We start from the raw sequence: 70,711 nt of genomic DNA, 5'->3' as shown, positions 1-70,711 counted from the left end.
TTCAAGATTCCTTTTTCGTCCCCACAATACCCTATAATATTCAAAAATACTCTGGTGAACCACTAACAAGAAGGAGACCCAACAAACTTCACAAAAAAAAATGCATAAACCTAAGATGGAATTCTGCTTTGACCAAAAAAAAAAACCAAAAACTAAACGGAATAACCAAATATGCCATTACATGCATGACACTACATTAAAAAGGGTTTTCACTCCAATATATAACGAAACACAGCAAAAGCCCCATATATTGAGAAAAATTAAACAACAATTATAACCTAACCCAGCCTTCCCCTAAAAATCCTAAACAGAGCAAAAGCCCCATATATTGAGAAAAATAAAGATCAATAAAGACAAAATATGAAGAACATGTGAAGAAACTTACCCCACAAACTTCGATATCAACTGCGATGATGAAAATTCTGGCAATAATGACGGAGAAGAGAGGAGAGACTCACTGTTGTTCGATACTTTCTAAGCCCTAACTACGCGGGTAATTGTAAAATGAGGGGAAAATTTGGGTTTGGCCATAATAAGTGACTTGGAGCCTACGTGGTCTAATTTGACCATAATAAGTGACTTGGAGCCTACGTGGTTTAATTTTATTGACGTGGCGTCGAACGTGTAGGCGTTTGTATTACACACACTGACAGCCTCTTGTCATAAGCGTTTATTATTCACGGTTTGAATGAGTGTAAGTGTTCAATTGTCAAACTTCTAAGTTTGGGGACCGACATGACAAAGTGGCACAAGTATATGTGTCATTTAGGCCATTCTGATAGGTATAATATGATAATTGTTTAAAATAATCTTATTTAAGATGGGAGGAGCTCCTATCCTAAATCAAGCCTGCATAGTTTTTTCATACTTAGCAAGGTAATAACTTGAAGAACATCTACAAGCAAATTTCTAAATTGAACTGAAAATGCACTGATATATACAACATGAAACTGGGAAAACCCAAATGTTACAAGTGTATTACATTCTTAAGATGCCCTGATTTTATATGCCTGAAAGAATAATTATAGACAGCAGAGGTGCAAGACAAAGCCTAAAACTGCTTACAATATTAAGCCAACCTCCATGTAAACCTATTTGCATCTGGGTTCATAGGGTGATACAAAATAAAGCTAAGTATCTTCTCTATTCTTTTGTGCCAGTTAGGTTAGGAATTGCAGCAGCATCGCCTCGTAGATCACATAAGGAGAACGACCTCCATGTACTGAACTTCTGTTCTGAAAGGGGCAATGATGCCCCATTGCTATATCTTCTCAATTGTGGAGGCAGAGGAGGAAGAGAGAGACGAGGTGATGATGGGCTTGAGTTCAATGACTCGGAGCTATTATTGCTTCCGGAGCAGCTCCTAGTTGCAGCAAGAGCTAATGAGCTTCTAGAGTTGGTTGGTCGCTTGTATATCCTACCAGTATTACTTCTTGGGAAGTGATTACAGTTTTTGTTGAAGAAATTATTGTGAGCGAGCAGGTTCTTGCGTTTCCTCGTGTATGCATCATCTTGCTTTACAATATCTTTAAGGGAGGAACATGATGCAACATCTGCTAGACTGGTAAAAGACTTTGATTTGCCAGCGTAAAACTGAGATATGCTTCTCCTGAAACATAGCAGACGAGCAATGTTAGTGCTTTCAAGGTAACAAGACGAACAGATTGGTCATCAAGTTCAACAAACAGCAAAAGAATTTCCCATTTCCACTACCATACTCTTTCTTTTTCCTCCTCAAGAACCATATTCTAAGAGATTAGAGAATACTAAAATATTGATTTGAGAAAATTAGTTCCAGTAAATGTTAAAATTTAGATGAATCCACGACGAATACATTTCTAATATTAATAATCATAGTTAAACCAAGACACACTATTGAATAAGCTAAAGATAAAAGCTCAAAGGAGCATATCAGGATAACAAAGGCACATTCACTTTCGGTAAGATAGTGGTCCCAAGAAACACTAACAGCTTTTGATGCATATTGCTATCTGCATCACTGCATGCACCGGTGATAGGACCATCATCCAAAGAAGAAGATTCTCAAGAATATTTCAATCATAAGCCCCTTAATACCTATGAAAGAAAAGAAACGATTTTGATATCTAAAGTCTTTTTCATTGACAGGTAAGGCAAATATTTTACATGTAGCAGCATATCCGGTATATGTTAACGCTGTAACACACAACACAAGAAGAATTATGAAGATAGGTTAACATGTCCATCACACGTAGTTGGACAACCAGTCAACCACACAATATAAGGCTGCAATCATAGTTCAGCATCATGCCGTGACACTTGTATAAGCTTGTTTTAGCTCCAGAAATTAAGTTCTCTAAGTACAAGCTTGCTCAGGAACTACCTTGTAATTCTAAGGGCACCAGAGCTACAGTCCAACTGGATTCTAATGGAGTAAATTTTGAAGATTTCTCTTTTACTGCTCAAATTTAACAACAGTTCAGATAAATAAATAAAACCACACCTCAGGATAGAGTAGCTGGGGTATCCAAATCCTTAACCATAATGAGGCCTAGTGATGTAACTCACTTCCTAAAACTGCAACAAGCCCAAGCTAACTTCCTAATTACTCCCTAATCATTTATAATTAACACATATTAAAATCCTCCAAGTCTGCAGAAAGATTCACATGATATTGATTGTCAATAGTCATAGATGAACCTTGAACATAATTCATTTCCCCATTGTACCAGATTAAGCAGCAAAACCGACAGTTTCAAGGGGGGGGGGGGGCGAGAACTTACCAGTCGCACCAAATTTTTTTCTTTTTCTTTTTAGCTTTTCTTATTAACTCTAGCAGAGACACAAATTTAGATAATAATTAACCATGATTAAGTGATGAAAATTTCAAAATCACATTTGCAATGCATTTATTAGTTTAACATCACGCACGGGTAAATGTTAGTATTTTATGTAGCACAGCTTTCTTATTAGTTTGTCCCAAAAAAGAATTACGTATTTTTATATTTAGAAATAATTATTTTCATTTTATTGATTTATGCAAATGTTTATGGTTGTTTTATACCTTTAAACTTCGTGTCCAATCAACCGCACTACATAAATTGAGACGGAGATAGTATTAAATTATCAATATATCAAAATTAATTAAGCAAATGCAAGCCAAACTTAATTGTAAATTGACCTAAAACTGAATTAAAGCTACGTACTTTATTGGCAAAATCTCTTCCAAACTCTCCAAATTATCCAAGGCTCCACGTTTTAATGCACTCTGAACTTCCTCGCCATCACCGTCACCGCCGTCCGATGATGGCATTCCCGCCGGCGACTCATCACTATTTCTCCCAATCGAAGAAGACGAAGAAGTCCGGTCATCGTCGTCGTCGCCTTCCTTATTCGCCGGAATCCAACGGTCTCCGGCGACGAATTCCAGTGACTTATAAATCGGAATACACGGAATTCCTTTGATGAATCCTGGCCGTTTGATCTTATGATCAGTTGTGCTGTTCCTCTCTAATGCAATCGACATAGATTCAATTGTACAGAAGTAGAAGAAGAGGAAGATAGATACAGAGAGTGTATACGTATAGGTTTATAGAAACGAAAATGAACAGAAATGAGATAGGGGAAAAGGAATAAAATGAGGAAGATGAAGGACTTATCTTTTATCCAACAAACTGTAGTTAAATATTGCAAATTGTATAAATTAACACAAACTTATCTTTTCTTAAAGTATCTTTCGTTATTTTTTAAATCTAGAAACTAGAAAGAAATGGTCCCTCCACCCTAAATCAAATAGCCAAAATATTTAATTTTTATAGCATGTTTGATTGAGATTCTAAAGTCAATTTAATTTTAAAAGTATTTTTTTCAAAAATATTTTTTTAATTTTTTTTTTTTTACTAAGAAACACTTTGTGTTTGACTAACATCCAGTATATTCCCGCAGGTGAAATATATTGTGTTTGTTCTTTTCAACCTAGTCTTTAAAAAATACTTTTGAACAGTAATTAGTGATTGGTAAGCCGAACGAATTCATGTATTCCACAGTCATGAATGGGCTTAGCAAAAGTGGCCATACTCAAAAAAACTTTCGATTTGGCACGGGTAATGGAACAAGGAAGCACTAGGCCCTATGGAAAGATAGAATGTTAGATGCCGCAGTTAGCCTTTTTGAAGAGATTTGTAACAAAAAGGCATTCCTCTGGACATATAATTCGTTGATTGATGGTCTCTGTAAGTTTGGTAAGTGGGAAAAGGTTAGGCCTTTGTTCTTTGAAATGGTAAATCTTAATATTTATCCAAATGTGCGCACTTTGGCCACTGTAACGGATGCTACTCAAACTTTTTTTTTTTTCTTCTAAAAGTTTGGCCAAATACCTTAACTTTAGAAAAAAAAATATTTTTCGCCAAAAAAAAATAACTTGGCCAAATATGCTATTAAGTACAAGTTAATGTTTTGTACTTTCTGTATATGATTCCGGATATTTAACCTTCTAATAGACTAAACAACATATAAGGACCCCTTCTAAATTAAGAAAAAAATTAAGGTGAAATTTATTGGTATTAATTAACAAATTAAGTTGACGTAAAGATGCTATTGTATAGGGAAATATACGACATGACATGTGGCCGCTTAAAGGAAGGACACGTGGAACACAAGATGGGGATGGCCACCAAACATATCTATTCCGCTTGTCACCGGAAGGAATAACGATCATAAAAGGAATATTAAATGCTTTGCGCCCGGTAATATTTAATACAGAATATTTTGCAGCATTAAGGATGATGGCATGTTACAAGAAATTTGGCATTTATGTCTAACGTTACATCTTCATCAAGAGTGGGTTTCTCTAGTGGTGAGCACCCTCCACTTCCAACCAAGAGGTTGTGAGTTCGAGTCACCCCAAGAGCAAGGTGGAGAGTTCTTGGAGGGAGGGGGCTGAGGGTCTATCGGAAACAGCCTCTCTACCCAGGGTAGGGGTAAGGTCTGCGTACAAACTACCCTCCCCAGACCCACTAGTGGGATTATACTGAGTTGTTGTTGTTGTTGTTGTTACATCTTCATCAATGACCCTCATAATTAACATTAAAGAAGGGCATGATCCTAGAACTTCCTTCCCTAGACTCGGCTATAAATAGAGAGCTCAGTTATCATTGTAAAGAGGACGAATTTTCTGGCTAACTTACACTACATTCTACATAGCATTTTAATACAATACTATTTTCTCGCTTTTGATCACATCATTATTGTGCCCGAAAACCTATTCCCGCACTCATCAGCTCTGTCGTTCCATCTACATTCTAAGGCTAAGTATTTTATATTTCATCAGTTATTTCATTATCTTTTGGATCAAATTAATTCACTTGTCTAGAAACCACGAACAAATTCAACTGTACCGTTTTACGGGTAAACAGTTTGGCGCCCACCGTGGGGCCTAGATAGTCATGCGATTAAATGCTTGCCTTTTTTACTAACGTGTTTGATTATTTTGTCTTAGCAAAAATTACAAAAGAAATGGCAGATAACACTATTAACGGCACACGCAACCCTGAAATTCAAGGGGAACAACCTTATTTCGAGGATTCAATCAGTGGCACTCGCAATGCAGGGAACGGCGCCACACCGGTACATGACATGTGGTACCCTCGACAGGTTCGGGAGGCAACTCCTAATGATGTTGATGAGGGGCATGTGGCGGATGCAGTAAGGGTCCTGCAAGAGCAACATGCAATTATTCTAGTCCATCTCACGCGACAGGATCAGGTTATGACGAAACTGAAGCAGGCGCTATCGGGTGCCTCAAATAATGCAAACAGGCGAAATCTAGTTCGTCATGTTGTTCCCGCGAACCAAACGACGCATAGAATTGATAATAACACTCCTACGGGTGAAGTTGGCTCCGACGAGGCTGGGAGATTAGATCTGGCCTCATCAATGAGAACGATCCGTTCAAGGATGAACTTTTGCGGTTCATGAAGGAAGTAAACGCCTGCATGGATTAAATCCCGGGCGCACCACCAGTACTAAAAGGCCCAAACTCGAAAAAGTATATTTAATTACTGTATAAACCGAGCGCAACCCCGGAATTAATCCCGAAGCGGTTCAAAATGCCTAAAGTGTCAAAGTATGACAGAACTTCAGATCCACATAAGCACATTACCACCTACACAGCAGCAGTGAAAGGAAATGATTTGGATCCTCACGAAATTGAGTCTGTGTTGCTGAAAATATTTGGTGAGACTCTCACGAGGGGAACTTTAACATGGTATTCATTATTGCCTGAGAATTCCATATATTCCTTTGAGATGCTCGCGGATTCTTTCATCAAAGCTCACGCCGGTGCCAGAAAGGTACAAGCCCAAAAGGCTGACATATTCAGGATAGCGCAGGGAGAATCTGAATTAGTACGAGAGTTCATTACCCGGTTCCATAAGAAAAGGATGTTACTACCGGAAGTCCCAGATGAATGGGCGGCTGAAGCGTTCACCAAAGGTTTAAATTCGAGAAGTTTGGATGCTTCCCGGAAGTTGAAAGAAATTCTGCTCGAGTTTCAAGCGACGACTTGGGAGAATGTCCACAACCGGTACGAGTCGAAAAAAAGCATCTAAGACGATCAGGTTGGCTTTCCATTGTCGACCAAAGGACGGGAGAAGAATAGAGAAAAAATGAAAGATGATATTGACACGGATAGACGGACTTCGAGGGACCGATTTTTGGCCTACGAGAAGACAGAAGGCCGTGGCAGGAACTTTCGGATAGTAGAGAAGTTCATCATTGATAGAAGGACCGATCGTGGCCGGAACAACAAATCACTACAGGATAGAGAAATCTCGTGGTCGCGAGATTCTTCTTACCCAAAGTTTTCGGAGTATAATTTCAACGTCAGTGTGGTGGAGTTGGTATCAGCCATAAGAAATATCAAAAAGGCATGATTCCCAAGACCTATGAAATCTGATCATAGTCAGAGGGATCCCAATTATGGTGTGAATACCACGGCACTAACGGCCACCGGACTAGGGACTGCCGACACCTCCGGGAAGAAGTGGCAACACTGTTAAAGAATTGTCACATCAGAGAATTCTTGAGTGACCGAGCTAAAAACAATTATGGTCGGAACATGGGTGACGCGGAAACCTCAAAAGCAGGAGAAGAACCCCCACGCCAAATGATCAACATGATATTCGGAGGAAATGAAATTAACTGGGTCACCTTTTCGGCAGCAAAGAAGACAAAAGTATCGATAACTCATAGTAAAAGGATCCGGGAAGACGATATCACATTTACGAACGAAGATGCAGACGTATTACTGCTACCGCACAATGGCACACTGGTAATTTCTTTAAATGTGTTAGATTTTAAAATTAAACGTGTTTTAGTGGATCCAGGAAGTTTAGCTAATATCGTATAATGGAGAGTACTGGAGCGAGCTAAACTCACTGGAAGCATTATCCCGGTAATGAAACTCCTCTCTGGATTCAAGCTCGCAAACGTGACAACCCAGAGAGAAATTTTATTGTTCACGAACACTAAGGGAGTAATGAAGACAACTCTCTTCGAAGTGGTAGATGGAGACATGGGGTATAACATCATCTTGGGAAGACTATGGATGCACGAGATGAAAGCTATGCCTTCAACATATCACCAATTGTTAAAGTTTCCGACACCTGAGGGGATCAAACAGATAAGGGGTGATCAACCGGCGGCAAGAGAAATGAATGCAATTTCGGTCTCCAGTAGCAAAGGAAAGGAACGTGCGGTATAGCAATTACTGGAATCGGCACCTTCCCCCGAACCAGAGGAAGTTAGCCCGGGGGAAGAAGAGTCGGAACAATATCAAGTACCAAGGTATTTTCAAGTACCAGAAGAGACGGATGCGATGAAGTCCACGGCATAAGAACTAGAGCAAGTTGCGCTGTTCGAAGAATTCCTCGAAAGAGATTCCATTTGGGAAAATGACTGCACCCGGAGCTTAGGTATGCTTTTATTGAATTCCTTAAAATTAACGCCGATTGTTTTGCATGGTCGCACGAGGATATGACAGGAATCCCGATGGAGGTATCCATACACAAGTTAAGCTTGGAACCCAACATACCTCCGGTAAGGCAAAAGAAGTGCCATATTGCTGAAGCAAGGAATAGATTCGTCAAGGAAGAGGTAACCCGTTTACTTAATATTGGTTCAATCTGAGAGGTAAGATATCCGGACTGGTTAGCCAATGTAATAGTAGTAGTTCCTAAGAAAAATAATAAATTTTGCATGTGCGTAGATTATAAGGATCTTAATAAGGAGTGCCCAAAAGAGTCATTCCTATTGCCAAATATCGATCAAATGATTGATGCAATGGCCGGGCCCGAGTTAATGAGTTTCTTCGATGCTTATTCTAGGTAAAATCAAATCAAGATGAACCCAGAAGACCAGGAAAAGACTTCGTTTATACATATTGTTACAATGTGATGCCCTTCGGGTTAAAAAACATCGGAGCCACTTATCAACGGCTCGTCAATAAGATGTTCGAAAAACAAATATGAAAGATTATGGAAGTATATATAGACAATATGCTCGTTAAGTCTCTGAATGCAGGTGACCACCTGAAGCATTTGCAAGAAATATTCGACATCCTGAAGGAGCATAATATGAAGCTTAACCCCGAGAAGTGTGCTTTTGGGGTAAGTTCGGGTAAATTCCTAGGATTCCTAGTCTCACAAAGGGGAATTGAGGTAAATCCCGACAAAATCAAGGCCATAGAGGAAATCCCGAATCAATTGTCTAACGTAAAAGAAATTAAGAGGCTTATAGGGAGATTGGCAGCTTTGAGCAGGTTCATTTCCCGTTCATCAAAAAAATGTCATCGCTTCTTCGAACTACTATAAAAGAAAAACAATTTCGAATGGACATCGGAGTGTCAACAAGCCTTGAAGGTTTGAAGATAAAGAGGATTACCTCTTCACCTTGTCATCCGAGCGCGAATGGTCAAGCAGAGTCAACAAACAAAGTGATTATACAAAATCTAAAGAAAAGGTTGGAAGCAGCAAAAGGCAACTGGCCCGAAGAATTACCTGGGGTTCTATGGGCCTATCGAACAACGGCCAAGTCAAGCATAGGAGAAACCCTTTTTTCCCTTGTGTACGGCGCAAAAGCTTTGATACTGGTGGAAGTAGAGGAACCAACCTTAAGGTATTTCCAGGCGAACGAAGAATCGAACAACGAAACAATGCTGATCAACTTGGAGTTGCTCATTCAGTTTTTGTCCCAATTGGGTTTTTCTAGCAAGGTTTTTAACGAGGCAGCAATGGAAAGCATACTACGAAGACAACAACAATAATATCTCTGATGTCAAGGCTTCACTCGAGGGAGATTAGGTAATCTTTGGTTTGATAGCAAATTCCCACCGAGAAGTTAAGTTTGCTACCGAACAGAGGTTACCCGATCGTTCACGAGCACAAACCACTAAAGGATTGTTAGGTATTTTTTTGCTCGATAGTATGGGTTCCTAAGGGGAAACAAGATATGTTGCCGAGTGAAGGATTACCTAGCAATTCATTGGTGGAATCTTCGAAGATATAAGACTTCCAGTGTTCCAATTCGCATTCTTCGCATTCGAACACTGGGGTAATGATATGATAATACAGCAACACTGAATGCCACATCAACCGAGGAACGAAAATTCGGGAACAGAATACATCATCGGAACCGGGGATTGCGTAGCCAGCCCCATAGAAACAAGTTGTACAAGATAGCCACAAGTCATGATAATTTCTTTTCTGCATAGCAAAATGCTTATGTACTTTTAAAAATAGAAGGAATTAAATTAAAATAGTGGGTTGCTCTAATGGTAAGCACCCTCCACTTCCAACCAAGAGGTTGTGAGTTCGAGTCACCCCAAGAGCAAGGTGGGGAGTTCTTGGAGGGAATGATGCCGAGGGTCATTTGGAAACAGCCTCTCTACCCCACGGTAGGGGTAAGGTCTGAGTACACACTACCCTCCCCAGACCCTACTAGTGAGATTATACTGGGTTGTTGTTGTTATTGTTGTTGTTGTTTCTTGTCTGAACGATGAGTTAATTTTACCATTTGAAAGTTAAACAAGTACTTCAAATGTTAGTGTTGTAATGAACAAGAAACGTTCTCTTCAAGAGCACTATAAACATAAGAGGGCCCTCTCCTATAAAAACCCTCTCATTAAAGGGTTGGTTCAAGAAGAATCAATGCCCAGAATCTAGAATGTCATCGGGGAAAAATACACCCGAAGCCGTTGCGCAAATACTCATGGAAACCCTCATGAAAAAGGGATAATACTTGGAACCAAAATGCTTCGAAGAAAAAGCATCCGAGATTACACATAATAAAGCGCGAACAGAACAACATGCGCAAAATACTTGAGCATGTACGAAAGTTAAAGACTTGCATGAATATTCAAGCGAAAGTAAGACTCAAACGACACTTGAGCAAAAAATATATTTTTATTTACAAGGATACATCAAAATGATAAAGGTACAAAATAGAAAAAGAAACAAAAAGTTAAACTGCAGCGTCTACGGAATTAGGAGGAAGAGAAGTATCTGCGTAGTAGATGGTTCCATTGATGGCTCAACATTTTCCCCAGCTTTGTCTTCGATATCATCTCATTCCGATACTTCTTCAGTTTCCAAAAACTCAGAACCGAAATCAGAAGAACTTGGAGCATCAGACTGCGCCGGGAGTCCATTGTTTGCAGCCAACTCAAGTTCTCGGGCCTTAGCAATTTCGGCATCAATATCAATGATACCAGTCTTGGCCTCTTCCAAGGTTTTTCTCCCCATGTTATTCATGGAATAAGTTTTTTCAACAATGAGGGAAGCCGCTCGGCGCTTGAGTTCTTCTTTGAGTTGAGTAACTTCAGCAGAAAGGTTTCCCCGGACGGACCTAGCAGATTTGAGACTGACATCGAGCTCACAGACAGTTGAGCTAAAGAGCCTATTATGCTCGATAGTTTTCCGGTACTTCTCTTCTAGCTGGACATGTTTCGCCACCACAGCAGCAAGCTCTTCACTTTTGGATTTTAAGGCTGCTTCCAAATTAATCACTCTTTCAGCAGAGGCAGCCTCACCATCGGTTGTAGCAAGAACGATGTTCTGGAATTCTGCCCATTTAGCTTTGGCTTCATCAAATCTAACCTTCAGTGGCCCAATTTCTTGGCTAAGGGTTAACACTTCTTGCTCGCTATGCTGCAAAAGGGCCTCCAAAATAACGGCCTCGCTAGCCTTGGTTTCCGGTTCCGAGAGGCGGATAACAGTCTGGTCCCGTTTCGCCAAAATTTGATCCCGTCAAGAAGTAAGTTCTTCCTTCTCACGAATCAGCCTTTGAAGGCCCTCAGAAGCAAGAAAGTTGGCCTACAAAACAAGAGGAGGTAAAACTTAAAGTACATTTGTTCAAAAGTAGAAGAAATAATAGAAGAAGAAAGGAACGTACCGCTGCGGCGTTGTGCATAACATTGTTCCACAAACACTCCCCCAAGAGTGTATGAATCTTTTTCCAGTATTTTTCTGAAGCCAAAGGCTTCAGATAATTAGCAAGATCCACCGGTCGGGATAGCAGGTTGCACCCAGTAGAGACCGAAAGAGTAATGTTCCTCCTCATTTGTGGATCTTCAGAAGGGGCAGTATAATTTCGCCCCAAATTCCCATGAACTGGGGACTGTGGAGGAGGGATACCTTCTTCATGGTCAGGTGCGGCCGATGGAAATAATGTAGCAACAGCTGGTGGAAGAGCGGATGAAGATGGAAATAATGTAACAATTGCTGGTGGTGGTAAAAGTAGAGATGAAGCTGATGGAGTTGAAGAGTGAGAAGCAGTTACATCAAATGCAGTGCTGGTTGTTTGATGCTCGCCAACCAAAGACGGCACGTACCCGATACTCAGACCTGCGGTACCGGTTACAGCAAGTAGGGCCCAGAAGCGGGAGTTAGTATATTTAACTAAATCAGGTTCTTCCTAAAGTGCTGAGACGTCATCATCAATTGGTGCAATTGTCTCAACAGGTCGAGCATCTTGTTGAGATGATGAGGATCGTATCCTTCTATGTAAAGAAGCTCCCTCATCACTAGCTTCATCATCATCATCGATCATCACAGTGTCTACGACCGGCCTGAAAGGAGGACCAGTCATCATCGCCACCAGAGATGGCTCGGGGGCATCAACCTTTGCCCTCTTATTCTTTTCCCCAGCCGCAGAGGAACGTATTCTCTTTGGTTGTTTGTTCTCTGGCCGGGGACTCCGTGAAGAAACGTTTGCGCCCGGAGATGCCTATTCGAGTAAGTGCCTCCTAAAGCAGCCTCGTCGCATCAGCATGGTCAGCTAAAACATCCTCCTCTGGGACATCAACTGAGCCCGCATGTAGACCTAATTTCATGAATAAGTCAGAAGAGTTCAACCAAATTCTTCATGTACAAAAAATGAAGACAAGGTAAAATAAAGTTATCATGATTTTTGGCCTTCCACCCGTATTTAAGGGACAACTCTTTCCACAAATGAGTTTCGAGCGTTGTGATATCCAAGATCTTCTGAACCCACCGGTCCAAGTCTTCTACCACCGGTGGCGTCCATCGAGTCGTTGTAACATATGAAGGTTGAAGGATTAATACATGCATGAAAGAATATTTAGTAAGAGAAAGTGTATTAAAGGGAACTTACGAGAACGGTTCCAAGCAACCGGAAAGGATGAAGTCGTTGTTAGAATAATGTCACTGGTGGCAACTGCAACGAACCATTCCATCCACCCACAGTCGTTTTCATCATCCATGCTAGTCAACAAAGCATGTTGGCCACGTTTACAGAGATTTATCATACCTCCCCGAAAAATCTTGGGGGAATAAAGGTTCATCATACGAGCTAATGATAGCTCTTCCCCAGTTTCCTGACACGGGCGTCAAAGGCAGGCAACCGTCCTCCATACCGAAGGGCTCACCTATGCCAAGCACACTTGGTTGTGAAGGTAAAATTCCGCAATCATGGGATCGAGCTCTCTGCTCAAAGAAAACGCACCCAAAGTAAAGGGATACATGAAAAAATATGTAAAACCTTCCTTGTGAAGGGTCACTCGCTCCGATAAATCAGGAGCAATAATATCTAACTCAGGGAAGCAGCAGTCCTCCTTCACAGTAGGAATACTGGAAGGACGAATAGAAGAAGGGTACCTACTAACAGCCCATGTGCGAGAATTAACAGTACGAAATTTCTCTTCAAAATCCTTCAAAGTACTATGGATGATGGAACCCACTGTTGGAGGAACGGAATCCTCAATTTTATTCTTGCCCTTTGAAGAACTAGCACGTTTTGAAGAGGAAGCCATCAAAATAGAAGGAAGAAAAATTTCTGGTTCGAAGAAGATCAGAGAAAGGTTGGGAAATAAAGATGCGAATTAGGAGTTTGAGAAATTATGAAGTACATAAGAGGAGGAGGATGCGTATAAGTAATTTTTTGGCGGCTAAATTCATGGCCATGATTACCTCGATAGTTGGTGAAAGATGTGCTGAATCGTGGGATGACGCGTGTTCGGGGCATTAAATGCGGAGAGACGTGCGTCAAATCAACTGTCAAAAAACTTCAAAGGGAATTATAGTAATTCCCGCCAAAAAAGTGCTTTCTACCAACTTCCTGGTAACTCAAGTTTGTGTCACCGAAAAGTAGGGGGACTATATGTATAGAAAAAAATACGACATGACACATGGCCACTTAAAAGAAGGACACGTGAAACACAAGATGGGGATGACCACCAAACATAGCTATTCCGCTTGTCACCGGATGGAACAACGATCATAGAAGTAGTATTAATTGTTTTGCGCCCGATAACATTTAATACAGAATATTTTGTAGCATTAAGGATGATGGCATGTTACAAGAAATTTGGCATTTATGTCTAACTTTACATCTTCATCAATGGCCCTCATAATTAACATTAAAGAAGGGCATGATCTTAGGACTTCCTTCTCTAGACTTAGCTATAAATAGAGAGCTCAGTTACCATTGTAAATGAGACGAATTTTCTGGCTAACTTACACTATATTTTATATAATATTTTAATAAAATTTTATTTTCTCTCTTTTGATCTCATCATTGTTGTGCCCGGAAACCTATTCCCAGACTCATCAGCTTTGTCGTTCCATCTACATTCTAAAATTAAGTATTTTATATTTCATCAGTTATTTTATTATCTTTTGGATCAAATTAATTCACTTGTCTAGAAACCACGAACAAATTCAACTGTACCGTTTTACAGGTAAACAGTTATACAGATCAATTTTTCCTTATAACTTTATACACAAAGAAAAGGCAAAAACTTACCCGCACCATATGTTTACACCTAATATAGTTAAGTCAATAATATAATATAATATAAGGTCTATTAGGAGTCTCGTTTTAAATAATAATAAATAAAAAAAGAAATTAAGTCATACTAACATAAGTTAAAAAAATCAAGGTTGTCGTCAGTTCTTGATTCTTCTTTCTTTTATTCTTGTCTTCTTATGGCGTTCTTTTATTTCCTATCTAATTCCGAAGTTCTGCATCATCAAGAGGAGCACCTTTAATGGTACGAGAACTTTCACTCTCTCCTTCACCAAAATTAAGTTTCTGCGGCTTCAATGAACAACTTGAATTAAAGGAAAGATGAGTCTACTGAAAGTTTCGCCCTCCATTTAGACCCTGAAATTTAGAACTGTAAGATTATATTAACCTATTATATTATGTAGATTACACTTCTCATTATGTATGCTAAATTTTCGTCTTGTTAAAAATATCCATTATTAGTGGGGTAAAACCAGAACAAGTCTTAAACAATAAACTGTACAAAGCCAAGTCCAATTTTATAAAGTTTTTTCGTCTTTAATCTTTAGATGTTTTCCAGTGAGGGTATGCTAAGGTAGATGCTTCTTTGTTAAGTTTAAAATTTTTAACTCAAAGTTAAAATATCTATATAAATAATGATAGTTACACTAGTAGAAAGGAAAATAAAAGTTTCGTGTTAGTAAATGACCAGTGATGGCACATAAAGTGAACAAGAAATTAATGTCGTCATCCATTAACGTTAAGACCGGAGCTTTGCAAGACTATATTAAGTATTTTTAATATTATTATTTAAGATGATATGGAAAACACATGGTAATTAACTATGGTTAAAGAATAATACTTGTAGTTAAATAATGTGACATGTGTTATTTGTTTATTGAATGGGTGTAAACACCCGATGCGGATAAATTTTTACCCAAAGGAAATATATTAGGTTAGGTAGTACTCCCTCTGTTCACTTTTACTTGTCCACTATGGACTATGCACTCCCCTTAAAAAATAATAAATGAAGTGCATAATTTACCATGATACCCATATTAATTGATGCACATTATTAATAAATTTGAGACGTACGTCATATGTATAAGTTTGGATTACATGTTGGATCGTCCAATGACGAGTATTTCTCCATGTTTTATTATACTTATCTCACGACAGCCTCTCTGGCTCATTTACCTATGATAGTATGATACGAAAGATACGTTACGTAGGTGCTGGGTTGAGTAAGGTATCGGATGCCCGTTGCGACCTATCGGTTTGGGTTGTTTTTGTTTGTTGTTGGTATAACACGATAAAAGAAATTATATTCTCTTGATATGCTAAAAGTGACAAGTAAAAGTGAAAATCTATTTTTAGAATATTGAACAAGTAAAAGTGAACGGAGGGAGTATATGCTTGGAATTTGGAGTGCTTGGAATTTGGAGTAGGGGACAAAACCAAACATAGTTCCATAAGCAAAAAAAGTTGCACTTCAAGTTATATATATAACTAATTCAAAAAGAAGTTATATTTGCTTAGGTAATACTGGTATATTCTTGGAACTTGGAATAAAGTGGGATAAAATAAAGCATATTCCACCTGCGTGAGTAGAATTTTTCTCTTGGTTGCACTTGCATCTACGAAGCTCGTTCATGCAGTTTCCTAAACAAACAAAAAAACAAACAAAAAAAAAGGTTCCAGTTTAATTAAATAAAAATGCTAATTATTAATTTTGATATTCGTAATTATGTTACCAGCTTCTTCTTAAGATAGACTTTTCAGTTGATAATTTCATTTCATATTCACAATACACTTACAAATTTGTGATTTCTTTTGAGCAATCTACAACTGAGAAATCCTTGCCATTCTTTGCTACCTTGAAAAGGAAAAATGTGTGCATATGCAAGTTTAAGATTTAAATTTAATGAGTTTAATTTTTAAATTTTATTATTGATTGAAATTATGAGTAAAAAATTTAATATTGTCAAACTGCTAGTAATTTTTTTTATGTATATACTATACTTATGAAAAATATCGAATTCAATTGTACCCGCTAATTATATACTTATTTCGCTATCGATTGATTTGTGTATGAAAGGTGGACACGTAGGTTGACAAAATATGATTAGAAAAACACATTACTAAAATTGACACCAAATTAATAAAATACATTTCATATTTCTCTTACATAAGCTCTTCTTATTTAATTCTGACTAATTAACATCATAATTTTTTATTAGTATTTTTTATAGTTAAATTATTTGCTTTGATGAGTTTTTGCCAATAAAAAGGGATAGGTGGACGCTGGATCCCACTCACCTTTAGGAGATCACTGTCAATAGATATATTCAACATTTGGTCTATTAGTTGTCTTTTTGTCTCTTCTCAAATTAAATTTTTTAGTTTGGTACTAAGAATAAGGGATAATTAATTTTGAGATTAAATTTGAGAAGAGTTTATTTCACGTTTTGTTGGGATAAATCATGGTATAACTAATCTCAGAATTAATTATCCTATCCTCATGAGAGGATGTGATAACTAATCCAGAAATAACTAATCCCGAGATAAGTAATTATGGGATAACTTGTTTCCAGTCAAACTGACCCCTTAATTTTCAGATAAAATTAGGATGATGTTTACTTGATTTATGCATGTATTGCAGTATATGGGGCAGATACATTTTTCAGGTGAATAAATACGTTTATGATAATTTTATACATGCTTAATTGTCAATGATTTGATGTTGCTATTGAGTTTTTTGGTTGCAGTTGAACAATAAAATAATAATCCACTATAATGAATCACTGGCCCTCTTTTGACGTAATTTGAAATTTTCCTGCTTTTCTTTTAAGTTAATTTGGTATTAAGTTTGTGTTTTCTGTTGAATAATAACTTGAAAGTAAAAAAATGATACAAGTTCACCAATTAAGAATGTCAGTATGGTTCATATATTTCAATTAAATAATTCGACTTTCATGTTTTAACAACTATTATCACGCTTCGGTTTCAAACAAGTTAGAGTCAACTATACGAATCCTCACTTCTTCATTTCAGACTTCCATGTTTTACTTTGTTAAATCTCTTCTTAGGTATTTGAAGGATAGTCAAAGAAAAATCCACTAAAATAATTACGTTGAACAAGAGAACTTCACAACAATATAAAAGATGGAGATAGTCTATAATTGATCCAGAGCAATAGAATGGGTTGAGACTCATATTATGTGAAAAAAATGTAAACATCCAACCAAAAACTTTACACTACTATAAAACCCTTTGAAATCCTATATACTGATAATGGCATTTTATATCTCTAACATAGAGGTGGCAATTTGAGCTCAAACCCATTTGATTCTTTCAACCAGTCCAAGGTTGACCGGTCATTGACCCGCCCATTTATTGAACTCTGCCCATCTTGGCCCAACCCATTTCAGCCCAACGAATGTTAGGCTGATTTTTAGGTGAAAATAGCATGGACCAACCAGTTTTCGGACTGGTAATTGAAAAATAGCTAGCGTTTGCAAAGTTTTTGAAAAATAACCCTATTTTGCTGCAACACGGAAAGTTCCAGCATAATATACTGTAGATTGGAGCACAAGTGTGTGAACTTCCAACATATTATGTTGGAACTCCAGTGCACAACAAGTTCCAACATAATATACTAGAGATTGGAGCACATGTATATGAACTTCTAGTATATTATGCTGGAAGTTCACATGTAAAAAATTCAAACTCCAGTATATTATGCTGAAATATTTTCCTGATTTTGAACAGTGTTTTCATTCAGATTTATCTTTACCTAAAAAGTGACTAAATTTCCATTACTTTTGAAACTGTGGCTCTTTTTCAATTACCACTTGTAAATCTGACTATTTTTGAATTTCACCCGATTTTTAGCCCAAATTTATCCATGAATAACTTTGCTAAAATAACTTTAAAATATATTTTTTTGTTTGATATATTATATATAACCATAACAAAAGAAAAAAAAAAAGTCTTATTTGATAATTAAACAATTTATTAGAAAACAATACATACTAATTGAAACTTGATAAAAGTTGAGCGAGTTGGTCTATGACCCAAATTTTAGCCCAACTTGACCCAGCCCATCTCAGCCAAGTTATTTTTGGGCGGGTCAATGACCGCCTATTTATTGACTCAATCCATTTTAACCCGCCCAAAATAAGCCCAACCAGCCCATTTGACACCCCTACTCTAACAGTATCCTTCTTTGTGATTGTTAGACTCAGGAGACCAGCATTCTTACTCCTGTACCAACTGCCATGCCTTCACACTATCCACATCAGTCGAATTCTTACAAATGCTATTTTAATTGATATGACCTTTTGCATAGGATATAAGTAAAAAATAATATAGAAGATCCGTACATAAAACACGAGAACTTGGTCGAGTCACTTTCCTCTGTTCAAATTGTAAACAGGCATAGGAGATCATTTCCTCCTTCCAATGTCACCCCATGTTGGCCACATTGACATTGCAAAAGCAGCCTTCAAAGTTTTGGCTATAGCAGTAATGTACAGCAAAAGCAAACTATTGTTGAGAGCATTGGCTAAGATGGCTTAGTTTGTACATGTGCAGTAGATAGGACCATGAGGTCATCCAAGAACGGTATCATAGTCATCTTCTGTAGATACCCTTCTCTTCATAGTGTTGCAAAAGATCCTAAAACTGTTAGAAAAGTAACCACTTGCGAGCACTATTCACGCGTTTGAGTTTTCAGTGTGGTTAGTTTTTTCTGCAGTTCCAAGTTTGACATCTTTTCCATCTCCAGAGCACGTTCAAGCTTTTATCCAGCCAAGAAAAACATATGGTGTATTACTTTAGCGAAGAGGAAAAGGAAACAACAATATTATAGCAATGTACCACAAACGATGAAGTACTACCTTAGCTGCTCGGCTGCTCCATTCTCCCAGAATAGCTCTAAGTCTCTCATTTTCTTCAACATACTGTTACAGAGAGAGAGAGAGAGAGAGAGAGAGAGAGAGAGAGAGAGAGAGAGAGAGAGAGAGATGTCATGCAAACTACTTTGAAAAAAGAAAAAGAAAAATGCAAGATCAAGCGAGAGCCCAACAACTATACAAGACAGACAATGAAGATACTCAGATAGAATAACCCTAGTTGTTAGTAACTACTAACTACGGCTGTAATACCAGTGTATATGGTTCTTTAGGAATTGCCAGCAACCATACAAAGTTTCACTCAGCCAAGCACTAGAAATACCTTCTGTATTCAGTAAAAGAACCCCTAGACGGTGAAATGTGTCTGGACTTCATTTTATAATTTCTTTCATACCATCTAATAGTGTTATAGAAGCAAACTGGTAAACTTATTTCCTATCCCAGAGAAGCATCTACTCCCAGGAGTGAGAGGATCAACAATTACCTCCCTCAATGAAAAAGTGGGATGAGAAATAATTTAATTATCAATCGCAGAATTTCAGAAAGAGTTGAATTAACTCGACATAGCAATAATGTAAATGTAAGAATTACATGTTGACATGGACATATAAATGGATGATGTGTGTTTGGACTATCATTAATTGCCTTTCACTAGATCTCACAGTTACATGCTACATACAGTAGTAATGTGACTTTACTGTTTATGTTGGATATCCGAATTCTAGAGATTGAGAATGTATATTAGATGGCCGAAGCCAAACTATCTTGACATTTTCAGGAGATTCATTTTCCAGACAGATTGTCACACAAATAAAATAATACTTAAATCTAATCGTGTCCCAAGGTGGCAAAGACATTTTCTCGTAATTGTTTATACTTGAAGAAATGAACCATAAAGGAAGACAATCCATCAAAATAAAAAATTTGAGCTCCTCAAATTTAGGTGAAACAAGGGAAACCACACCGTGGAAAAATTAGATGCATAAATTCATAATATTTCTTTGTCAAAAAGAGGAACTTTCAATTATCCTAAATATAAGTGAGTCATACAACTAAATTTTTTTTGAGATGAACTCATACAACTAAAATTAAATGGTACATTTGGGATAACTATTAGGGTTAGCTTGAATGAGAAAAAATCAGTCAAGATATAAGCCTTATGTAATTGGAGCACATTAGACAAATCAGATATAACTAACTATGACAGTTGGCAACCAACAAACTAATTAACACCGGAAGCAAAAAGACCCAAGAAATACAAAAGTACAGTCTGATCAATGTGCTAATTTCTTTCAAAAGGGTCCAATTTTATTAGGCCTACAATGATTACATCAAAAGCTAATACTAAAGTGTTATTTTCTAATAAGTTTTTTCTTAATAGCAAATACGTCCCAATTGCTTAATGAAAAGACAAAAATATGCAAGCAAGACAGAATCAACACAAGTGACCGTCCCTAGAAGAAAATTAAACCCAGCTGTAATTACACCAAATATTTTACTTGTTTTTACAACCCAAAAATGCTACTTGACTTTTAAAGCATTTTAAAACACACCTGATTATTTGCATTGCGAATACGCTGAATCTCAGCATCCTTCTCCTCTATTATAGATCGAGCAAGCCTCAGCTCAGATTGCAATTGATTCATCTGAAGCACACAAGTATTTAGAAGAAGAGAGAAAAGGATAAAACAAGCAGAGCAAAATTCCAGTTTGAAAGCAAGAATCTTGTGAGAAAAGAAATTACAATCTTAATACCAATGACTTCCACCACAAAACAAAAAGGGAATGAGAGGAGAATCTCACTCAAAAAGAAGCCACAAAACAGACATGCAATTGCACGTATAGTAGTCAGAACGATAGGTCAGCTGGAAATGAAAGAGGGACAAAAATACTACAAGCTACATAATACCTCAGCTTTAAGTGTGCGTAACTCTTGATCTCGAGTCGCCAATAAGTGAGCAAGATCGACCTGGCAGAACAAAGAAGACTCGTCAACATCATCATTTTGAAATCTTAGTACCAAATCCAAGTGATTAATGACTAATCAACATGGCTGATTCCATTATCAGCAGTCCATAATATCCAAATTATTAATTTTGCTTTCGGAAAGAAAAATCCTTGAGAGAATCATAAAAGATGAAAGTGCTGGTGTATGCAATAGTGTTCTTTTTTTGAGAAGGAATGCAATAGTGTTCTCAGCATCTAGTTTTGGAATTTTTTTTCCTTTTCAGTTGCTACCAGTTACTACTTGCTCAGTTAGTCAAAAGTCATTAGCATGAGCGGTCAAAATAATTGAATCAGGGCCAACCTTTTGGATGCCCCGACTAATGGGACAAAAAAGCTGGATGATAATCTTAAAAGGACAGTACTTCCACTGAGATCTTATAAGTTCATGTTTTCAAGTTCTTTTTTCCCCTCATTCTATTCTTATAGCTTAAATACAATTAACTCTGAAGCCAACAAGTAAACTCTATTTCTTTTCTAGATAGTACAGAAACAGCAACACAATTTTGACAAGGACAAACATACCTGAGGTGCACTCCCATCATTAGACCTTTCGTATTTGCTTAAGGTTTCTTGCAGTCTAAGAATCTGGAAGAAAAGGAATTAGATTAACTCAGAGAAAAGAAAGAAAAAGTTCCAGAAGGAACAATCAGGAATAAAATCCATTTGGTCATAAGGGATACATACGTCCTGAAGAGACAATACCTATAAATGTCTATACCACTTTCCTTTCCAAGAGAAAACAAGAGATTCTTAACTTATAATAAATATCTTCTATGAGCTATTAGCTGCTTGATTAGCAACTTAAAAAACTGGAGCAGCCCAAAATCCAGTTTCTATCCCCTCCCCAACCACCAAAAAGCTTGGGAAGCGCATTGCCAGTAACATGGAGTTTTTAATAACCACATACCTCCTCACTCAAAAAGTGTATATTTTCTTGCTGATATTGCAACAATGCCATCTGCTGATCTGATAGTCGACCACCGTCCTGGTACCTATAGAACAAAAGGCTCTTAGCAAAATTATCATTTGTATCATCAAGAACAAGCACTGAAGCAACTGTCGAGCTCTTTCTTCCATCTCTTCCAGAAGTCCCCAATCCAAGGGCCATAAAGATAATGTCACACTGACATGATAAAAGCACAAATACATAGTGATCGGTCTGAAAACATACATAAAAAGATATTTGAGATTTATTATTTTAGCATCAGTTATTCCTCCAAAGGCCTCCCACTTCTCCAACTACCAAATGCTTGACCATATCAGAAATCAAAATAGATGTCATGTAGCAAAAGCTCTTATCAGTACTAACTATATCTCAACATTCATGAACTCAAACAAAGATGACAATTTTGTCAATCCCAATGTGTTTGACCCAACTCATTTTTGGTCATCCCAATTCATTTTACCTTTTTCTTTAATGCAAAGTTCCCATCATCCAGATTTACACTTGAACAAAATAAGCACCCCTTTATATTATTTTAGCTTTGCTATTACATTACTTCAACAAAACTTCCTATTTTCCCAGATTTCAGCCAGTAGTTTAGACACCTCTCTAATGCAATCAACAAGACCTAATAAAGCTTTTTAGAATTATCTATATAAGGACTGAAAGGAGTAATTTGACTTGCCAAACACATTGCACTATTTGTTTCCTTGTCAAGTAGAGTAGAGCATATTTTTTTATATAATTACAGACTCAAAGAGAAGCGTGCTGAAGTTACTTTTAGTTTTTTATATAAAAAAAGTGGCTAAAAATGCTTGAAGACACAGAAATTACACACGCATGGCACCTTTTTTAAATAGAATCATGAAAGAGCCCTCCATAATCCGATACAAATTTAAGGTAAAGTAACAGTGACCAAATTAATGGACATAATGTTTTTCCATAATCAGAATGTAAACCTGTGAGGTACCTCAAACCTTCCAGAGAACTTGATGGTTGAAGTGGAGAATAAAGTGACTTTAAGACATCGGGCTGGGAATCCAATGAATTGTATTGGTGAACACAACCTGCAGTCAGTAGAAGGTTTAATTGACTTTATTTCTCATGTAATACATCCTGACAATATAGAACAGGTCGGAATTTCTAATAGGTGATTTCAAAGCCAGAAAACAATTTTCAGTTCCCAAATATGAAGAGGATTTAAGTTTTAGCTAACATCTCCCTTTCATGCAATTTTGCAGGAGTCTTTTCTAGACAGTTAAGGGGTTTGAAAACAATAAAATTTTACTGACTCTTGTTAAAGGCATCCCTTAAAGGAAGTTACTCACCAATATAGACTGTCATGAAAGAACCAGCACACACTACTTCAGCCAACATGATGATCCTGAATAAGGAAGCAACGAAGCTATAGAAAACATTAGAAAGAATAAACATATAAACTTCAATACCACTGCTATAGCTCATGCAACCTCCAACTCTGCATGAATGCAACTAGATATATATCCATGAGGTCCTAACTTTTTGAAATTTAAAAAGCCTAGAAGCGGCTCTCTGATCGGGCCTGAGTCAGTGAAACCTTCAAGTCTTTTGTTCCGCCTCCCGTGAATGATGATTTTAAGGGTTTAGATGGATTGTTCTTAGGGAACTAGAAGTTGATAGGCCACATCCATGAAGTACATTCGATGCCCAAATACAAATGCATATAAATCCCACCCCCAAAAACTGACAATTTTGGTCCTTTTTTTTTCTGTGGATCACTACCAATATATCAAAACCACCTTCACTGTTTTCAGTCCTTGAACTGGATCTCTCTAAACCAAAGCGACAATGGCAGCAGCTTAGGTGTTACCCTCTGCCTCATTACACTCGTCATCTGTGCGAGTCTGGAAAATATCAAAATCGAAAATGTCTCTCAATTACAAATTCACATTCATTTGCTTTCAGTCAATTTAAGTGGATTTCTCTAAACTAGAGAGAAGATGGAAGCAGCTTAGATTTTACCGTCTGCCTCATTACACTCTACATCTGTGAGAGTTTTCTGGAAAATATTGTAACTGAAAATGTCTTCAGGTTGTTAGTTAAAACGTTTCTTCTTATTTCAAAACAAAGCAAATTAAATACGAAATAGGGAAAGTCAGTTCTTTTACCTTTTTCATTTTGGAACATAGCAGACAATACTTAAAGCTCCAATAAAGTTCCATATAAGACCTTGAGAGTCTCACTTTCCTCGTCTATAACTTGTCAATGGATGGTAATAAAGTTATTATTCCCCATCAAAGTTCCGCATTTCAAATTGCTTTAGTTATCCAAAACGTGAAATCCTAAAGGTTTCTATAAAATCTATCCTCAAAACCAACTATCTGACTCAATATGCTATCTTGCTTAAAAGTGTTACCATAACTTAGATTTTTTATTTTTTGGAGATAACAAAGTCTAGCACTAAGTTGGTGCTAGTCTAGCATAACTCAGATTTAGCATTTATTTTTTCATACAACGTAACTATATCATAGCACTCCTTCGTAAATGAATAATTTACTACTGCAGTATACATCAGAGAAATTATCACAAATTAAGAAGGAAAAAGTCGCCAGGGGCCATTTCAATACTTAAAGTTGTTAAATTAACATCTCTTTATGCAAGGAGCCGCGCATAACTGAGAAAATAGATGCAGCCAGTTTCTTGGAATGTAAACCTGAGTAGTGTCGATATAGAGAGGATGCTAATACGTGGATCCCAAACCATGACAAGCAGCATCGCTGAGGTTCCTGTAATTGAAGTGTTTCAAATGGATATCCATTTAAAAACCAACAGAAGAAAAATGATCTTAAATCTTTTGAACAATTACGAAAGCAACTTAGGAATTAAACTAGTAGTTCCTGTAAGTATTGTTCAGACAACAGAAGAATCTGACACGAAATTAGAGCAGTAAAGATTTTTTTAAAAAAGAAAAAGAAATTTAATGATCTTAGCTTGTTTCATGGACACATTTTATGCTCATGAAAATTATCTTTTAAGCTCAGAGTTTGTTAATAACTTCTCACTCATATTTACTCAGCCTCTCTTTTTTCCCTTTTCTGGGAGTGTAGTGGAGGGTTGAGAAGAATCCAAATTTTGCATAATTGAAATCAAAAATCGGACCCCCATATGCAAATTAAACAATATTATACGTAGAAAATAACTGTAACTCTGCAAGAAAATAACAAAGATGCAATTCACCTATAGCAGATTAGTCAGCATGTGAAAATTACAGTTGGATACTATAGCAAGATTTGTTTTGACCATAGATTTGCGCTGGCGATGATTAAAACTAGTCAAGAAAAAGGATAGTACAAAGAAGAGATGGATGCATAAACTAGAGGACCAGGTATTGCGTACCATACGCGATTGTAGCAAATGGAAGGCGAATAATATGCTTCAGTTTCTGGCTGAAAATATAGTACCCCTACAAAATTTAAAGTTCAGATTATTGCAAATTTCAGAAATCGCCGCTTGTCTTATGATTTTGAATAATAAGAACACTGCAATGAAGATGGGCGATGATCAATCTTGATAACTGAATATTGCAGTAAAATGTAATTCCCATCCAAGTAATGCCACCAGAAGTCTCCCATTCACCAAAAGAAAGACCACTGGAACCCTGAGAATTTGTATCTGAATTATAGTGCAGAGAAGTTGCCAACTTGGTTAACTGACTTTATCTTTCTTGTACCCCCAGGATAGACACAAGAGAAAAAAAGAAACCAAAGCGAAAAAAAGAAACCAAAGCCTGGAAACCCATCTGAAGCAACTAATGGGCTAAAAAGCACTCATGATTTCCTTGATCCATTCTCAATATCCAGGTACTTCTACAATTCGCTTCCAGTAACATTATACACTACCTCATTCGCGAAACCTTTAGTTCCATACAGTTTGTATATCGGGTTCTTCTACTATACTGATCTGCTTTTCCAACTTACTGGTACACACCACTTTGCAAAATCCGTGGGGTGCAAACTAGCTTAGACCAGACTATGAAAGCCACTTGAATAATATGAATGTTTTGGCACCATAACAGCATTTAATATGCAGAAGACCTCACAACTAGATGATTTTTCCAAGATAATATATAAAGAGATAATTTTTATTCCATGTTTTCTTTTGTGCACATGTCACAAGAGAGGAGAGGAGAAGGGCCAGGTATGGATGAAAGTTATATCCAACCCAATGTGGTAATATAATCATTTATAGCTGAGGAAGTTTGATATAATCCATTGCCCTTCCAGCGTTGTTTTTAACTTTTTTTAATAACTTTCATCTCAGGCTATATATTGAAAGAATAATATTAATCACCAGCCCAACAACAAAACCTCAATCCCAAGCTAGTTGGGGTCAGTACATATTGTTATCAGAAATATAATAGAAATACTGACCTGTAACCGTATTTTCTTAACTTGATAGACCAGATATTGCTGAAAAATGCCTACAGATATCAAACACTTATGTTTTAGGCATAGAACTATAGAGGGAAGTCAGCTGCTGGAACAATATAACGAAGCGCAGAAGATTTAAAACTTATGATTTGCTGAAAGCAAAGGAAAGAAGCAAAAGAATTTGACTTCATATCGGACCTGTGACAACAAGGAGGGCAACATTACAACTGCAAAGAAATGGGAACACTAATCCTTCTATAGGATGAAATATCCATGTAGCTCCCACCCCCAAAATAGCAAAGCCTGCCTAGAAATCAACATAATTAGTTCACCTAGAAGGTGGCTAAATTTGAATCTTTGTCAAGCCACAAAAAATTCATGAACTAATACTTGCCAATAAGAAACAGTAGAAAATACTCCCAATAATGCTCGTAGGCTTCCTATGACCGGATAGAGGTGCTTCATGCAGTACGTCCACGAACCTACAGTTGAACAAGCAGCATAACTAGTTATAAGCAAGAGAAGCTGAAGTATTAGGCAAAACAGGAATAACTTATTGTTCAGTCTCAGCATTTAACTTGAATAGTCATATGATTCCCTAGAGACATCTCTATTTTGCTTACACACTACCTGTATATCATCCGAAATTCTCCCTCCATTCCTTTAATCTATTCCAGCCTTTAGAGATACTCTCGCAAATTACAGCCTTCTAACTTACAGTTAAGGTGCTGACTTTAAAGATGCGAGAGTATAGTCAGTTAGAGAACAATAAGAAGTCAATCAACATCTGGTAGGAGCTCATAGAAGAAATTCAATCAACTATACCTTAATCCCAAACTAATAGGGATAGACTGTGTGAATCCCCTGTATCCATTATGTTTCATCTAGACTCATTTCATTCCAAGACTGTTGCACATACCTAATCGGCTACGTCCCAAAAAATTTAGTATCGGAGGATTCAACATAGTTACACTTTTGTAACATAACCATAATTTTATTGTGACCCACATCCTTTTCTCAAAACTTTTTATTCTTTGTCAAGCTCACATACGGCACTGAAGCTCATAAACAAAAAAAAAACACAAAAAAGTTTAACCAAGACTTTATTTTTATAACAGTGATGTTCCACCCAGCTTGCGCACATCAACTATTCCACCGGATACCTGTTACTTCCCACCAGCTGCCTTTAAAATAAGGACCAATAGATCTCTCCGGTCTTTGTCCAAGAATTACAATAGCAACCTTGTAAATTATCATTCTTTACAACGGTGATGTTCAATAAACATGCACACACCTTGATTAATCAACTAGTTAGAAAGTATCTCCCATCAACACAAGTATTGGGTAACTTCATTCATCAAGGCTTTAAGTATATTAACCTACTGTCGTGTTTGCTGGGATTCCCACCTTGGTTCCCAAGGTTGTCACTCTAGCTCTTCAACCACTAGGAAATCCCTTGGGACCCTTGTAGACTATCATTTTTTCTGGTTTAACCATTCGGTACCCGAAACTTGGTAGCTATCTGGAATCCCCCCCCCCCCCCCCGCCCCCCAAAACCTTCTTAATACCCATTAAAAGAGAAAGCGCTCCCTACCAGGAATTTCTCCATTCCAAGGCTCGAACCTTTGACATCTTGTTAAGGGAGGAGTATTCATCCCCCACATTCCTCAGTGACTAAGGTCCTTGCAAAATCCTAACAACACACTTCGACTTCCCAAATTTAACGTTTGCTCAACCGAAGCACAATTCCCCGTAATTCCAACTGAATTTAACTAAGTTCAAATCCCTAATTACGTAACAAAGAATATGACAAAAAAGAATGTACAAGTATTTACTGAATTTTCAGCTTCTTAGCTAGGAAAACGTGAGCTCAAAAATTATTCACTTAGCAGGTAATTAAAATTCCAATTCTATGTTTGAAAATGAAAAATAGAAAACTGACGATTACAATCAGTATAAATATATACAACAACAGTGGTGCGAATAGATTGGAGGATTTAGCTCTTACAGATTATTTTCGTCTGCCGATGCAGAGATTAAAGAAGACTGTATTTCCGTTGACATCTTCTTCTAAATCTTCTTATTGTAGCTCGATGAATTTGTTCTTTCTAATATTTCCAGTTTAAAACCGTTTTGCTTCGCTTCCTTCATACTATCTAATTCAGATTCTTTATTCCGTTTTGACAGAAAAGGTCCATTTAAGGGTATGTTTAAAATAGTACCTTAAATATATTTTTTAGATTTTTTTTTTAATTTGTAAAAAATGAGTACTTTTAATCTCTAACATTAAACAAACTAGATTTAACAGGAACTGTTAGGAAAAAAAAAATTAACTATAAACACCAGAAAATCTAGTCAAATCCCAATATTTGCATTAACCACTAGAAATAGATATAAAATAGTAAAAAATTCATAATATATCAAAAATAGACCAATACTAGCAGAAATTACAAAAACTGCATCTCCAAATATGAGTTTCTATATCTTGCAGTTCCCCTTAAATCTAACAATTAAAATTTGTTAAATATTTTTTGAAGTCCAAAAGTGCTCATTTTTTACAAACTCAAAAATCTACAATTGCGCATGAGTATATTCAATTAACTGTTTTAAACATACCTTCAAACATAAAGGTCCATTTTGTTATTTTGCTCCACAAAGGTTTAGTTTGTGAGCTTAGTTTTTAGAATGTAAAATAATATTTACTACATATAATTAAGTCAATTGTAAAATAATTATAAGTAAATATTTATAATAATTATTTAAAAAATTATTCCTTTAAGTTGATATGCTTTGTCACAAAGAAATATTGTGACAAAGTTTCACAGGCATGTTTGCGTCACAGTGAACCCGCTAGGCGATCCCGTCAGCCGGAGTTCAAGTTTGATCCATTAAGTTTTTTTTTCGCATCCATTAGGTTCTTCAATTTCTTTTTTTAAATAATATAAGAAAATACCATCGAATTTTTTGGTACAGTATTTTTTTGCGTTTTCTATTGATATATAACTTATATACTAATTATACATGATATATATAGAGAGAGAGAGGGGGGAGGGTTAATTTATCTTAATATATTAATCCAAATGTGTATTTACTAGATCAGAGGTAGCATTTTTCTAGTCGAATGTTGTTTTTCTTGAGAAAAAGTAGGGTGTAGGAGAATTCACATAGTATTTTTTTGGACAATTGATCCAAAAGACTAGGCTTACACCCGATTCACACGGGCTTCAGTTCAGTCCAATTCATCTTAAGTCAGGCCCACTAACTTCTCTTACTTAAACATCAACTTACAAAATTTTCCACCTAAAACACATTTTGAAATTCAATGGCATCACCGGACACCGACGTACCTATGGTTCTCGCCGGCGAGGGTTCAACCGGCGTTGGATCGTCCACTAAAAAGCCCAAGCGATTTGAAATCAAAAAGTGGAATGCTGTTGCTCTCTGGGCTTGGGGTCAATTTCTAACCCTAATTAATTTCCTTTTGTCTTTCCTTTACAATTTTTGGTGTGTAAATTTGACGATTTTATGCTGATTTATAAGTACCATAACCCGGTGACCTATTCAAATTTTAAACTAATAGTAGTTGTTAAGTACCATTGCACTTGCTAGTATTTCGTGACGATTGTGAACTTAGTGTACATATACATACATGTACATAAATTGAGTTATTTAAGAATTCAAGAACATGTCAATATATAATGTGTGTGTGTGTATTTTTCTAAGGTGAATCCTTGGTGGGCAGAGTTATCTGGTACATGTGCGTTTAACCCAAAAAATAGTTTTTGAAGTCAAAACAATTAAATAAATAATTCGGGTTTCCAAGTATAATCAATACTAAAAAGGAACAAATAATAATAAGGAAATAAATTAAGAGAATAAAGGAAATGGAAATCTTATTGATGATCTTCTCTATGAAAGTAATAATCTTCCAATAATATAGAACTGTAATACAACAACAACAACCCAGTATAATCCCACTAGTGGGGTTTGGGGAGGGTAGTATGTACGCAGACCTTACCTCTACCCTGCGATAGAGAGGTTGTTTCCGATAGACCCTCGGCTCCCTCCCTCCAAGAACTCCCCACCTTGCTCTTAGGGTGACTCGAACTCACAACCTCTTGGTTGGAAGTGAAGGGTGCTTACCACTAGAGCAACCCACTCTTGTCAATATAGAACTGTAATAGAATTTTGTAATTGACAATATAACTTAGTAGTTTCTCGATGGGGATACAAGATATGGAAAGGGGGTTTAAATAGTACTATCATTCGTAATTGTTTGCCTTATTTAGCTCATGGTCGTTACAGTCATTTATTGCATTAATTGTCCGTTACGTGATTGATTTGTAACGATTGAGGTAATAATAGCAAATCTCGTGTAATCAGGGATTGACTGATCCTTTTCATATTCGTAGCTATTAATGACCTTAATTATCAGTCTCGTGGCTACACTCTTATGTTTAACCTCGAGGCTAATATGCACGGTATATGTACGTATACCGTGCCTAAAACCCCCGAGGGTGTTGCACACATCTTCTCTATATGTCATTCTTCTTTGTCGTAATAACTCCAATGACAACTATCATCACAAAATAAGTCCGTGTGGCGAGTCTATTTTCCACTAATACAGATAGTCCCCCCACTTTATGGATATTCTCAAGTGAATATTTTGGAAGTGGAGAGTTTATTTATGGCAGAAATATTTTGCTGCCTCTCTCAAGATCATTATGACGTGCTGCAGAAGTGAAAAGATATGTCCTCCTTCCATTTAATGCTGGAGACACGTGTCTTGCTGCGATTGGTTATGAAGTTTGCAGTGGTTTCTCATTTGTGCTTGAAAAACTGCTGCAAACTTCAAAACCAATCGCAACAAGACACGTGTCTCGAGCATTAAGTGGAAGGAGCGCATGTCTCTTCACTTCAGCAGCACGTCATAATTATCTCGGGAAGAGGCGGCAAAACATTCCCGCCATAAATAAACTCTCTACTTCCCGAATATTCAATAGATAATATCCAGAAAGTGGGGGAACTATCTGTATTAGTAAAAATAGACTCGCCATGTGGACTTATTTTGTGATGACAGATGTTATCACGGCAAAGAAGAATGATGTGTGCAACACCCTTGAGGTTGTACGCACATATACCGTGCCTATTAGCCTCGAGGTTAAACATAAGAGTATAGCCACGAGATTGATAATTAAGGTCATTAATAGCTACGAATATGGAAAGGGTCAGCCAATCCCTGATTTGCTATTATTACCTCAACCGTTACAAATCAATCACGGACAATTAATGCAATAAATGGCAGGAGCTAAACAAGACAAACAGTTACGAATGATAATACTATTTAAACCCCCTTTTGTATCTTGTATCCCATCGAAAAACTACTAAGTTATACTGCCAGTTACAGTTCTCTATTATTGGAAGATTTATTACTTTCATACAGAAGAAAGGCTGCAATCATCAATAAGATTTCTGTTTTTTTATTATCATTTGTTTCTTTTTTCATATTGATTATACTTGGAAAAGTGAAGTAAATCAGTTATTAAAAATCCGAATTATTTAACTGTTTTAACTTCAAAATCTATTTTTTAGGTTAAACATTGTGCTGGTGGAAGATTTATGTTGATTTTAAGTACCATAACCCAGTGATATATCAATATTTTAAACTAGTGATTGTGAATCACCATTGCACTTGTTTTTTCATGTGAATGGTTTAAATACAATCAGACCTCTCTATAACAGCATCCATATATAACAATCATTCACTAGAAAAGCCAAGTTTTCGTCGGAACCGGTTTTTTAAGTTATATTTTACCTCTCTATAACAACTTTATACCTATAACAACAACATCCATATTTGTAGCATAACGTTTTTTGTAAAATTACTCCTCTATAAAAGCCATATAGAATCTCTAAGATTACTAATAATAGTTTTAAAAATATGCACATAATCCTTTTCATTTAACAAAGTTTCCATCTTGCATAATACATAAGATCTGCACATGATATGTTTTTCATTGGACAAATGCCAAAAAATATTTTTATATAGGATTCAATTGTTATGCACTTAGATTGCCTTCAAGGGAAAGCTATCAGATATCCTTTTGCTGAAAATTTGGACATAAAATTTTGCCAATTCAAGCGTTTTATCGCTAGTAAGAGAATGGATTCTACAAAATAAGCTACAATTACAAAGTTTTATCATCAATCTTTAAAGAATTTATTTTTAGTAGCTTTAAAACGTGTAATCTTAGAATTAACTCTTTGTACATTTAGTTATAAATTTATTAATAATGTATTAATTTTCTTAATATTTAATTAGTAAAATATGCATATCTTTTGAGATTTTAAATTTGAATAATTTTGTTATCGTTTATATGTAACATTAAAAAAATTGGATAATTTTTGTCTATAACAGCCAAAATATATTTTGCGTCAAATGTTGTTATAGGTGTATACCAGCCATTTACTATAAAAGCCAAAAAAATATCTGAACCAACAAGGTTGTTATAGAGAGGTTTGACTGTATATATTTTAGGAATTTACACTATATATACTTTTTTTTCGAGTGCTATGCTTTTCTAGGAGTTGTTTAGCCTTTCAAAAATTTGTACTCAGTAGAAAATATAATGAACTTCTAGTAATTATTAGTAGTAGTATTATTGTTGTTGTTGTTGTTGTTATTTTGGATTATAATGGACTGCGTTGAGTTTATATGGAGTAACATGGTCACTGAGGATTCATACTGCCGGCCTAAGTTTGTTTGAGACTGAGGCATAGTTATTGTATATAATTTTTTTTCGAGGTGAAAGTATAGATCGATCCTTGCTGAAAAATTGAATGTCCATGGATGCTTGTGTTCTTGATGTTTTTGCAACATCAGCTCTGTGTATGTTGACTTACATGAGATTAGAGATGGCTGTTTCTCGGAAAATTTAAAGTCAGTTAAGTACTTATGGTAATGTTGTTGTGTACACGCAAGCTTGTACTTGTTATGCGTGAATCGAAGACTAGAAAGCAACGTTAAGTGGAAGGTGCTTACAACAATTTAAGTTGTTTGTAACGATTTAAGGAGATTGTTTGATTATAGATGTTTTATTTACAGACTATTTGTCCTCTATGTTTGTTTTGAATGTATTGTTGTCCTTGTAACACTTTATTGTTACCTTATATATTAAGAAAGATCCTTGTATATTGTTACATCTTATGTTTCTGGGGTTCATATTGAAAAGATATTATAAATTTAATAGCAGTTCTGTACTTCCATTTGTGTATTTTTTCGTGTTTGTGTGTGTATTTGATTTATTCACATGCACATTTTCATGAATTACATTGAGCTGGTCTATCTAATTTATTTTAATTTTTTACATTCTTACGTTCAATAATCAATCCTGTGACTTTGGTTGCAGATATTGTGGTAGATAATTGTGCAATCTGTAGGAATCACATCATGGATCTGTGTGAGTTTTGGCTCTCTTTTCTACGTTGTTGAAGCCGGTGTTTCTTTTTCTCTGATATGATACCATTCATTAAATTTTTTATCCTCTTAATATTCGATCTTAGTTTATGCTAATTTTGATTAGGTATCGAGTGTCAAGCTAATCAAGCTAGCGCGACAAGTGAGGAATGTACAGTTGCTTGGGGTATGTTGCTCTTGTTATGCGTGAGAATTGTCAATTCGCCGCGACTTTTATGCTCTTTATGAAATTAGTTGCATAGGAATCAACTTATGCGGCATTTTATGTGTGCTACTATTGACACCTTAGATTTTGTCAAGACATAAAACTACTTGATTCTATTCACTCGTTGTGATAATAAGAAGGATGTGTTTGTGCCAATGGTCATGTAGTTATTGTTAAGTGGTTGATTCAGTGTTATTAAGAGGTAGATTCACCTTATTTTAGAGTTTAGGCAATTGTGGTGCCTTAATTATTGTACGGTATTGGATGATTAATGCTCTTCTGCAATATCAATAATTGTGTTAGATGAAGGAGGTTGATCTCTCTCAAAGCCAGTGTCCATAAAACAAATCTTAGGGTTAGAGTTTGTAGTTAAATGTAGGTGAATTAGAAAAATTGGGGTAAAGTTAACTGTTTAGTGAATTCTGGCTTTCCTAATATAAAATGGAATTTCTGGGTGTAGTTTGAAGAAGTTTTGTCTATTTATGGGGCAGAAAGCTCATACTTTTGAAGATAGAAACACTTCGGATAACTAAACAAGAGATTACCACACAAGAAGAACTTAGTGTCATGTCGAGATCAGTTGTATACCTAGATTTTGTTGAATTTTTTCCAGAATTTTAAGAGTTGAATTGGGATTTTGGTAACCATGCTTTGTGTTAACAGAAGATTATTTGTTTTATTTTTTATTTTCTGGCATCCACATTTTTTATTTGATTATAATGGTTCTAATAGAAGGTTATTTGTGCTATTTTAATTTTCTGTCATCCAGAGAAGTACAATGATTGTCAATTTTTACTTCTCCTTCATCTTCTCTATTTCATCTTCTCCTCTTGCTTCCTCTTTTGTTTTTGGGTTGCAACTCAAAAGTCATCTGTTGCTCCGGCGGTATGAGCTCAAAAGATGATGTGATTAATATCTTGTATCTCCTCTCACTGTATCTCGCCCATACACTCCATCAACAAACAGAATACCCACAGTCTCGCTCCCACCCTTTGTAATTCCCCCGTTTAACCATGAGGCTACGTGAATAGGAAAGACCAATATCCGTATACCACTGAAATATGAAGGAAGAAGAAAGCCATTTAGTTACTTGGTGGAGAAAAAGATGAAAACAGTTTTATTTGTTTGATCAATTTTGTTTCCTAGAATGTATTTTCTTTTGTTTTTTAGATTAACAATGGGCGCATGTTTCTGTTTTGATAAGTCATGTTTTTGAGAATACCTCTTCCGTTTTCGAGAAATAACTTTCCTTGTGATTTGGTCATGATTGAAGTCGTGATAGCTTGGGATATGCATGTCATTTGTTGATGGTATTAAAACATTTCATCATTCAGCTGGTCATCCACTTGTATGTTTCCGAGCTAACAACTATGTTAATTTTTTCCCTTTAAGTTACGCTGACTTACCAGATATAATTCTGCATTTTTCTCCCTTTGATTAATGTGCTATACTAAAGTATGTTAGCTGAATGCCTACGATAATTGCATTATAGCGCTTTACTATTGTTTGTACAGTAGAGGTGCAGACTGATAAGGCACAACCACATGAAAAGGATCTTCATATCAAACCTTTCCCTCAAAGCTTTGTTGTAGCGAGTGTTAAGTTGCTATTGGCAGAGAATATTAAATTGGAATTGCTCCAGCTCTATGCTTTGCATGTCTTTTGTATCATTAGATGCTTGACACTTGCCGTCACTTGAATGTGTTATTTCCGTTCTAAGCTGGTATTCATCTGTGTTTATACAAAATTACGGCATCTTTTGCAAACAATTCTGGAAGATAACAAATCTCATCCTCTAGAAATGACCACTAAGTTCCTTGAGTCACTCTTGACAAGGTAAGAAATGTGTCAAATATTGCTATATCTGGTGCTCCCTTTTTTGACCCCTCTCTGAGTGGGTCTACATTTTTTCTGTAGTGTATGAAATTGATGATTGACTAGAAGTTATGCTACACTCACAATCCTGTTTATGCCATTTTGGATGTGGATATTAATCTGTTATTGGGAGTTCATTGTTTGCCGTATCTGCTGATCGCTGTAGGTGTTTGCAACCATGCATTCCACTTCCATTGCATTAGTCGGTGGCTCAAGACTCGTCAAGTGTGTCCACTTGGTAAGTTGTATGATGCTGTCTTTGAATACAAATGCCACTATAGTATGTTACATCCTAAGTATATGTATGATGATTGTTCTATCTTTCAGATAACAGCGAGTGGGAGTTTCAGAAGTATGGTCACTAGAATTTATTGTTGGTGTACAGTGAATAGGAGTTTCTGAAGTATGGTCTGTTGGATTGAAGTCCCTGTCCTCTCTCTGCTATCAATGACGTTAAAAAGTTATGTTCCTTCCATTTTCGTTCTGCAGATATGAAAATCAAGGACTCAAACTTTGTTTTTGTTCTCATGTCTGTCTTAGGTTGCCTCGGAAGAATGAACTGTAATTGGAGATTCCATTTCTTATGCTAATTCTTGTCTCGTTGAGGAGTGTGTCAATGAATAGCATTGGTTATTCTCCTTAAATATTAGCAGTGATATAATCCTTAAATCGAAAAAACAGAGAGGAAAGTAAATAAAAGGGAGGTTGGATAACGATAAGAAAACCAGGTGGAAATAAGTTAAAGGAATCATATTGATCTCAATTGCATATTCTTTTACCAGTCTTGAGAAAATCAAAGCTCAAAGGGATCATCATAGTGGAGGTCAACTGAATGGTTTATTTGTTTTGCTTTTTAATGAAGCATATTGCGAGGAGGGATCTTTACATAAATAGCCGGTCATATTTATTGTTTACTTTTTTTTAGCCATATACATATATTATACATTAATTATATATATCTATACACATGTAATACATAAATTATGCACATATTATATTTTTACTGGCTATTTTTAATTTAAGCGATTGGAAAATTGCCGGCTAATGTAACTTTATAATGCAAAATAGCATAAAACGTAATGATTACTTTATAATGACCTTTTGTGCTCGTGTGTCCATGCATGCAATATACCCACACAAAAGTATTGTAGGGATTTGCAGCAGGCTTTCTTATATACGCATGCAAAATATACGCACAAGTGTTATAGGTGTTTGCAGAATAGGCTTTCTATTTGTGATATACCCAAAATGATTTTTCTATATTCATGAAGTAAGGGTAAGGTCTGACTACACATTACTCTCCCCATATTATATTTATAAAATTTCACTGGATTTATTATTGTTGTTGACCAAAATAACATTGAAAACAATCATCCAATACTCCTTGAAACCATGAAATAGTGGATTCACATAATGCTAGAGTGGAACCGTGGAAAAGCATTAGAGAGAGGGCAAAATTTTCTCACACCGAGTGTGTATACCAAATAGTACCAATTTACTATAGTTAAATGAGTGGAAAAGGGTTAAAAATGCTCCTAAGTTATTTGAAAAGGTCTAAAAATACCTCTCATCCACCTATTGAGCTAAAAATACCTTTTCATCCACCTTTTGGTTCACTTATTCTCTTTAACTGTTTAGATCAGTGCCGAATTAAAAATAATAATTATTTAAATTTCACGTGGCAACTTCTTATTGGCCAAATTAAAACATCTAACCCGTTAGAAAGACCCACTCATATATATCAGTTTTTCCGTACTAACCCGCCTCAAACACTAACCCGACCCGAACAAAAAGTTCAACTAAAAAAAAAAAGGCCCCCTTCTATCAAACTCCATAGAACAAAAGCTCCATGGAAGTTGCAGCGAACATATAGACACAAACTTACTACGTAGTTTTCTTTTTCTTGTTATGGCATCCGATTCAATTTACACGATAGACACAAATTGCATTATATTCAAGATGAGTTTAATTTAATCATTTTCACATAACGGAAAGATCTCAAAGTGATTGTTTGGAAGATATCATAAACCGTTGGACTACCCCTAGTTTTCCGTCCCATATTATTATCAAGAAAATCATTGACTCATTCATGCTAGACTTTTCTTGTTTGTTTAATTTGTTCATAAACCTATATTCGATGATAATGCAATACATGAAATCAATCAAGAAAATGAACACATGTAAATCCATGGGTTAGATGGAAGTAGGGCGTCTTTTTTTTATTTGAACTTTTTATTTGGGTTAGGTTAGTGTTTGGAGCGGGTTAGTCCGAAAAACGAGTAGATATGGGGTGGATCTTTCTAACATATTAGATGTTTTTAATTTCGACCAATAAGAAGTCGTCACGTGGAATTTAAATAATTATTTTTTAAATTCAGCATTGACCAAACGGTCAAAGGGCATAAGTGAACCAAAAAGGTGGATGGAGGGTATTTTTAGACCTTTTATAAAAGTTCGGCATTTTTTATCCTTCTCCGCTAAATGATTTACGAAGTAACAATATATATTTTTATTAATTAACAATGGTTAAGTTTGTCAATTATTAACCACTGACAAAAAAGCAAAGCATTCAAAATCGTCGCCTGAGAGATTCGAACTCTCGCGGGGAAACACCATGTACTTAGCAGGCACACGCCTTAACCACTCGGCCAAAGCGACGCTTATTGTTTAAAGAAGGTTTTAATATTTTGTTATTGTAAAAAAGATAATATTTAGTCAACAAATTTACCTTTTATTTTTCGTTATTCTTACGTACTTCACTTTAGTATACCAAAATTAACTTGAGCAGTTGGAACTTGGAAGTAGAACTATACTCCGTACAATTTTAAATATTTTCCTCTTAGACTTTGACGTAACTTGAAGGAAATCTCCTAGATATTCTTTAAATATAGATTATTTAAGAAAAAGATTTTAAAAAAGAGCTTTTTAAGAAATTAATTTCTAGTCATTTCCCGAATCTTTTTGGTAGTTAAAAACATAATCAATCAGTTAATATCTTTTGTTCTTTAAATTCACGTCACTTTAATATAGTAAACTTTTGAGTCCTAACTCCTAAGCACCATTTAGATTGTTAATTTCCTCCCGTGATACTCTCCTTTTTGCATGTTATTTCTGAAAAAAACTCAAAAAGTGGAAAAATAATTTATTGAGACATAACATATACTTTCGACTATGGAATTAAAGTGTGATATTGGTAGTTTGGAATTTTCACCATCCAAGGATGTAGTAGAATGGTAAAAACAATTTAATTAGAGATTTCGAGTATATATAAAGGGGCTGCTAGTTGTAGCGCGTAGTGTACTAGTGAATAGGAAAAGCAAATTGAGATTACTAATGACAGATGAAGGTTGAGGGTAGAACATGTTCAGTACCTCGCTCTTTTCTCCTTCACTGTAGAATAACAGAGGCATATCCAAGATTTGAAGGTGGCGAAAGCACATAAATGAACTACTCAACTAGTGCTCCCATCTAACTTTTGAACTTAAGGATTCCATGTAAAGTATATGATCATTTTTAATATATGCATATATATAAACATATGTATATTTAAAAATTTTGCCGAAGTTAACGATGTCCGGTGACCCTTGTACTCCGAACATAGGTCCCCCTAAGGACATTGGCGGAGCCACCTTATAGCAAGGAGTCTCAACTGATATCCCTTTACATAAAAAATACATTGTGTAGGTAGAAATTATATGCATATACATTATATGTTGACTCCCATTGATTTTTTCGTATATTTACTTTTATATATTTTGACACCGCTTAGTGAAAATCTCGGCTCCGCTCCTACCTAAGATGTCCTCAGTGAGTAGACAAATTAATCAGATAAGTGGATTTGGTCTACCAAATGCTGAAGAAGAAAAAAAGTTTAGAATTTCCTTGAACGCCGAAAGATTATATTTGGTATCGACTGTGTAATTGGTGATCATAAGTTACGTTTATCAATTATTTAGAATCAACTAACTCAAACCGGGCTCTAATAGTGTATACTTTTAATGGTAATTAAAAGCTTATTAAAATACTATCCGAACGAACACCATAAAAAAAACTTCTATGACCAATCATATAAACATGGAGGTGTTTAGATTGTTAAAAATTTCTAGTACGCATGCTTTACATCCAGAGACGGATCCAGAATTTAAATTCTATGGGTTCAATTTAAAAATTTTTAACATTGAACTCATTATATTTTTAAAGTTATGGGTTCATATCTACTATTTTTGCAATTTTAATAAATTTTTACTCCGCATCGAAAGTTATGGGTTCAGTTGAACCCGTAGCCACTAAGCTACATCCGCCTCTGTTTACATCAAAGCAATGAGTACAAATTAGGTGTTTTTCGTGAATTATAATATAGTTAAATATTAATGTGCAAATAGTTAAGTTGAGGTGTTGAAATGGAAAATTTCTAAGTTCGTTTACCGGAATGACAAACGGACACAAGTTTAGGTGGCCCGAAGGCCATTCCGCCTTATTTTGTTTATAAATTATTTTAAACAAGTTTGGTGTATTTAATTATTAGCCCACAAAAAAATTGAGTCTTTATTTTTTAAAACATTTAGCTAGTATATAGTATATAGTAAATGTATAATCAATATATAGTATACATTATACAATTGTTATATTTACAATAAGAAAAAAGATATTTATAATGAATCATAAAACTGATCTACTCTAAAAAAAGAATTTGGTAAGAGTAAGACTAAAGCTTCTAAATTACATGCTTTATTTGTTTTTTGTTTTTTTTAAAAAGGGAACAATCATAGCAATAATTGTAACTCAAAGTCAACAAGATTCTCGTACCCACAAAGTCTACCCCTATTGAAGAAATCTCATGCACACAAGTAAAGAAAACATGCAAATTAGGGTCGATTTCAACGAGATATTCCCATATACAGTGATTAGGCAGCCAAACTTCAAAAGGCTCAATTACCACTTTTTGAATTGCTTGTAAAAGACCTTCAATAAAATTAATATGATAAGGTTAAAGTGAGAAAGAAAAACAAATCCCTTTTTGAATTGCTTTTAAAAGACATCCAATATTTACTAATATGATAAAGTTAAAATGTAATGAAAAACATACCCTTTTTATATTGCTTGTAAAAGACATCCAAACACATCAATGCATATTTAATAATTTTTACACTTTTATATCAAGGATAACCACGTGTAAAGAACAAAATAATCTTTGTACTATTAAATAGGTCATTTCAATCAAGTAATTTCTCATAATTACTGAAACTATTTACATGAAAAATAAGATATGAAACCTGCTACATTCGGCTATTAACCGATAGTATGAAAATACTTACATTTTTTTTATGTATATAAGCTAAATTCTGAAAAAATAGGAATATTACGACATTACGACAGATTAACCTACACTGATAAGCAAAATTTTATTTACACTGTCAGTGTATATAAGTTAATCAAAAGAACATATACAAGTATATATATTGAGGGGCGTAAGGGACAAGCTAATACAAACTTTACAACTCCATGTTGCAGTCAAGAAGATTCTTGAGGTTGATACAATAAGTCAATCAAAAATCTACCAAACTTTGAATTTTGAACAGTTGCTTTTACATTATAAACTATAAATACAGACTTATCAATTTTATTTCTTAGACAGAGAAGGTGGCAAAATTACAATGGCAACCACAATCAACTCAAATATGGCTGTAGTTAGTAAGGTGTTTTGTTCATCTTCTGAGGTAGTTCTTGTAGTTCGAAGGCGTCCACATGTTGTGAATGGTGGTGGTTTTATTGTCACAAATTGTGCCCAAAATGTTGTTTTCAAAGTTGATGGATGTGGAATTCTTGGAAAAAAGGAAGAACTTATTCTCAAAGATAGTTATGGACATGATTTACTTCTTATCAGGAAAAAGGTAACATTTGGCAATAGAAGCAATATATATATTCTAACTATCATGCATCTTTCAATCGTAAAATAAGCCACTAATATTTTGTTTTAAGGCAGGCTGCCTGCGTTACATCTCCTTAGGTGTTCGTGAACACGAGATGCTTCATGTATTAGGTTGCCGTATGCATGTTTAAATCATGTGGTATATGCACATTGAAATGCTGAAGTGGCCCTATTTGTGTTTCCAGCTGGACCGAATTTAGCATTTTCCGTCTTCTTTATTTCTATGATATTTGTGCGTAATTGTTGCCGAGGAGAGCCTTAGAGTAACAATAAAGTTATTTCCGTGTAACTTATATATATGTCATGGGTTCGAGCCATAAAAGCATCCACTAATGTGTGCTATGTTAGACTGTCTACATCACACCCCTTGGGATGTGGCCCTTCCCCGGACCCTGCATGAATGTAGAATGTTTTGTGCGTTGGACTGCCTTCTTTTTTCCTTTTTCGGTTGTTGAGTTATTTTTCCGTAACAAAATATAGTTTCTTTGACTTTGGTGCAAGAAACTAAAAGTTGGATGACCATCTATGAAATTATTCCGGCGTCTATAACAATTGTGAAGGAATTTATTTGTGACTCATATACCTTCAATTTTCAGGGAGGAGTAATTGAAGCATTAAGCATGCAAAGGAAATGGAGGGGTTATAGTAAAGATTTTGAAGGTTCTGAAAAGTTGGTGTTTTGCTTGAAAGAGCCCAAAAACTCTTGTTTCTTGAAGAAAATGCCAATCAAGATTTCCATTGAACAAAAGGATTACAATGATCATAAGATTTTCCAGATTGCTGGCTATTTCCCTGATAGATCTTGCAGCATTATTGACTCCTCGGGCAATGTAATTGCAAAGGTAGTTGATTTCAAGGTTAATGGTGACATGTTTTTCATATACTTTTCCTTTCTAATTTGGTTAAAAAGGACAATTTGATGCACAAAGCGTCCCACATTCACACAGGGGAAGGGCCGCACCCTAAAGGATGAAATGTAGATAGCCTACCCTAATGCAAGCATTAATGACTGCTTTCACGCGAAGACAACTTTACCGTTGGTCAAGGCTCCCCTTCTTCCTTTCTAATTAGGTTGAACTTTAAAAAACATGAAAATGCAACTTTCCAACATTGTGGCTCCTCCTTCCTTGATCACGTCAACTGTGGCATTTTAATAGCTGAGTCCGCTGCCACTTAGGAGCATCGTTTAAATTAGGGGTAAATTTGAATACTTTGCTAACGGTAGGGTACATATTTTCCGAAAGTATAACGGAGGTTAAATATAGATAATGTTTGAAAGTAGAGGGATATTTCTGACCCTTTTTCCTAAATCCTTTTATGAATAGTAAAGTAAGCAATGGAATATTGCAGGTTGGAGCTAGGAAAGAGGTACAGCAAGTGATGCCAAGCAATGATGTGTATACTGTAACAGTTAAGGCAGGAATAGATCAAGCTTTTGTTGTTGGAGTTATCGCTATTCTTGATTACATATATGATGGATCTACCAAATGCTAGTCCTTTTTCTATGTCTAATTAATGGCAAAGAAGAAAATGCTCACCTCTTCCTGAAGTTGCAGAATATTAATATTGTTGTTGTCATCTTCAATTAGAACTGGCAATGCTCATTTCAAGCTTTAACTTTGTGTGTTTCTATTTCTGTAGATTGCTACGTGATGTTTTTAGTTACTTTGAATTATATTCAATGAGTATTACTATAGGTTACTGCTTCTTTTTCATTATTGTATTCATTACTGTATTTCTTTTCGAACAATACCGTAATTATGCTTCAACTGAACCGAGAGTTTATCGGAAACAACTATCTTCCCCAGACCTTACATGTGAAATTACACTGGGTTTGTCGTAGTTATTGAATGTTTATCTATATATTTGAAGAAATTGGCTACGCAATGATCTCTATGAGGCTTTCGTTTTCGTTTTGTTTCTTCCTTCAGTTGGAATATATGTAATCCTATAAATACTTGAGAGCTTCAAAAGGAAAAACAACTGCTATTATTCTCTCCACTGCTAAACTTCGTATCATCCTAATCAACACGATACGTTTGTAAAAATAAAGAATATTGAAGGATAGAATGCATGCAAAAATCAAAATATATGGTTCAAGTAATTACTATATTTTCATTTACCACGGAAGGAATAAAAGAATCATATCCTTTTGTGGCAGAGACAAAAACGTTAACCGTACCATGAAAGAACTCTAGTCTTTCAAGATTACCAGTAGATTCAGAATTAAAGGAATGAGAAATACGAAAATAAGAGTTCGTAAAATTTGCGAAAAATATCAACTAATCAGTAGGCAGGTTGGCAAGCATAATATACCTTAAACCTTAAACTATGACCTCGTATCACAAGGTTACAAATTACAACCTCAACTGTGTAGTCAATGGTAAAATTGCCACTGGAAATTGCACGCCTTTGATTCTTTAAAAGTACACCGAAATTAGAAACTGGAAGTATAAAATAGCTAGTCACAATGCAGAAATTCAAGAGTGTTAAAGAAAGATAAGTTTAAGGTGCTGGAATGAAGCACGTGAAATTCAGCACGAAATGTAAATATAATCCCGCGCAGTTGCATTCAAACATTTTGTGAAACTAGGATGATCCCGAGAAATGTTACATTCAACAATTAGAAACTCATTATCAGCATATGCAGAAGGATTCTGTCTATGCCCACCAACTGACAATCATATGGGATCTTACAAGTCCTGATAGCGAACATACATTTCTAACTGAAACAGACTATCCTGTGACTAATTAGTCACGCTCACTGATGGCTGTTAAGTGCTCATCAATTTCCTCGGTAGTTAACACTCTGAAGACGGGATCTTCTTTCTTCACAACACCAACCTGCAAAGGACCAGAAGAGATTACGATATGAACACTACTGCCTCTTTTTCATGGCTTTTTCACTACAGTATTTCTGTTAAGGTAAGGGGGGTAAGGCTGCGTACACACTACCCTCCCGAGACGCACTTGTGGGATTACACTGGGTTTCTAGTTGTTGTTGTAAGCAGTGAAAATAAGCAGTTTTAAATCCTAAAAAGCACTACAATTCACTTAAGACAAAAGACAAAACAATTGTGTGATAAAGGTCTCATGTCTTCTGTTCTGAAATGATTTGTTCTAATTGCTAGTTCGATGAAGAAGATAGTGTAACTACACAACCATATCCATTCAGGAAATAATGGATATACGCAAATATCTTAATGTCATATCATATCCCGTGGTCGTGCAATAGTAATGTTTCCAGGTGCAACTCAAGCAAATGCTTATATTAGATCAGTTCCCAAACAAGAAAAAGAAAATGACTCACTCCCTCCCCCTCAAGTGGTGATCAACACCGGCAATAATAACTGCAATAACCAAATGGTGGATAATATAGAGAAATAGACAAATTACCTCAATTTCACTGGCCTTAAAATCCTCTTGCAGGACAGATTGAAGAGCAGAAATTGCAGTCTACATAACAAAAATAATGTAAGTGTACCCTTCAAACTTTAACATCAGACCTCATTTGCAAACAACTCTAGCAATTACATAGAACATGATATACTGCAACTTTGACCCAAAAAAATATATATATTATCCTCAATCTCAATTAGACGCAACACTCTTACTTCTTAAACAATATCTGCTCAAGTGTAAGCACTAGCCAAATTAAGAGCTTTTTTTTTTGGTTGATGAATAAAAAGAGATGACCAAATTAAGAGCTTTATAGCTTCATGCAAAAGAATCCATTTACCTACGCCAATATGTGATGGAGCCACTTCCCGATTTTATTAGGAGGTTACATCAACATCTTAAATTCACCTTAACAACAATACTTTCTAGTTCTATTCTCTATTGAAACCTCTACAGTCAATTACATGACAAAATGAGAAATTCTGTAATAGGTAGTATAGGCAGTGAGGAACAGAACAACAGCACAATATTGATATAGATTGGAAAAAGTTGAATCCTAGCTAGGTAAGTCGCTACTCTACTTGGGTACACTCTTCTCTAACTGTATGACTTCTTTGAACTGCGATTATCTAGAGGTTCCAAATTCTGCATAATGCATCACCAGAAAACATCTGCATAACTGTGTTATGTGGCTGAAAGTAGGTGATGTTTGACTTTTATTACACAGATAACAAGTGATATGTAAAAGCAGAATCTTCAATTCATGATAACTCTACACCAAATAACCTTCAATTCAGAACCCACAGAACCTTACACAAATATTCAATGCAATACTAATATAGCCTAGGGAATGGAATTCCATCAATACCAGAGATTTGAACAGAAAGGAAACTGAAAACTGCTAAAAATTGGGATATAAAGAAGAATTAAAGCCTAAAACCACGTCTGAACACTCCCTTTCCTTTTACCTGAACAGTTTCTTCATAGGTGAAAGCAGGGTCATTTTTCATTTTCTTCTCCAAAAAGTTAATTGCCTCTTGCTCTTTAGATCCAGCACTTGTAGCCTGCACCAGGTCAATAAATGCAATACCACCATGAACAACAAGACAAACCAACAGAGTTTCAATACTTCAAAAAAATCTCAAGACAGGACTTAAAAGGCCTTAATGTCCTCCCATAAACTATAAAAATATAGCAGATTATGGGAGCAGATCTAAAGTAACCAGTCACCATTTGCTAGTAATTACTGGATAGGACAATGGGTTCCTACTTTTGGGTCATATAAAGGTGAGTGTATGCTACAGTCGCGCATTGAAAGAAGAGCTGGAAATCATGAAGTAGCATCTACTTTTCAACTCATCAAAAATCGCTTCACGTGCATGCTTCTAAATTACATATATATCTTCTCAAATTTAGTGGTTGAAGGTGCCTGTATGTTCATGTGCTGTCAAGGATTTACAAGAAAGCATGACATGGGTCCAAGATTCTTCCTGAGAACTTAACAGCAGCACCATCTGTTAAATTAGGAAACGAGTTGTCATGACTCATGACCTGCTCACACGTCATGGGTTCAACCTCGCTCCCCCTATAACTAGCCACAAAATCAAAGCTCAACACTCTCTGAAAAAAGAATGCACATCTCGAACATATGAAGCTGAACTGTCATGCCCAAGTACCTAAGGCACAATTGTCAAACAAGCATTCAACAACATACCCAGCATAATCCCAAATAGTGGGGTCTGGGGAGTCAAACAAGCATTCAACTTACAAAATTTTTGTACCACATTCACCTATAGATATAGCAACACATTTATTTCATACTGAATAAGTTCGTATTCAGTATACCTTATGACCAAAAAAATGACCAGCAGGGTCACACTTGAAGAGCTGGGGTCCTTTCTCCTCATCAATGCCCAAAATCATAGCAACTTTGCATCGAAAAAGAAAAACACAAACAGGGATGAGTAAAATGCAAAAGCAGAAATGTGCTTCCCTCCTCCCTCACCGCCAACACCAACAAAAAGAGAGGCAAGGACGCTTCACAAAGATCAAAAGGGAGCAGCAACAAACCTACTCCAAGGGGTCTCATATAGGCATGCTGTGTGTAAACCTGAGACTTGTCAGCAATCCTGCAAATACATGTTCCTTAGCACATTATACATTTATGAATTCTAGCAAATGTGTTTTAAATAGAGTCAACTGAAGAGCACTCGCAAAATTCATGCTACTTAACTTGCTTCCTATAATGAATCAAATAAAGAACTCATAGCTTCAGAAACTAAAAGTTAATGCTACGTCTACCCTACCAATAACCAAGAAATGGCACTTCGCATTATTAACTGGTTGAGCACAAAGAGGAGAATATAATGAAGCAAAAGGAAATACCATTTAGACAGTACATCCACTGGCATTTCATATCCATATTTAAAACGAAACTCAGCAGCTTCATTTCGAGCTTGTTGAACCAAGGTTCTTGCATCCGCTGAAATTGAAAATATGTCAAAGCAAAATATGGAAACATAAACTCAGGAAGGAGCTATTCGTTTCAATTCTCATAGTCACAAATTGAACGCGATATGATCCGTAGCTAGGTAAATCTAAAATACGATAAGTCAATCATCTTTGAACTCAAAATAGTCTCTAGTTAGTTAATAAAACCAATAGCCTTAGTAGCAAAGTGCTTTTGGGCTAAGCAACAATGCTAAAAGAGATTGATAGGCATTCATAATTTCATACGGGAAAGTTGAGGGAGGTGCAAGTTTTCACATTTTTGTGAAAAAACATACACTACCACAAAAGGAAGATATATCAATACGTTTCCTTTACTTACAGGAGAAAAGGTTGACTGATCGATAAAGAACCTTTGCTAATTGATACTATCAACCAAAAATTTAAATCCTTATATTCCATAAAAGAGTGCAAACCTGTCATGCCAGTAGCCAATAGTCCAAGATACTTGGTAATTGGGAACAGGTGGGATACACTGGTCTGATCCAATAGCTTGTCCTGCTCAGCCAAAATACAGATAACTTCAAACTCCACAGTACGTCCATATTTCCAAAATTACAGGTCTACTTTTCGGAAACATCAAATAAATATAAATAGGCTATGCGGAAAAAACTACAACGCTATCTGATTAATATATTGAAAACAATGGCTTCCTTTTCTCACAATTTCCCACAACCTTCGCTATATTATTAATCCTAGATCACGTGGAAAATAAATTTAATTCTCCATCAATTACTCAACCATACCATCAATCAACTAAGCCTAAATTCCAAACAAGTTGCGCTCAGTTTTATGAATCCTCCACATCTATTCTGCTTTATTCAAGCCTAGTTCATTGGGATACTATAAAAAGGGTTCAAGTTCTATGCACTAATAGCATAAGAAACATCCACAAATTCAAGTCACATAAAAGGTAATTGTAGGCAACTCTATTTAATAGCATTGATCGGTAACCTAGAATAAATTGTAAGTAACCTACTACAGTAAGTTAAATTACATGGATGGTGTAAAAAATGATAGCATTGTCAGTGTATATAACTTATATCCTACCAAAAACTCTATCTTTGATCGCAAATTAAGTGCTCTCGAGAAATAGAAGTTCTCTAAATCTATCACAAGTAATTGCAGGCAACTTTATTTGATAGCACCAATTGGTAACCTAGACTAAATGGTATGTAACTTGCTATAATAATTTAAATTACTACTAAATCATTACATTGACAGTATATATAACTTAAATCCTACTGGCAAAAAACTTGTCTTTGATTGCGAATTAGGAGCTCTGGAGAACTAGAGGCGCTTTAATCCTCTAATTTATATCCTACTAAAAAACTTCCATCTCTTTTTTTTTTACTAAAAAGCTTGTCTTAGATCGCAAATTAGCTCTCAAATACTAAAAGTTCTCTAAATCTCTCATTTACCTAGCACAAACATAGAAGTCTTCTCTAAACATAATTAAAATGCTCATAATTTACAAATTAATTAAAAACTCAAACTTACAGGAACTTTCTTCTGAGTAACAACACAAACGGAGTCCTTTCCACGGACGCCAATAGAGGTGATCCCGGCTGCCTTCACTGCCTTAAATGCATATTCTGTTCACAAGAAAAAACCCTAAAACTTTTCACAAATCACACAAAATCAATAAAATTTACGATTTAACTGAAGAAAAATCATATTTTGGCTATAAAATTTGAATCCAGTTAAAAGAGAGTTCAAAAAAAATGAAAAATGCTTACCGACTTGAAAGAGACGACCTTCGGGAGAGAAGATCGTAATGTGACGATCGTAGCCGCCTCCACTTCCTCGACTCATTATTCAAATGGTAAATTTACACTTCTTTTTAAGTTCGATCTGATTATTTTGATTCGACTGGTTAGGGTTTTTAAGAGAAAAGAAAGTAGATTTCGAAGGGGAGAAAAAGAGGAGAAAACTTTGTTAACAAGACAACGCTTTTGGATGTCTACTGAAGTTCCAAAATACCCTCCTTAGGCATTGTTTGCCTAATCGAATATGATCTAGTTTTCTAAATCTACCAGGGGTCGTTTGGTTCTGCCATAATGGGGATAAGATCACTGTTTTAAAAGGCACGAGCGCAAGGCGAGTCGTTTTACATATGCATTGGCGAAGCGTAAGCCCCGAGTCACGGGGCGTAAGCCTTATAGGTATTTAATTTTAATATTTTATAAAATAATATAATTACGGTAAATATTTATAAACAGGTAAAATTGCATAAAATTTGAAGAAAACTATAAAATATATATATATATATATATATATATATATATATATATATATATATATATATATATATATATATGTGTGTGTGTGTGTGTGTGTGTGTGTGTGTGTGTGTGTGTACAAAAAACTAGTCAAAATAATCTATTATACGCTACTTAGAAGCACAAGTAACTTGAGTCGAAAAGAATAAAGTTTTCTACATAGAGTAACAAAAAGGATGACTAACCTGCAATTTGAACTTTGAACTTTCTGCTATGAAGGAGAATGGAGTTCTCTTTGTATTTGTAAAAAAATAATAATTGAATATTCGTTACTTTTGGAAGATATTAGCAGGCTAACGGACAAGATAAAGAATTGGAAAAGACCGTGAATTAGGGCTTCAATCAATAAAAAAGATCTTGACTTTTAAATTTAATGCATTTTAGTTCCTTTTTAAAACTTTTGAGTAACTACCAAGCTTAATTTTGAGAATTTGGGTATTATATGAAGGACTTATTCAATAAATTTTATTTTAATTTGAAAAAATCTCTGAAACGTATGCCTCACTAAAAAACGCACCTCAAACGCCCGGTCGTATGCTCCGAACGCCCGGGTGTACGCCCCGAATTACTGGGCGTATGCCTCTTGAGACTTTCGCCCCACGCCATCGCCTCGGGGCATTTTTAGTGTGGCTCGTCCCGAAAACGCCTTTTGAAACATTGGATAAGATGTATAAAATTTGGGATTAAATTTTTTTCATGTTTAATTTGGGATATTAATTAAGTCCAATATAAAATTATATCATAAATTGGAATTAAATTATGTATAAACCTAAATGAGATAACTAATGTTAAGATTAGTTATTCTAAGATAAAATTATGAAATGACTAGCTTATCCTTCTTCCCTTTTCACTATAAACTTTTTTATGTTTTGAATCAAGGTTAAAATAAAAAAAATAAAATTTTATCAAAGTTTATCCACCTTAAAACCATATATTTTGGATTTTATACATTATAATCCATTTTTAGTCCAATGAACTAAACAAAATAAGGGAGTTGAGACTTGAGAAGGAACTGTGATATAGTAATATTAACATTACCACAACAATGATTAAGCCTTAAATATTTATAAGTTTTATTAGTAGAGTTGAGGTTACCAAATTCTGAGGTGTTGATATCAATTTATTTCGAATTTTGGGATAAGCGTTGTAATGATTTAACCGGTCATTTTGACTGTTAGAACCCCGTTTTCCCAAATAAGACTCTCCGTATGTGCTTTTAATGATTTATGACTTGCGATGATGGTTGGTTCGGGACTTGGAAGTGTTCGGGTTGAAATCGAAACACTTGGTTCCTTAAGTTGGCATTAAAGTGCTAAGTTTGACTTCGGTCAACATTTTGAGAAAACGACCCCGGAATCGGGATTTGACGGTTCCAATAGCTCCGTATGGTGATTTTGGACTTAGGAGCGTGTTCGAAATTTTATTTGGAAGTTCGTAGTTAAATTAGGCTTGAAATGGCTAAAACACGAATTTATGTTTGGAAATTTGACCGGGGAGTTGACTTTTTGATATCGGGGTCGGAATCCAGTTCCGAAAATTTTTATAGCTCCGTTATATCATTTATGACTTGTGTGCAAAATTTGAGATCAATCGGACTTGATTTGATAGGTTTCGGTACCTAATGTAAAAGTTAAAAATCTTAAGTTTCATTAAGCTTGAATTGGAGGATGATTTGTAGTTTTAGCGTTGTTTTGTGTGATTTAAAGGTTTGACTAAGTTCGTATGATGTATTGGGACTTGTTGGTATAATTAGTTGAGGCCCCGAGGGGCTCGGGTGAGTTTCAGATGACTAACGGATCACTTTTGGCCTTTGGGAGACTACTGATAGCTGCTGTATTTTTCTTCTGATTGCCTTATACGCGATCGCGTAGGGTAATTTGGGCAGAGGTGAATTTGTTCTACGCGATCGCGTGAATGGGGTTGCGATCGCGTAGGCTTAATTTGGGCAGCTGGAAATTTGTTCTATGCGATCGCGTGGGCACGTCCGCGACCGCGTAGGTTAGGCCAGCTTGTGCATCGCGATCGCGTGTCGTTGTTTGCGATCGCGTAGGGGAAACTGGGGAGGAGCTGGGCCACGCTTCGCGATCGCGTAGGTTTACGGAGTCAGTGCTTCACGATCGCGTGGGACTTTATGCGATCGCGTAGGGTTATCTTCTGGGCAGTAAAATTTGTGCTACGCGATCGCATGGAAGGAATCACTGGGCAGAGAGTTTAAGTTCCCAACATTTTCCATTTCTAACGATTTGGAGCTCGGTTTTGGACGATTTTTGAGAGATTCTCAGAGAAAATAACGGGGTAAGTGTTCTTAACTCAATATTGGTTAAATTACCCGAATCCATCACTGATTTTATCATTAATTGGTGAATTGAGTTGGAAAAAGTTTGAAAACCCTCTTGGATAGATTTGAGGATTTGAGGGCCGAATTGTTATCGGAATTTAGAAATTTTGGTATGGGTAGACTCGTGGTTGAGTGGGCGTTCATATTTCGTAACTTTTGCCGAATTTTCGAGATGTGGGCCCCACTGACGATTTTAAAATTAATTTTGGACTTTTATTGAAAAATATAGTATTTTCTTATAGAATTTATTTCTATAATTGTTAGTGATTGTATCGAATTATTTTGGCTAGATTCGAGCCAAAAGAGTTGGATAATCGTGGAAAATGCCTTCTAGTGGATTAAATTGGAGCAAATTGAGGTAAGTCTCTTGTTTAATCTTGTGAGGGGGAAATTACCTCATAGGTGATTAAAATTAAATAATTGTTGCTAATTGTGGGGGCTACGTACGCACGAGGTGATGAGAGTCCGTGCGTAGCAACTATTAATGCTAAAATCCGGGTAGTTTAGGACTCAAAGCAAGAATTACTTGTGTAAATTATATCCGTTATTTAATTACATTATTTGATATATATCGTATCCATGCGTAGCTATATATATTGTGAATTGTTAGATAAAAATATTAAAGGATGGAAATCTCATATACTTGATTTTCTGTTTAAATTAATTAATTGTTAAGAGAAATTGTTCTTCCTCCCAAATTTATCTTATAATAAATATACTCTCATTTCGTAGGTACATAAGAAAATGTCCTCCTTTCTTGTGGAGCGGGCCGAATGCCTCGTTAGGATAGATGCATATATGGATCGTGTCGCACGTCCCTCGGCAGTGTACACAAAACTTCGGATCGGGCCGTATGACCTCGGCAGAAATCGTGCTTAATAATAATAATTACACGTTATTTTGATAGTTTATTTCAGCTTGCGAAGCTAATTGATAAATTGGAGAATCTTTAAAATTTAAAGAATTATTATTTCTGCTTGCTAAAGAATTATTGGTTATTCCTGTAAATGAGATTAATTGATAAATTTAAAATTATTTGAATTGAATGAATTTAATTAATATATTGAGAATTGTTGCATTTGAAGGAATTTGATTATTTCTGCTGGTTAAATAAATTATTGTAAATTTTGTGAATCATGCTGATTTAGATATTCTAGTTTTATTTCAATTATTATTATTGACCCTTAGTGAGTGTCAATGTCGGTCATCTCGTCTTTACCACTTCGAGATTAGGCTTGATACTTACTAGGTACACGTTGTTTACGCACTCATACTACACTTGCTGTATTTTATTGTGCAGGTACATATATGTCTAGCGGCTTTGTGGGCACAGAGGTGTGGTTAATAATTGTGGGGATATAGGTGAGCTGCATTCTGTATTACGATCCGCAGCCAACAGAGTCTCCTTCAGAGTTATTATATTTTTCCTGTCTAATTTGTATTCCGGACAGATGCTGTATTTTATTTTAACTCCCTAGTAAATGCTCATGCACTTGTGACATCAATTTTTGGGATGATCGTGGGTTGCACCGTATTGGAAATTTTAAAGATATTATTACGGATTTTGTAAACTTCATCTTCTGCTATTTAATTGAGGGAAAAAAACTATGACTTCAAAAAAATATTAAAATTAGAATTTATTTAGTATTTATTATTAGCTTGCCTGACAGTGGTGTCCGGCGCCATCACGACCTTTATGGATTTTGGGTCGTGACAACATGGTATCAGAGCACTAGGTTCACTTAGGTCTCACGAGTCATGAGCAAGTATAGTAGAGTCTTGCGGATCGGTACAGAGACTTCTGTACTTATCTTCGAGAGGCTACAGGACTGTTAGGAATACTTCCCTTTTTTATTCCTCATCGTGCGATTCGATTCCTTTGAGGCTTATGCCTTCATTTCTTTCCTATTCAATCTTATGTGACGTGAAGCGATTGTTATAAATTAGGGATCAAGGAAATTTTTAATGGTACTACAGATGTAGTGCAAGATGCTTCTCCCTGTGTAATTAATTGGGCTATTATCGTCGCCTTGCGGAAGGCCGCTTTGTCATTTCAAGTTAAGTATCAGTACTACCTAAGGTTTTGAGATTTGGCATTGATTTTTATGACGATTCGTGCGTTGTTATCGCACAATGCTTATGTAATGGTAAAATGCATGTCTATGTATCAGGGCATTAAAAGACTTGAAAGAAGGTTTTTCTCAGTACATGATTCAGAGGTTCCATGTTTTATTTCTAGTAGAGAAAAGGCAATCGGACTATGAATGTTTAGGTTTGGGTTGATAGAGTAACGAAGCTTGATATTTTCGAGCGTGGTAGAGTTCTCAATTGTGATGTGGTGTCATTGCCTTGTTAAATGCGTTAAGGTTCGCCGGTGTTATAGTTTTCTTCAACTCGCCTTCACGGCGGGGTGTTAGGAATTGGTGTAGAGGAAGCAGTTGTTAGAGATCACGGTGTACAGTGGTTCAGGATTGAAGCGGTGTTCCTAGTATTGATGGCTCGAGAAGGATGATTCTCGGAAAGGTTTAAAATTGGTAACGACCTATTGGTTCAAGTGCTACAGAAACGGATTTTGAGTTAAGGCAACAACTGGGCAGCAAAAGATGAGGAAGGACCTGTGGAAGGTATCTTGTGGTGGTTAAGTTCTTAGGAGGCCAAGTGTGAGAAACAGAAGTCGAGTAGTTGCTTAAATGAGAGGGTTTGACCAAAGTGGGAGAGTGTCAAGGTAGTATATGGGTTACGCGGTAGGATAACTACACGGCCTGAGGAAAGTTTGAAGTGATCTGGAATTCATGGTGGACAGTGACTAGGTCTACGGGCTTAATTTGGAATATTGGTTACTATATTGAGGAAGATTGGGTGTGACATGAGGGAGTTGCTTGATATGAAGAGGGATACAACATGACTTTGGATTGGAATGTATTTTCGCACCTTTAGTTGACGTCCATGAGGAGTGAACGGACTAGTGCAGTTGGTGAATGAGCTCGGACTCAGGATGATCTACTGATTTCGTAGTAATTGCACCTAGTGCAGCGATGTTAGAATATGTCAGCACGTAATTTCCGCAGGTGGGTTATCTCTTATGAGCAGGTTAGCGGTCGCGTGGTATTGACGAAGCTTCTGCAAAGAACTCTACTGGCTACCCGGTAAAGGATTTAATATGTAAATGTGGCTAGTGGTTCAGAGTGTTTATTAAAGGTTAGTAGAAGGATTTCGAGAAATTTGGGCGAGTTGCGCGTGCAGGTCAACGATGAAGAAAGAATCTTGGTAGATTCCAGATTTTTGTAATTGTAGCTTCAAGCTAAGTGGGAGAGCCCCACCGTCTATGATTGGATTGCGTAGTGTCAACTTGTGCGGTTTCTGGTTATCGGTGTATTGGCGGGTCATTATGACTAAAGAAAGAAAACATCGATGGTAATTTGAGCAAAGGATTTGAGAAATGTGTGCCATATTTGGCCTTATCGATTCATGTTCAGGCTTTGGGAAGACTCAGAGTTTATGCTTCGTGTAGATTGAATACACAGGGAAAGTAAGAAGTTGGATGTTTCCTTGAGAAAGTGTCCATGTGCTAGCAGGGCCTTAGAGTTGATAATATTTGGGAACAAGTCAGAGCAAGTGACTCTCAATAACGGTCTTAGTGGGTTCAAAAAAATAATAAAAATAAAAATTTGTGTGGTGCCTAAAGATCTCGAATCTGTAATATGTTTGAGTATCGAGCCTTTGCAGCAGATTATGAAACGAGACTTGGAGTACTCTGCGTTATCTTCAGGTTATGGTGTAGCGTTAGAGAAATGGAAGAAAAATAACTTCGGATTCATAAAAGAAGTATCAGAATGGGTGTACCAGTTGAAGATGTAAAAGTGCGTACAAAAAGGGGTATGAGATGATTCGTGGGTTTTGAAACAGCGTGGTCTCGTAAAATAAGGTCACTCGGGATGAGTGCGGATTTGAGTTCGTGATGTAATGAATGGAGCTATTATTATTATTTCTAAGGCAAGTTGAGAATAAATTGAAAAAAAAATACGGGTCGGCTAACAATGGTTGAATTGGTATGATAGTGGCAATGATCAGTTCCTTCAGCGCATTTAGTTATGCATGTGATTTGTGGCGGTACGTGCGAGGCTTGACGGTCGCCGTAATTGATTTTTATTTGGAGGAATTCAAGTATTATGGCATGTTATGTGTAAATGGATCCCGAGAGAGTTATGGTGGTTTAGACCACTACTTGAGGAGTTTATTTCCTGCGGATATGGGAATTCAGTCGCGTGTTGCAATGGTTCTCCTGGATTGAGTGAAGCAAAATGTTGCTATATGATGAAGTGTTGGGTCTATTAGTGGTTCAAGAGTTATGATGGAATTCTTGTATTCTTGCATATTGGCATGCTAGGTATATGGAACGACTTGGGAATTTGGAAGTTGAGGATCGAGGTTGCAGTTCAGTTTTGACAAGAATGTCATAAGCTCGGACGAACAGGAAAAGGATTTAGATGTTTAAAGTAAGATGGTATTATTTTCGGCGTCACCTAAGGTCGATATCAGGTGTAAGAGACCTTGTGTATTGATTTGTGGATTCTTGATATGCTTTACAGCATTAGTGTGACCGGTGGTATAGATGTGCAGACTTGTTACCTGGTGCGGAAGGTCGTGGGAGTGTGTCCCACGGAAAGATTGTGTAAGAGTGGCATGTAGTCACTTGATTGAGTGAAGATTGAAACCAAGTATGAAGATTGTGGTAATATCGCTGATTCGAGAATTTATGCCTGGAGGGCGCTCAATTTATTTGGTTGTGGACTGTGGAAGTTTGTTCCAGTTATGATGGATGTTCTTGTGTGTTATGGGAAAAAGGGTTATTATGGATCCTTGAAAGGTTATTAGCCCAGTACGGTGCGATCAGAATCGGCTTGAGGTATGTGGATGGACTTAAATATGAATATGGGCTCTATATGAGGCCGGATGTGTTCATTTCAGCACAAGCACTCCCTATGAAGGAGTATTCGAACGTTGGATGTCGTTTCGTCGTCGGTTATTTCATGTAATACTATATTGTGCCATGTGAGTAGTGAAACGGCTTGATAAATTTCTTATGTGTTGAGGTTCTGCGTAGCGATAGTGTTATGTGAGCAGGATGACTCTCGATATTTAGATCATATATCGCACCATAGTTATGCTCGAGTTTTGTAGCGTACGACGCTGTCAGTCCTCCCAGGGATGGTATCATGCACTTAGCGTGCTTGTGTCCGATATTCGGATATTTTGCAGTAATGAGCATTCTAGCTCGGTAAGTATTTCCTTATAGATTCTTTTTGTGCGGATCGGGTGGCACGCCGCCACGGGTATGTTGTTTGGATCGGGTTGCACGCCGCAACAGTCTGATGTCAAGTACAATCCCTTATATTCTAGTTTGTATGTTTTATGTCCCATTTTCTGAAGAAGGTTTATGACACCTTTTCAGTTGTCTAATTAGTCACGTGTATTGAATAATCCTTTCCAGAGTTCGTTTTCCTTTTGTATCGCAATCGAGCCCGTAGATTATTAGCTAATTGTGTCGTCATATGAGGCTTTTTGATCGTGTCTGAGGTGGCTTATTGCATGAGCAACTTATATTGGGTGAGATGAGATTATTGGATTCGGGATCAGTGCGATTGGATTATATGAAGTATAATGAAGAGCAAATACCATTAATTGGTCCATAATGAGGTAGTGGTTCTTGTCAGGAGGAGAAACTCAATAATTTGTTGACTCGGCAGTTGGTTATGAATTTCTACACATTTCTTCTATCGTGGAAGTATTTCAAGAGTTGGAACAAGACTTATATATATCATGAGGTGTGTTGTGAACATCAGATTCATGGAATTTCGGCTATTGTTATTGGAGGATGTTATTATGGTCATGTGAATGGTGCAGTGCATGGTCTAAATTCAACAAAGGTATGCAATCCTGTATTGGTGTATCGTGTAGTGATTGATACGGTGTTCATAGGTTGGAAACAGGCATGGTGGAGAATTCTGGATGTTAGAATTGGGCTCTAAGGCTTATTTGCCTAAATAAAGGGGAGAATCTTCAGATTGGCTCGAGCTAATGTGCTCAATTGGGTGTGGTAGCACGGGTAGGTGCTCGAAGTGTTAAACAATGATTTTTGGACAACTACGGAACAATCCTTAGCACATTCGAGGACAAACGTATATTTAAGTGGGAGAGAATGTAACGACCCAACCGACCGTTTTGACTGTTAAAGCCCCGTTTCCCTAAATAAGACTCCATGTATGTGCTTTTAATGATTTATGACTTGCGGGGATGGTTGGTTCGGGACTTGGAAGTGTTCGGGTTGAAATCGAAACACTTGGTTTCTTAAGTTGGCCTTAAAGTGCTAAGTTTGACTTCGGTCAATATTTTGGGAAAACGACCTCGGAATCGGGATTTGACGGTTCCAATAGCTCTGTATGGTGATTTTGAACTTAGAAGCTTGTTCGAAATTTTATTTGAAAGTTCGTAGTTAAATTAGGCTTGAAATGGCTAAAATAAGAATTTAAGTTTGAAAGTTTGACAAGGGAGTTGACTTTTTGATATCGGGGTCGGAATCCAGTTCCAAATTTTTTATAGCTTTGTTATGTCATTTATGACTTGTGTGCAAAATTTGAGATCAATCGGACTTGATTTGATAGGTTTCGGTACCTAATGTAAAAGTTGGAAATCTTAAATTTCATTAAGCTTGAATTGGAGGATGATTCGTAGTTTTAGCATTGTTTTGTGTGATTTAAAGGTTTGACTTAGTTCGTATGATGTATTGGGACTTGTTGGTATAATTGGTTGGGGTCCCGAGGGGCTCGGGTGAGTTTCAGACGACTAACATATCACTTTTGGCCTTTGGGAGACTGCTGATAGCTGCTGGTATTTTTCTTCTGATTTCCTTATACGCGATCACGTAAGTTGGTCTGCGATCACGTAGGGTAATTTGGGCAGAGGTGAATTTGTTCTACGTGATCGCGTGAATGGGATTGCGATCGCGTAGGCTTAATTTGGGAAGCTGGAAATTTGTTCTATGCGATCGCGTGGGCACATCCGCGATCGCGTAGGTTAGGCCAGCTTGTGCATCGCGATCGCGTAAGGGAAACTGGGGAGGAGCTGGGCCACGCGCTTAATGCTTCACGATCAAGTGAAGAGGTTCGCGATCGCGTAGGTTTGCGGAGTCAGTGCTTCGCGATCGCGTGAGACTTTATGCGATCGCGTAGGGTTATTTTCTGGGCAGTAAAATTTGTGCTAGGCGATCGCGTGAGGAAGTTCGCGATCGTGTAGAAGGTATCACTGGACAGAGAGTTTAAGTTTTGAAAATGGGACTTCGTCCCATTTTCTATTTTAACGATTTAGAGCTCGGATTTGGACGATTTTTGGGAGATTTTCAGAGGAAACAACGGGGTAAATGTTCTTAACTCAATATTGGTTAAATTACGCAAATTCTTCATTGATTTTATCATTAATTGGTTAATTGAGTTGGAAAAAGGTTTGAAAACCCTCTTGGATAGATTTGAGGATTTGAGGGCCGAATTGTTATCGGAATTTAAAAATTTTGGTATGGGTAGACTCGTGATTGAGTAGGCGTTCATATTTTGTAGCTTTCGTCGAATTTCCTTGACGTGGGCCCCACAGATGATTTTTAAATTAATTTTGGACTTTTATTGAAACATATAGTATTTTCTTATAAAATTTATTTCTATAATTTTTAGTGATCGTATCGAATTATTTTGGCAAGATTCGAGAGAGACATTGTTGGATAATCTTGGAAAAGATCTTCTAGTGGATTAAATTGGAGCAAGACGAGGTAAGTCTCTTGTCTAATCTTGTGAGGGGGAAATTACCTCATAGGTGATTAAAATTAAATAATTGTTGCTAATTGTGGGGGCTACGTATGCACGAGGTGACGAGAGTCCGTGCGTAGCTACTATTAATGCTAAAGTCCGGGTAGTTTAGGACTCAAAGCATGAATTACTTGTGCAAATTGTATTCTTTATTAATTAAAATATTCGATGTATATATTGTGAATTGTTATGAAAGGTAGAAAAATATGAAATTTTCATATGAAAGGATGGAAATCTCATATACTTGATTTTCTGTTTAAATTAATTAATTGTTAAGAGAAATTGTTCTTCCTCCTGAATTTATCTTATAATAAATATACTCTCATTCTGGAGGTACATAAGAAAATGCCCTCCTATCTTGTGGAGCGGGCTGAACGCCTCGGCAGGATAGATGCATCTATGGATCGTGTCGCACGTCCCTCAGCAGTGTACACGAAACTCCGGATCGGGCCATACGACCTTGGCAGAAACCATGCTTAGTAATAATAATTACACGATATTTCGATAGTTTATTTCAGCTTGCGAAGCTAATTGATAAATTGGAGAATCTTTGGAATTTAAAGAATTATTATTTCTGGTTGCTAAGGAATTATTGGTTATTCCTGTAAATGAGATTAATTGATAAATTTGAAATTATTTGAATTGAATGAATTTAATTAATATATTGAGAATTGTTGCATTTGAAGGAATTTGATTATTTCTGCTGGTTAAATAAATTATTGTAAATTATGTGAATCATGTTGATTTAGATATTCTAGTTTTATTTCAATTATTATTATTGACCCTTAGTGAGTGTCAAAGTCAGACATCTCGTCTCTACCACTTCGAGATTAGGCTTGATACTTACTAGGTACACGTTGTTTACGTACTCATACTACACTTGCTGTATTTTATTGTGCAGGTACATATATGTCTAGCGGCTTTGTGGGCGCAGAGGTGTGGTTAATAATTGTGGGAACATAGGTGAACTGCATTCTGTATTACGATCCGCAGCCAACAGAGTCTCCTTCAGAGTTATTATATTTTTTCTGTCTAATTTATATTCCGGACAGATGCTGTATTTTATTTTAACTCCCTAGTAAATGCTCATGCACTTGTGACACCGGTTTTTGAGATGATCGTGGGTTGCACCGTATTGGAAATTTTAAAGATATTATTACGAATTTTGTAAACTTCATCTTCTGCTATTTAATTGAGGGGGGAAAACTATGACTTCAAAAAAAATATTAAAATGAGAATTTATTTAGTATTTATTATTGGCTTTCCTGACAGTGGTGTCCTAATATTAAAAATATTAAAACAGTCAAGTTATGTTTTTCGTATTAGTGTGGATAATAAGCTTTTGATTTTCTTAATGTCATAGATCTTTCCAAATATGGTCTTTTGTGTGAACCGGGTGACTCTGCCTGAGGATGGATGGTGTAACAACTTTCTTAAGGGAATGAGTCCATTTTGTGTTTAGATAATGATAATAGTAGTAATAAATAAAAGCCCAAGTCATTCTCTAAAAACAGTTATTCATGCCTCATTTGGTACCAACACACTTAACTGCGTGCTTATGATTTAAAATAAAGTTTTTGAAAGAAAATAGCTCTAGTTAGTAACTTTGAGATTCTTGAATTGACTTTGATAATTATTGAGTGGTTGATTAAACCATAGTGATATTTAACTTGATTGTGATCGTTGTAGGTTTTAGACTCTATCCTCTTTTACGGTCTAGTTGCATAAGAGGTGGAGTAATTTTTGTTGTTAGTCCAAGTATTTGAGTGGATGGTTTAGAACTTGCCCCGAATGTGTTTCAAGGCAAAATTCTAGGTTTGCTTGATTTGGAAGATAATTGTAGGCTTTCCTTGGTCCGTTTGAGTTTTCTATTACCACCTATTGCTTGTTATTCCTAGTCAACTCCTTTGAGCTTTTAGCCTTTCTTTATTGGTAACCATGCTACAAGCCTTTACCCGTTTTGTCTATAATCCTCTCTTGGCACCCTGGCCTTTCTTAACACTCTTATGAAATAAGTGGCTTAATGCATAAGTTTGGGAGGAGTGAGGGAGTTGAGGAATCTAAAAGAGGTATCAAGGCACCAAAAAGAGAGAAGAAATGATCTCTATGAAAAGAGAAGACAAGAAAAGAAAAGACCAATAAAAAATACCAAAAAGAGAATAAGAAGTAAGGTTGATGAAATCAAAAGGAGGAAATTATCTATAGTATAAGCATCCAGGGAGAAAAGGAATAAAATGAACAATAAAGAGTGATGTCAAGTCTCTCTAGCCCCCAAGAAAAGGAAATGCCTCTAAGAGTTGGTAAATGTGAGCCAAGAAATGAAAATATGGAGTGCTTAAGGAAGGGTGTAACCACTTATCTCACATGGTATCCTACCCTAATCCAAAAGCCTTCATTATAACCCGAAAGAAGTCCTACTTGATTTTGCACCGAGTGAGCTTACATTAGTGGAGATCTACATGAGGAAAAAGCCTATGGTACTTGAAGCTTTACTTGTGACATTCCTTTGTGAGAGAAAATTGAACGTTTCATTGATGTAGAAGTTGAGTGCTAATTCTTGAAGTGAGCATGGCAAATATAAGGTAGAGGAGGAAGAGTTTGGAATCCACCATGATCTACGTGGTAGAACAAGAGTCCTTGATGAGTGAAGTCAATTCTTGAAGCTCAAATGTCAAATTAGAGTTATATGCACATAACATATGATTTGTCACCTTGTTGAAAATGCATGATTATTGTGGGTAATTATTGGTCCTAAATGAGTATGAATTGCTTACAATTGACTCTTTGAAATGATCTTTCACTTTGAGGAGGTGGAACTAATCTATTTGCTTGAGGACAAGCAAAAACTTAAGTTTTGGGGAGTTGATAAGTGTGAATTTAAACCATTTATTAGTACCTTCTTACTTTAGTTTTAGTCTGAAAGTGTTGATTCTTGTTCCCAAAACTAATAACATTGTGAAAATTGCAGGCATGTTGGAGGATTTGACCTTAACGAAGAAATCTAACTCAAAAATAAGTAATCTAGCTCAAAAAGGTAAGAAAGAGCAAAACAGAAGAAAGTGTGGTCCGCAGAAATACACATGCTGCCGCAGAATGAGCAGCTGAAGCTTCAGAGGATTTTGAAGAAGCGCGGCCCACATATTGAATTGTGCGGCCGCAAACGTTGGTCGCACTGACAAGATTTCAAAAGTTCAGAGAAGGTGCAAAATGACCAAGTGCGAAGCCTTGCCAAAGTGCAGTAGCAGATGGAAAAGTTCAGCTATAGAAGCCGAAGTGCAGCCACAAATGGAATTGTGCGGCTGTAGAATTCCTCCAACTGAAGAAGAGAAGAAAAGTGCGGACCGTATATGGAATTGTGCGGCCGCAGAACCTCCAGAAGGGTGTTTTTGTCAACGAATTTTAGGGCACTTTTTTAGGGAATGTTTTGAATTGTAATCAGATGTACCGGTTATCTTTTGCTGTTTTGGAAAAGTTGTGACTATTTTGGGTGAATAATCATTAGTTTTATCATTTTAATCTTAGTTTATGACTTTAATTAATTCTTCTTCTTCTTTGTTTTTCTTCACTTCCTAGCATGAGTAGCTAGATTTTATCTAGGGTTGTGACCCAACCCTAGTTTGTAAACCTTATGGATTATTAAATTTAGTGCTTGTTTATGATTGTGTGTTTATTAATTAGCCTTGTTTATGCATTATTTATAGAATTAATGGTTGCAAACATTGATTCATGCCTATTTGACTTGGTTCTTACTTGAGAAAGAGTGACTTAGCCTAGGAAAACTTGGCTAATAAGAAATTGGGCTAGTTAAGATTTTGGCTAGTCTAATTAAAGGGTTTGAACTAGAGATAGGGAAAACCCGACTTGAGCTCATATCAATTGTTTGAATTGATACCCACTTGGACTAGAGAAAGCTAACTTGGGCATAACCACTCTATAACCGAGAGGTATTGAGTGGGTAATTGAGAGTTAAGAGTTATAATACACCCCGATCAACAAAACAAGCATTAACTTGATTTACTCATTAGGTTAGCACCTAGGCGAAGGTTACATCCCTAGGCTTTTTCCCATTTGATTAAAAATATAAAAAATAATTACTCGCTTTCTAGTTTCTTCTAATTAGTTTAAAATTATTAGTGTTAATTTTAGAATTAGAAAATAGAAACCCTTTGTTGGAAGTGCAATTGAGTTATTTCATGTACTCTCATCAATTGTCTACCCTAACACCCCTTACAATCTCCCTGTGGAATTCGATCATCGATTCTTGTTAGGTACTATTATATCAACGACCGTTTTCCACTATTGAGTGCGGATTGGACGTGGATCAGGAGGCTGCCTGGGCTTGTTAGGCGGGGCAGTGCTTTTTTGTGCCCAGGGAGTGGAGGGACCTCAGAAGAGGCATTCACGACGATCTTATTACCTTCAGACTGAAAAGAAGCCACATCGTCGTCCTCCTCAAACTAAGGCACCCCTACATCTTACAGTTCGACCTCGAGGGAAGCTTTCAGACATGTCTACCACCGCGGGTACACCTTCTCCCCATCTATGGCCCTCTTCTTCCGGGGCCTCAAGTCCATGCCGCGTGGGGAAACATCAACGTCCACGACCTGTGAAGGAGCCGGGGGAGAATAGGTGCAACAGTCAAACTAGAGGTAGGAGTGGAGGAGGCGATGCCGTCTCTTCTCCTAAAAGAAAGTGTCGACGCCGGGTTCTTCTTGACAACCTCCTTGGCAGGACCTATTAAGGAATACAAGGATAAAAACGGTAAGATGACGAACTCAAAATACAACATCATCTGAAAATAACATACCAACGTTACCTTTTGGGGGGAGATGGTTTGTACTTTTGCCAAAAGCTAGGCCAATCTCGGATTCCCGCGGTACAAGGAAGGACCTGCCTGACCCAGTCAGCAAGGTCCGACACTAACTGGAGGTTCTGAGAAGTAGCTGTAGAATGAGAAGAATCAAATCACAGAATCAAGCACGCATGATCATATAAAGGAACATGAGCGAGTAAAAACACTTACGGACACGGTTCCTAGCCTCTGGGAAGTCCGTTACATCAGCCACAACGGACTCGGTCTTGATAAAGAAGAAGTCAAGCCAAAATTGCCAACTACCCTTGTCATCCATCTTAACGTTCATGGGTTTGTCTCCACGGTGGCGAACGTTCAACATCGTGCCCTAGTAGAAGCTGGGCATATACAAGTACACGAAGTGCCGTAGAGTAACCTCGACGCCGACCAACTCAACGAACTTAGTCAGCATCTTGATTATTTTATACACCAAGGGCGCGAGTTGGGCTGGACAAACCCGGTAATGAAGGCAAAATTCCTCCACCAAAGGGGTAAGAGGAAAAGAATAGCCGATGGTGAAGAGGTAGGCGTAAAAGGGCACAATACCCTGGACGGTGAGTGTACACTTCGTCGTCACCCGTATGTACGAGCTCCACTTGGTCGGGAATACCATATTTGGCCTTAAATTACGCCAAACGCTTCGCCGTTAAAGAAGACTGGAAAGTCTCAACCACCGCCTCCAGTTGCCGTTGCAAGTCCGATTTCGCGTCAGAATTATGAAGAACTATCTCATCCACGGAGAGAAAAGCCTTTGTTTCAACGGCAACGTCAGTGTATCCCCCGCAGACGGAGGCCGTAACAGCCATTGGGGTGACCGGAACCCCCTCATTCATATTGGGTTCATCTTCGCCGCGAGCGCCGGAAAGAGAGCTAGACATGCTTAAGAAATGAAAAATAGGAGGAAGAAAGTTAAGTAAATGGAAGAAGATTTTATTAATTAATCTGCAAAGTAAAGAGGTTTGGGAGAAAATGAAGAAAATTCCGGTGGCAAAGGAAAATAGCAGATTCAAACGGCAGTGATCAGCCGCCCTTTTAAAGGAGGGCCCTTGGAATTCAAAATTATTCGTCATGATTGCGGCCGCAGTCGAAACGACAGAGCCAATCCAAAAGCTGCGCATGTTCAGGCATGATGTATCGGGAAATGACGTCATCCTGATACCTGACGTCACGCCTCAACCACGTCAGATTCCCTCCAAAAGTAACTCGGAAAAATCAATATGATATAAATTCAAAAATGTGTCTATCTTGGTTCCACGCTGTCTACGTCTGATGACGACCACGTCGATCATTATCCACTTATCCAGTTTGTCCCTGAGGACAACCTCAACAAGCGAGGGACCAACTCTATGTGCAAAAACTTTATTTTATATATTTGACCTAGTCAACTGTAATAAAGTCTTTGATGGTTGTGACTTGTCGTGATTACTTCGAAAAGTCGAGGTTAAGGTTGAAGGACGAAGCGACGCCGAGGTCGAAGTTGACTCAGCAGATGATGAGGACGGGGACGACCCCCCATTCTGGATACGAAGCGACGAAGTCTTAGATTTTAGATTCCCGAAGAAATATTCTAAGGATATTCCCTTTTGCTGTACTATCTAGGATTTCGTGGCCCATGTAAATAGGAAAATATGTAGATAAGAGGATTCATTAGACATTTTGTAAGGAATTTGAGGAACATTCCCTTTACAAGATTCTCACTTTATTGAATAGAAACAAAGTTTGACTTTACACTTTCCTTCTTTCATCCCTCTCTCCAGATCCAAGAAGGATTGGAATATACGATTGCTTATCACCATCCATCATTATCAGAAAGACATCTGAGGAACTCATCATTATCGGGTTATCTTTGTCTCATCTACTATTTGAAAGTCATTTATTGTCATATATTGTTCTCCTTTATATTTTCAAGTCATTATTGCCCCATTATTACCCAAAATGTCTTCTTTAACGTTATACATTAAATGCTCACTGTAAAATACAAGATCTATCCTTGAATATTAATATTGAATACGATTAACCCTATTTCTCAACAAATTTACTTGTATAAAATCAAATTCTATTTTTTGGGTCATGCAATATTTATAATAAAATAACTTGACTTTCTTTTGTACATTAATGTTAAAAATGCATTTCTAAAGGGAAAACGGTTCATTAATGTTGTGAAAGAAGAGGGTGCCTGAAAGCGTACGGAAGTGGACTAGTATAAATTAACCGGTCAACTTGTGAAAGAATAATCTCTTCTTCTTTAAATAGAATCCATATTGTTTCGAAGCATATTATAATTACAGCAATGGTCAATAAATATACCACACTTATGACAAATACTAAAAAATAAAAAAAAGCACGAAAATTGACCGTATTTCAATTTTCAACTCCCTTTTCCCCCGTGATTTACTCCATTAACATCACTTTCACAAAAATTTTCCTACAGGCAACAGGCCTACACCTGTCTTCTTTCTGTTCTTCCCCATCTACTCCATTTTCCCTTAATTCTTCAAGTTATTACTCCCCTTTTTAATTTCAACCCAAATTCACCATTATTATATGATTTATTAATTTCTTACTTTTATTTTTTCCTCCTACATAATTTCTCCAACATCAATCCTACGCTTTCCAGCTTCAATTTCGTCCAATTGTAGGTATGCTGTGCATTTCTATATATAAATCCTCTGTATCTGTTTCACTCTAGTCAGATTCAATACAATGTACAATATTATTTTTTAGTGTATACTGTTTGTGACATTGCTATACAGTATTATTATGTCTACTGTTTTTTGCTGCCTTTAAGTTTCTTAAAGATCCGACCTTTTTGCAGAGTTAATTCTTGCTATTATTCCTTCATGTTGGTAAAATGCTGCCATCTCTGTTATTTTACTAGTATTATTAGTACTTTTTTTTTTTTTTTTGCCTTTCATCTATTTTCTGTTTCATACTTATATTATTTTTCTGATTTTTGTTGCTATAAGGTATTCTATTATCTATTTTCGTCTTCTTGAGCTGAGGGTCTCTCGGAAACTAACCTCTCTACCCTCCGGGACAGGGGTAAGGTATGCGTACGTTCTACCTCCCAAGCCCCCACTTGTGATATTTTACTGGGTTGTTGTTGTTGTTACTTGTTACTATATTTTTTGCTCTGAATTTTTATTTATGTTTGTGGTAATTTACATATTCTGTGTATTGGATTTTTCAATTTAAGCCCCTCACTCGCTTCGCGTGGCTCTATATACAATTTATTCCCATTTGCCTAAGCCTTGTGGGCATAGTTACCCAATGCCTGTATTGGTGGGAGGTAGCATGTACCCAATAGTATAGTGCAGCTGCGCTCAAGCTGTCCAGACACCATAGAATAGTGGAGTTGCGCGCAAGCTGTCCCAGACACCACTGATATCAATTTTTTTTCTTCCTATTACTCCACATTGGTGAAGTTACCATCTTTGGCTTTTAATAGAAATATCAGTACTGATTGCCATGTATTTGTGCTATAAATTATATTTATGTTCCTTGATTTTGTGGTAATTTACAAATTTACATATTCTGGGTACTGGGTTTTCAATTTAAGTCCCTTATCTGTTTGAAGCTGCTCTGAATAAAATTGTTTCTATCATCCTTTCATGTTGGTAAAGTTACCATATTTGTGTTATAATAGTCTTAGATTGTTACTTTGATTATTAGGATTTGTTAGCAAGGTAGAATATAATAGCGAGTAGGATGGATCTGCTTCAAAGATAAAATTTGGGCCAATTGTTAGTTGAAGGTGGCCACTAGGAAGAAGCAATGACATTATTGTTATTAGTCCATGTTTTTGCTTGAAACTATCTATTATTACATGGGGTTACTGAGCGTTTGACTTGGGAAACAATTCTTACAGGGAGTTACTGAACCTTTGTTTTCTATAGCGGTGGGGTTGGACCGAGTAAAGGGCAGCCCGGTGAATAAAGCATCCGCATTCACGTAGGGCTGGGGTAGTGCCGCACCTCAAGGGGGTGTGGGTGTGATGTAGACAACCTACCTTTCAAAGAGTTCATCATTAACCGCCATCTACTTCAAAGATCCCAATGGAAATCTTTTTCAAATACAAAAATTCAGTATCTTCCCTTGAATTAGTGAAGTAGACCAGAATAAGAAGGGCGTCAAGTGGTTGATATTATCCCTCCTGGACTAGAAGTTCTTGTTTCCGAGGGCAAATCTATCAAATTTGATCTAGGAGAAGTTATCTCAAATCTTTCCACCAGCGAACCAAACCTGGACTAGGTTAGGGGCCTTGAAAAAGGGAATTCCCTGCTTCATGTTTTGCTTTCTTAGCGAAATGCTTGCTTCCGCTCACATCAGACATCGTTCTTTTCCCTTTCGCCCCTACCTTGGTGTTGACCTAGGTTCGCTAGCTTCCTTTCTTGCCTTGTATGGGAAGTAACTTCATTAAGCCATTCCACTAAAATGCTCTTTATTGATTGAGCTTTCTCAGTGTTGGTTTGAAAGCCTTGACAATTCGGTTTGCGTAGTTCGTAGCCATTATTCGAGGAAAGAACTTGTATTACAAGGATTCAGTAACTCAATCATTGTGGAAGGCAGGAAACTTTCGTCTAGTGGTCATGGGAAAGCCAGAACCTGTATATAATAAGTCAATACTGGGTCATCGAGACATTCCACTCGAACCAGTGACCTATAGTTCACACGGAGACAACTTTACCGTTGCTCCAAGGCTCCCCTTCGGGTTGGACCGAGTGTGGAAAGATTTTAATTGGGTTAAGGCAGGGGTGTTGGTTTTTCTTGAGATAAAGTGAAGGAACCAGAAAGGGTCTGTAAATCGGAATGAGCTTTAAATATTTGTTGATTCATCCTTGTTACTGGACTCGATCAATGAGAATTGAAAAAAGTGATTTCTATGTGGTGGAGCGGCATTTATCATTCTCAAACCTAGAGAAGGAAGCTTAAGGAAAGCAGCAGCTTTTGATAGAAAAATGGAGTACTATTTAAATGCCATTTCTTAAAGATGCCTACTTCCTGAATTGAGAGCGTGTATTAGTTTATAGAGTATCATTGTCCACTACCTTCTCCCACAGGTGGCTTTTTGTGATCTATAAGTGTCTCATTTTGTGGTCCATATCAAAAGTCTTCAAAATTGTGCCTGTGAATCTGTAACTGCACATTTCACCCCAGAAACAGTACTTTTTCTATTTTTGCCTCTAACATTTTCCTTTCAATAATTGACAGATGTTAATGTGAAGCAAACAAAAGTTGATTGTGGGGGAATGAGTTCAAGTCCAGAAATCCCTAATGTTCAAGGATGAAGGGAGGTTTGAAGGTTTCGCAGATCTCTCTCATCCTTATTGGATTCGTATGTGCTACTGTTCTTCTTTTGGCATATGTGAAAAGCCTATTCCTTTCTTCTCCAGTACTACCTCAGAATCATGTGCTCCAGCTTTCTCCAGGTTTGCATA

At 36.6% G+C, this 70,711-nt stretch overlaps 7 protein-coding genes and 1 non-coding gene across 11 annotated transcripts in view; 4 read left to right on the top strand and 4 right to left on the bottom strand.

The window, feature by feature from the left end:
- Positions 1 to 914: 914 nt before the first annotated feature.
- LOC107824012 (uncharacterized) lies at positions 915 to 3,650 on the bottom strand. The gene is made up of 2 exons (XM_016650739.2): positions 3,186 to 3,650; positions 915 to 1,609 (listed from the first exon to the last, which is right to left on the bottom strand). Exons 1-2 carry the CDS (start codon positions 3,503 to 3,505, stop codon positions 1,144 to 1,146), a joined length of 786 nt encoding a protein of 261 aa, XP_016506225.1. The 5' UTR covers positions 3,506 to 3,650; the 3' UTR covers positions 915 to 1,143.
- Positions 3,651 to 6,086: 2,436 nt separating this feature from the next.
- Positions 6,087 to 6,587, top strand: LOC107824009 (uncharacterized). Its single transcript, XM_016650737.1, has one exon. It carries the CDS (start codon positions 6,087 to 6,089, stop codon positions 6,585 to 6,587), a length of 501 nt encoding a protein of 166 aa, XP_016506223.1.
- A 12,082-nt stretch (positions 6,588 to 18,669) lies between these two features.
- On the bottom strand, positions 18,670 to 28,741 carry LOC107824014 (protein FIP1). The gene is made up of 14 exons (XM_075242230.1): positions 28,564 to 28,741; positions 26,946 to 27,037; positions 26,754 to 26,858; positions 26,556 to 26,605; positions 25,522 to 25,588; positions 24,839 to 24,911; positions 23,475 to 23,530; positions 23,117 to 23,213; positions 22,111 to 22,195; positions 21,726 to 21,788; positions 21,106 to 21,165; positions 20,750 to 20,842; positions 19,182 to 19,244; positions 18,670 to 19,081 (listed from the first exon to the last, which is right to left on the bottom strand). The coding sequence occupies exons 1-14, from the start codon at positions 28,617 to 28,619 to the stop codon at positions 18,995 to 18,997; spliced, it is 1,047 nt and encodes a 348-aa protein (XP_075098331.1). The 5' UTR covers positions 28,620 to 28,741; the 3' UTR covers positions 18,670 to 18,994.
- A 908-nt stretch (positions 28,742 to 29,649) lies between these two features.
- Positions 29,650 to 36,717, top strand: LOC107824015 (RING-box protein 1a-like). The gene is made up of 5 exons (XM_016650741.2): positions 29,650 to 30,007; positions 33,965 to 34,015; positions 34,139 to 34,198; positions 36,279 to 36,350; positions 36,440 to 36,717. Exons 1-5 carry the CDS (start codon positions 29,878 to 29,880, stop codon positions 36,475 to 36,477), a joined length of 351 nt encoding a protein of 116 aa, XP_016506227.1. The 5' UTR covers positions 29,650 to 29,877; the 3' UTR covers positions 36,478 to 36,717.
- A 1,971-nt stretch (positions 36,718 to 38,688) lies between these two features.
- TRNAS-GCU (transfer RNA serine (anticodon GCU)) lies at positions 38,689 to 38,770 on the bottom strand. The gene has a single exon. It is a non-coding gene; the product is annotated as a tRNA-Ser (tRNA).
- Positions 38,771 to 41,667: 2,897 nt separating this feature from the next.
- On the top strand, positions 41,668 to 43,756 carry LOC107824017 (protein LURP-one-related 6-like). The gene is made up of 3 exons (XM_016650743.2): positions 41,668 to 42,003; positions 42,638 to 42,883; positions 43,392 to 43,756. Exons 1-3 carry the CDS (start codon positions 41,767 to 41,769, stop codon positions 43,533 to 43,535), a joined length of 627 nt encoding a protein of 208 aa, XP_016506229.1. The 5' UTR covers positions 41,668 to 41,766; the 3' UTR covers positions 43,536 to 43,756.
- Positions 43,757 to 44,588: 832 nt separating this feature from the next.
- LOC107824016 (proteasome subunit alpha type-6-like) lies at positions 44,589 to 50,007 on the bottom strand. The gene is made up of 9 exons (XM_016650742.2): positions 49,688 to 50,007; positions 49,449 to 49,543; positions 48,365 to 48,446; positions 47,826 to 47,922; positions 47,511 to 47,569; positions 47,286 to 47,368; positions 46,409 to 46,504; positions 45,438 to 45,497; positions 44,589 to 44,885 (listed from the first exon to the last, which is right to left on the bottom strand). Exons 1-9 carry the CDS (start codon positions 49,761 to 49,763, stop codon positions 44,793 to 44,795), a joined length of 741 nt encoding a protein of 246 aa, XP_016506228.1. The 5' UTR covers positions 49,764 to 50,007; the 3' UTR covers positions 44,589 to 44,792.
- A 17,609-nt stretch (positions 50,008 to 67,616) lies between these two features.
- The window catches only part of LOC107791241 (protein trichome birefringence-like 14), a 6,803-nt gene continuing 3,708 nt past the window's right edge, over positions 67,617 to 70,711 (top strand). Inside the window, exons 1-3 of one of the 4 annotated variants that reach the window (XM_016613261.2) lie at positions 67,617 to 67,912; positions 68,240 to 68,320; positions 70,485 to 70,702. In XM_016613261.2, the coding sequence (XP_016468747.2) occupies positions 70,558 to 70,702 (145 nt within the window). In that variant the 5' untranslated portion in view covers positions 67,617 to 67,912; positions 68,240 to 68,320; positions 70,485 to 70,557. Of the gene's footprint in view, positions 67,913 to 68,097; positions 68,120 to 68,239; positions 68,321 to 70,484; positions 70,703 to 70,711 lie in introns of those variants that run through there. The other 3 variants (XM_016613262.2, XM_016613263.2, XM_016613264.2) reach the window with 3 other exon arrangements.

The sequence above is a fragment of the Nicotiana tabacum genome, chromosome 21 (genome assembly GCF_000715075.1).
Source record: "Nicotiana tabacum cultivar K326 chromosome 21, ASM71507v2, whole genome shotgun sequence".
NCBI lineage: Eukaryota > Viridiplantae > Streptophyta > Magnoliopsida > Solanales > Solanaceae > Nicotiana > Nicotiana tabacum.
Note: the sequence above shows the minus strand (reverse complement) of the source record. Positions and strands in the feature narration are given on the sequence as shown.

What these genes read in the sequence shown, in the direction of transcription:
- LOC107824012 (XM_016650739.2), bottom strand. Translation starts at nt 3,505, where the DNA reads ATGTCGATTGCATTAGAGAGGAACAGCACAACTGATCATAAGATCAAA. An exon ending in GAAGAGATTTTGCCAATAAA is followed by an intron (nt 1,610 to 3,185) that starts GTACGTAGCTTT and finishes GCTATGTTTCAG; the next exon opens with GAGAAGCATATCTCAGTTTT.
- LOC107824009 (XM_016650737.1), top strand. Translation starts at nt 6,087, where the DNA reads ATGCCTAAAGTGTCAAAGTATGACAGAACTTCAGATCCACATAAGCAC.
- LOC107824014 (XM_075242230.1), bottom strand. Translation starts at nt 28,619, where the DNA reads ATGTCAACGGAAATACAGTCTTCTTTAATCTCTGCATCGGCAGACGAA. An exon ending in TCTATATCGACACTACTCAG is followed by an intron (nt 23,531 to 24,838) that starts GTTTACATTCCA and finishes TTCCTTATTCAG; the next exon opens with GATCATCATGTTGGCTGAAG. An exon ending in AGTTCTCTGGAAGGTTTGAG is followed by an intron (nt 22,196 to 23,116) that starts GTACCTCACAGG and finishes TTTGTTCTATAG; the next exon opens with GTACCAGGACGGTGGTCGAC.
- LOC107824015 (XM_016650741.2), top strand. Translation starts at nt 29,878, where the DNA reads ATGGCATCACCGGACACCGACGTACCTATGGTTCTCGCCGGCGAGGGT. An exon ending in TGTTGCTCTCTGGGCTTGGG is followed by an intron (nt 30,008 to 33,964) that starts GTCAATTTCTAA and finishes CTTTGGTTGCAG; the next exon opens with ATATTGTGGTAGATAATTGT. An exon ending in GAATCACATCATGGATCTGT is followed by an intron (nt 34,016 to 34,138) that starts GTGAGTTTTGGC and finishes AATTTTGATTAG; the next exon opens with GTATCGAGTGTCAAGCTAAT.
- LOC107824017 (XM_016650743.2), top strand. Translation starts at nt 41,767, where the DNA reads ATGGCAACCACAATCAACTCAAATATGGCTGTAGTTAGTAAGGTGTTT. An exon ending in TACTTCTTATCAGGAAAAAG is followed by an intron (nt 42,004 to 42,637) that starts GTAACATTTGGC and finishes TTCAATTTTCAG; the next exon opens with GGAGGAGTAATTGAAGCATT. An exon ending in CGGGCAATGTAATTGCAAAG is followed by an intron (nt 42,884 to 43,391) that starts GTAGTTGATTTC and finishes GGAATATTGCAG; the next exon opens with GTTGGAGCTAGGAAAGAGGT.
- LOC107824016 (XM_016650742.2), bottom strand. Translation starts at nt 49,763, where the DNA reads ATGAGTCGAGGAAGTGGAGGCGGCTACGATCGTCACATTACGATCTTC. An exon ending in CCTATGAAGAAACTGTTCAG is followed by an intron (nt 45,498 to 46,408) that starts GTAAAAGGAAAG and finishes TTTGTTATGTAG; the next exon opens with ACTGCAATTTCTGCTCTTCA. An exon ending in TTAAGGCCAGTGAAATTGAG is followed by an intron (nt 44,886 to 45,437) that starts GTAATTTGTCTA and finishes GGTCCTTTGCAG; the next exon opens with GTTGGTGTTGTGAAGAAAGA.